We start from the raw sequence: 72089 nt of genomic DNA on the forward strand, positions 1-72089 counted from the left end.
TACAGCAGCAGAGCTATTTGTCCTGAGCTTTACAGTGTTGATGACTTTGTACAAATCAATGATGTAAAAAGCTCTAGAGATTGATGATATCCCTAAGTTTGACTGCTTGGGCCATCTGTCAGCACACCCTGCTGTTTCCAAGCATTCCCTGCATGTTATAGCCCCTGGAACATGCACTTGGTAACTAATGGGGTTTTTCTCTTAATGTATTTTCTTCTCTGCTCCTTAGAAATTACAGTCCTACTGACCTCACTCTGTCACTCATTTCTATTTAGATTACTCAGTCTGGGCGAAGTGACATTTAGCAAAGTCTCATAAATGGGAATCATTAATGCATCAGAAAAGCTCTCAAATGGTAGAAGATCTTAATGAATGACACTAAAATTAGGGTTCTGAAGGTTAAACACATTTGGAAAGAACAGAGTAAACAAAATTGAAAAGATGTTTTTCTATAGGTTTTATTATGACCTTTAAATATAAAAATGCAAGTATTCAGGCTCTAATAAATGATTTTGTAATTAAAATATTAAATGATAAATTAAATAAGTTATAATTGAATATTAAAATAAACTTGCAGCATATTCTTAAGTTATGATAGCAATAAATACATTTAATTAAGTAGCTAAGATTTAGTTCTTAGGAGAACATAATGTTATTCTAATGTAAAGTCTGGGTGTCCTGGGTTCTCTAAGACTTTCTGAGACATAAAAGTTTCAAATGTTTAGTTATTTAATATTTATTATTTACTTTATAGCTGGTGTTAGGTGTGGGAATACGTAAGACACATGGTGATGATAAACAGTCTTTTTTTCCTATAACTCTTACATTCTGAGTTAGCAAGAAAGACAATAAGCTTGCAAAAATAATTAAATTAATACAGACAATGTGACATAAAAATAAAGTTAAATAGAATTAAAAATCCACAATAAGAATACAAATGAACCAATTAAAAGGAAAAAAGATGAACAGACACTTTTATAGAAGATATACAAGTGGTCAATAGCAAATGAGCAGGGAAATGAAAATTAATATCACAAAATTAATCCCTTTTATTCTCCTCAAACAGCTAAAGGGAAAATGAATGAAATTATAATAAAGAAGATGTGGAATAACTGAAACTTTCATACATTGGTAGTTAGTTTGTGAAGTGTATAACTACTTTGGAAAACTCTTTGGCATATTTCTTGGAAAGTGAAAAATACATCATCACTATTATTCAACAACTCCACTCTGATATACTTACCAAAAGAAATTAATATCCAGTGGACATGTCAGATAGACAATTAGATATACATGCCTGAAGTTCAGGGAAGATCATGGCTGCATATAAATATTTGGGACTCATCCCTTTATAATGCGTTTGATAAATATCATCATCATGGTATATATGGATAGAAGAATTTAGAAGAAAAACTATAAAACAAAAAGTAATCATAAATGTTTTTTATTTATTGTTCTTATAATCAATATTTTATGGTCCACCACTGATAATAAGAAACAGATAGGAATATGGTTGGTAATTTAACTCTATTTGAATTGTATATGTGGTGTCTGTGTGTGTGAAAGATAAAAACAGAGAGAGACAGATCACTGGTCACTGGCTGTAGAGTATAACAAAATCACACGTGACTTTCGCAAAAGTTAGATGTTCCATACCACTCTTTCTCCCTCTATTATGAAGATTAATTAGGAATTGCTTCCTTTGTTCCATTTCTTTTTTTTCAAGGACTTTATGACTAATGCTTCTAAGTCATCTTATTCTTTCCATTATCTTTTCCTCTGCCCTGATTTCTTTGCCTTTAGTTTCAATCTGGACTCCATTATTTAATAGAGAACCAATTTACAAAATCTTTTAGTAGCTCATCCATATTCTAGAAGAGTCATTTGTTTGAATGATAAAACCTCTGGGCTTTGTGAAATGATACTTTATAGTGAGTAAGAATTTATAGTGATGGTTCATGCTTCCCGGATGCATTTGCCCTCTGGGGATCCCTAGGGCCTGAAGGATGGAAAACAATCAGGTGCCACACTAAAGCTGATTCTTTCCCCAGTGTTAGTTCAGGTCAGTAGTCCAATCATACTTTTGCATTGTATGTGAACTTTGTACTGCCCTGGATGCTGTTAGAACAGGTCACTTCATGGGAGCAATGACCCATAGTGGTCAGAATGGAATAAGGAAAGATAAGTTCTCACTTTTCAACATTATTTCATAATTTTTACAAGTCCCAACAAGGGACTCTGGGATATCAAGAATAGAAACTACTTACTATTTTATTTAACAGGAAATGAGACCTAGAAAGATCAAGAGACATGATTAGGTCACAGCAGATCAGTGCCAGAGAAGAAGCTGAAATCCAAGTCTATTGAATTCTTAACCCAGTACTTTCCTAGTGAATGTTTTTGAGTATCCTTCTTTATTCATAGGTTATTTATACAGATTTAACTTCAACATTTCTTCTATAAACTATGATAATAATAATGAGGCAGAGGCTGCTAGTTAGGCAGTTTCCTACCATGTCATGGTTTAAATGTCTTTGGTAAGTCCTAGCCTAATGCTACTACTAATGGTATTCAGAAAGGCAGTGGTGAGATCCCAGTTGAAGTTTGAGAGCTTGAGAACCAGCGCTGTGGTGGTATAAGTCTAGTCTTAGGGTAGGTGAAGACAGATGTCTCAGTTCCTCAGGTAGGCAGAAAGAGAGAGATGAGGGGGAGAGAAACAGACAGACAGAGAGACAGAGAGAGAGGTAAGAGAGAGGCACAGAGAGAGAAAGAGAGGTGAGAGAGAGGCACAGAGAGAGAAAGAGAGGTGAGAGAGAGAGAGAGAGAGAGAGACACTGAAAGAGAGAGGGGTGAGAGAAAGACACAGAGAGAGGGAGAGAGAGGGATAATCCTCCCTTCACCTTTTTGTTCTGTCGGGGTCCTCAATGGATTATGATGCCCACACACACTGGGGAGAACAATCTGCTTTATTCAGTCTACTAGCTCAAATACTAATCTCTTTCACAAACACCCTCACATAAATACCCAGAAATAGTATTTAACCAAATATCCTGTGGCCCAGTCAAGTTGACACACAATCATCATACAGAGAAGAATACAGATATAGGGGAAAGGCCTTCAAAATCTTATTTTACAGAAAAATTTAATTTTTGCTGCAGCACCATATATTAAAAAAGAAATCCCTTGTAATTTCACATTTGCCATAAATCAGATCATAATATAATTATGTCTCTTTTCTTGTACTCCTCATTCTGATCAGTTGGTCTCTTTGCCAATACCATATTATCTTAATTAGCAGTTTTATGAAAATTCTTGAAGTGTGCAGTATTATGTCTTGTCTGTTTTTTAGATTCTTTGAATTACCGTGTGCATTTGAAAATCAGCTTGTCAATTTCCACAAAAATATTTGTTGATATTTTTATTGGGATTGCATCAGATCAGTATATCAATTTGGAAAGAATTAATGCCATTACATTACTGAATCTTCAGTCAATAAACATGATATATCTCTCGGTTTACTTAAGTCTTCCTTAATTTTTCTCATCAATGTGTGCTCATCTAGTTGAAATGTAGACAATTTGGACATCTTTATTCCCAGGTATTTACCATTTTTGACATAGTAAATAGTATGAACCATTTACTATTTCAAATGGTAAATAGTAAAATAGTATTTACTATTTGAAATAGTACATTGTATTTACCATTTGAAATAGTAAATTGTATTGACTTATGAATTTTAGTTTTTATTTTTTGTTTCTAGCATATAAACATACAAGTGATTTTTGTGTTTGAGTTTCTAAGTAACAATCTTACTAAGTTTACTTATAAATTTTAATATTTTATTTATTGTTGCTTTTGGATTTTCCATCCACAGAAAAAAGTTATTTGAAAATAATGACATTTATTTCTTCCTTTCCAATCAAATAGATATTTCCTTTTTTCTCAGTATTTACTATTTCAACACTGAGAATTATTTTGGCTGTAGACTTTGCAAAGACAACCTTTAAGGGATAAGGCAGTTCCATTCTATTCCTAAATTTCTGAGATTATTTTTATTGCTGTATATGGTGAATTTTGTTGCATGACTTTCCCAAATCTATTGAGAAATTTGTGTTTCTTCTTTATTTTTGTATTTTTGTAAATCTGTATTTCTTCTTCTTGTTATTTATGTCAATGTTAATAAGGTGAATTAAGTGTAGGTCAATTATCAAATGTTAAAGTAACATTCCCAGAATAGACCTCACTTTGTTCATAATGTATTAATTTTTGCTATTTTTGTACTTATTTTTAAATACTTTATCTAGAATTTATGTCCATGTTCATAAGATATGTTGGCTTGAAATTTTCTTTTCTTCGAATATTTTTGTTAGTGTTTGAAGCCAGATTATGATAACCTCAAAAAATGTATTAGAAATTATTCCCTCTATTTCTATATTCTATTTCCTTTTTATTGACTTAACTGAGGTGACACTGGTTAACAAAATTATACACGCCTCAGGTACACAATTCAACAACACATCATCTGTCACTGTATCACGTGTTCACCACCCCAAGTCAAGTCTTCATTTCTATTCCCTAAAAGAGTTTATCTTCTTTAGTTGTGGAAGATTTTATCATTAAGGTACCTAAGCTGAAAGTTTTCTTTGTGAAAAAGTATCTCATTATGATTTTATCATCTTTAACAGATATATAACAATGCAGATTTTTACTGTTTATCTTTTGCCATTTTTGGAAGGTTTTTTTGCCAGGAAACGTTTATATTATACAATTGACACATTAGTTATTATAGTAGTTCAAAGTATAGTTTTATCACCTTTTAAAATATTTTTAATTTTGATAGTTTAAAGAATTATAGATAATTTAAACTTGGGTATTTTTATTTCTCCTAAATAGTTGTCTCTTTTATTCTTATTTTTCAAAGCAACTTTAAATATTTATTTATTTATTTATTTATTTATTTATTTATTTATTTGGAGGGGACGGGAAGGAGAAAGAGAGGAAGAGAAACATCAGAGTGTGGTTACCACTCACATCTCCCCAGATGGAGACCTGGCCTACAACCCAGGTGTGTGCTCAGACTGGGAAGCAAACTAGAAATCCTTTGGTTCATAGGCCAGGGCTCAATCCACTGACCTACACCAGCCAGGACAATCAAAACAACCTTTGACTTTGTTGGTGTTTTTTATTATATATATCCTTTTGTTTTATTGGTCTGTGCTTGTACTTGTATTATTCCTTCTAATTTCTTTCAGAGTTGTTAATGGTGCTTGTTTTGTTTTTTAATTTTTTAAATTGGAAACTTAACTCTGTAGGTCAGTAGTAGAGGCATGCTTTAGTTTAGTTTTCTGCTTCAAGATCTCCTAAAACAGCAATCGAGATTTTCAGGAAAACTCTAATTTCATCTAAGTCTTGCTCTATTTATCTATCCACCTTATATATGATATACATATGATACAGTCTTTTCAATAAATAATGATGGGAAAACTATGCAGCAACATGAAAAACAATTAAACTGGACCCCTGTCTTACACCACACAAAAATGCCAAAACAAAATGGATTAACACCTTGAACATAAGACCTGAAGCTATAAAACTCCTTGAAGAAAACATAGGAAGTAAGCTCTTATGTGTTTAGGTAATGATATTTTTAGATTTTACACCAAAAGCAGAGACAATAAAAGCAATAATAAACAAGTGGGAGTACATAAAACTAAACAGCTTCTGCATGGCAAAGAAAATTATTAACAAAATGAAAAGGCAACCTATTGGCAAAATATTTGCAAATCTTATATCTGATAAGACATTAATACCCCAATTATGTAAAGATATTATACAACACAATAACAAAGAATCTAATTTAAAATAGCCAAAGAATTTGAATAGACATTTTAGCAAAGAATACAGCTTGCCAACAGGTGCATGTGAAAATGTTCAATATTATTAATCACCAAGGAATAACAAATCATAGTCAATAATATTGTGATAAATTTTCATGATGACAGACTATTACCAGAATCAGTGAGGTAATCACATTGTAAGGTATAAAATTGTTGAATCACTATATTGTATACCTAATAAAAGGAAACCCTCTTGCACTGTTGGTGTAATAGAAATATATACTGGTTCAGCCACTATGAAAAACAATAAGAATATTCCTCAAACATTAAAAATAAAACTAATGTATGATCAAGGAATTTCACTTCTGGGTATACATCCAAAGGAAATGAAAACAGAATGTTGATGAGACATATATTTGTTCTCCCATGCAGCATTATTCACAATAGCCAAGACATAGAACCAGCCAAAGTTCCTTCAACAGACAATGGATAAAAATGATGTGGTATGGATATGCAATGGAATATTATCCAGCCATGAGAAAGAAGGACATCCTGCCATTTCCAAACAACACTGATGGGCCTAGATGGTATTATGATAAGTAAATTAAGTTACACAGAGAAAACAAATACTGTATGATCACTTATATGTGGAATCTAAAAAATCCAACCTCGTACAAACCGAAAACAGATATGTTGTTGCCAGAGGTAAGGGTGATAGAAAAGTGGTCAAAATGTACAAACTTCCAGTTATATGATTAATAAGTTCTGGGTATGTAATGTATACATAGTTATATATGTAACTATAACTAACAATACCGTTTTCTGTATTTGAAAGTTGCTAAGAGATTAGATCTTAAAAGTTGTCATCACAAGAAAAAAATTGTAACTATATGAGGTGAGGGATGTTAACTACACTTATTGTGGTACTAACTCATTGTATACATATATCTAATCACCGTATTGTATACTTTAACATGTTATGTCATTGTGTTGTATGTCAAGTATACAATACAATAAATTTACTAATATATTTTCATAAAATTTAAAATATATGAAATAAATACATAATAAAATTAGCAAATGATTTTTTAAAGTGTTGTGGTACTACATGAAGCAAGAACATATCTTCTTTCAACAACCATATTGGGACTTGTTTATAAGTGTATAATTCTTCTATGACTCGATCATTATAGGTTGCTTCCTACCTACTAGAAACTACTGAGCAGCAAATGAATATTTATAACATGTCTACTAAGTGCCAGATACCAAGCTTGCTGGGGATGTAAGAAGCTTGGGATGTAACTCAAGGGTTTTTTGTAACTCAGCAGGTTATGTTGTTGCCAGGGTTGAGACCAGCACTTTTGGGAAAAGTGTTCAGGCTTCAGGAACCCCAATAGCATGGATTTATCTTGGCCCAGTTGCTGTGACCTTGGCAGTCATTTTACCTCCATTAGCTTCAGGTTCATCATCTAGGGCCAACATAACAACCTCTCAGGGCAAATGTAGAGGTAAAATAAGAATGTATATAAAGTGTCTGGCACATGGTAGGTAGGTATTCAATTCATAGTAACTTTATAGAAGAAGATATTAAAGGGGACAAAAGAAAAAGACAAAGAGCTCAGTCAGATCATTCCCTTCACACCTTCATGAGACCAATGTTATGAAATGTGGTGTAACAGACCCTAAAGAAGGCTTTTTCAAAACCCAGCACTTCAAAAACACACACATGCAGTGGCATTTAACCCTCTCAAATGTAGAGCAGGACCAGGTGTCTCAGGATACCAAAGAGAGACATTCTGAAGAACAAAAGTGTTTCCATCACACACACACACACACACACACACACACACACACACACACACACAAGTACGTGAGGTGATGGATGCCAAAAAGGTATTGTGATAACCATTTTGCAATATACATGTATATTAAATCATTATGTTGTGTATCTTAAACTAAACCAATGGTACATGTGATTACATTCAATAAAACTAGAAAAAATAAAATGATACACAAAAGGAAAAATACTACAAAACATTACATTTCAATTAAACTCCTTCAGCAAACATAAACTTCAATATAAAAAAGTAGGATAATCCCACTGGGAAATCAATCAAATGATATTTGGAAAATGCTAAACTTGAAACACTTAACTCTCTTCCTCATATAGGTTGCTACTACAAAATATTTCTTGGAAATAATGGACTAATGTGTGGCATCAATAAGAAAGAGATCCAAAGCCCTGGCTGGTGTAGCTCAGTGGATTGAGCACAGGCCTGTGAAGCAAAGGGGTCACCGGTTCGATTCCCAGTCAGGGCACATGCCTGGGTTGCCGGCCAGGTCCCTAGTGAAGGACACATGAGAGGCAACCACACATTGATGTTTCTCTCCCTTTCTTTCTCCTTCCTGTCCCCTCTCTCTAAAAATAAATAAATATTTTTTTAAAAAGGAGATTGAAAATAGTCAAACACATTTGTCTATTGGATTGTCTGTGAAAATTCAATCCTAGAGCTTCCATACCTGAAACACTATGGACAGCAACACCAGCCACCACTTGGGATGGAGGCTGAAGCAAACAGAACAATCAAGGGGATGAATAGAACAGTTGATTTGTACCCAGAAAACAAGTCAGAGTGAGAGAGGGATGTTATCTGAAATTTTATCAAAAGTTCTAAGGTCCTTATAGGCCAATGAAATGGAACAAAGCAAAGACTTTAAAGTCGTAAAGATTAAGATAATGAGAAAAAGAATATATAACATCAAATACAATGGCTTTGTTAGTCCCACCCCCAGAAAAACTATACAGTTGTGAATATCCTTTACAGACAAAAACAAACAAACAAACAAACAAAAAGTGAATAAAGAACATCTTAAGAAAAAATAAGAAATGCTGTCCCAGGACAGACAGAAAATCTTAGCAGGATCTGGGAGTCTCTGAGGAGCCAGAAGGTAGCATGTCTGCCATACATGCCAGGGAAGAGTCAGGGATGTTCAAGGGTAAAACACTCAACTCCAAGAACCTAAGTTATACTTCAGCTCAAGAAACAATTCACAACACAAAAGCCCTGACTGAATCAGGAGAAACAAGAGGCATCTATTTCCTTTGCAATACAGGAAACAGGAGGATCTTTCTAAAGTGATTGTATGAAGTTTGTTTCCTTAGTGACCAAACACTCGCATTTCCAACCCATTTTGCTAAAGCTTGGCAAGTCCTTGGTTAAAAAATTTGGTCTAGGATATTTCCTAAGCAACGAGAAAATCCAGGAAAGGGAGGTTTCCTCTGAAGCAGTAGGAAACAAAGATAGACAGAGGAATGTTTGCATTGTTGTCTGAGATATTACAAAAAAGGAGAATCAGAAGTTATTCCAAGATTAAAAGTGAAATTTTCTTTCCAATATAAAATAATTCTACACTTTTTTAACAATGCCAAAAGTGGACCTGATCTTTTCTACCTATTACAAACTCCTCAGTAGTTTCAGGATTCCCTGCTTGATCTCCTTGGTTCTCACACCATAAACAATGGGGTTCAGAGCTGGGGGGATCAGGTGGTGCAGAATGTTGAGCAGGATGGGGACATCTGGGGGAATTCTCTTCCTGGCCAGGTTGGTGATGACCAGAACCAGCAGGACTGTGCTGAAGAAGACGATGAGGATGAAGTGAGAACCACACGTGCTCAAGGCCTTGGCTGCAGCACCCTCAGCCTTGATCCTTAGCACAGCTTTCAGGATGAAGGAGTAGGAGAGAACAATAAGGATGAGGTCAGAGCCCAGTAGGGTCCAGGCTGTCACAAGCTGGTAGAGCTGATTGAAGGTGATGTCATTACAAGAGAGTTTGGACACAGACAGATTAGTGCAGATGCAGTTCTTGATGATGTTCTCTGCACAGTACATGAGTCGAGAAAACAGGATTGGAACAGAAAGGAAAAACAGGGCATTCCGGGCCACAACAAACATAGTAGCTCTAGCCACAAATTGATCAGTGATGATGGATGGATATCATAGTGGGTGACAGATGGCCACATAACGATCATAGGCCATGACCATGAATGTGCAAGACTCCATGGCAAGGAAGCAATTCATGATAAACATTTGGAGGAAGCAGGCAGAGAAGCTGATGGACCTGAGGTCAAACCAGAAGATGGCCAGGACCTTGGGGATGACAGTGAGGCAGAGCACCATGTCCAGTAGGGAGAGAAGGCTGAGCAGGTAGTACATGGGCTCATGCAGAGAAGCCTCCAGCCAGATTGTGATCAGAAGGGTGGCATTGGCCCCCATGGCCAGGAGGAAGAGGAGGCTGAGGGGCAGGGACAGCCAGTGCTGCCAACTCTGGTAGTTAGGGAAGCAGATGAGGAGGAATTCAGAGACTGAAGCAGTGGAGTAGTTGCTAGGTGAGGCCATGTGAAGAACTCTGTACAAACTAGAAATTCAAAGTCCCTTAAAATGTACAACATAATATATCACCATTGAAAGTATATGTTCTAGATGCAGCGGGACTCAGTTTCCATTGGGGTTCTTAAACTGTTCCAATGGGGTTTTCAAATTATCGTCATCATCTATCATTGCTGACATTTAACTGAATGCTTGCATTATGCTAGGCATTATGCAAAATATTTACATTCACAATCTCACTTTATCCTTTTAAAAAACACTTCAGAGTAATGAGCTGTTGTACTAATCTCACAGATAATGAAAGGGTACAGGTGAAAGGGAACAGAGTAGCTTGAACAGAATGAGAGAGACAGTAAGTGGTGAAGGATCAGGCAATCTGACTGTTTGTGCTTCCAGCCACCACACAAGATTTAGACTCAATCAGAACAGTTACTCAACTAAGCCCTTCCCTCCTTCAGTGTAGAAAGAATAGCTATGTGGAGAGCTACCCTGCCCATACATTTGGGCAGAGACTCACATTGAGATTCTATATTTTCACTCATCAGAACATACTGGGTTAGAGGTAGAGCAGCCCTGGACCCCACCCAAAGGCAGTGATTTCTTTCAGCCCCCAAAAGGGTTTCAGTTTCAAGGCAAAGTCTTTATCATCTTCTTACTGGCATTTTTGCTGTTGTTTTTCCGCAAAGGTTCAAGGGTGTCTACTTTTACATGAATCCTTTAGAAGGGACTCTGAATTTCCTATTGTGGTGACAGAGACAGTCAGTACTGAAAGATATAGCACGAGGTTCACCAAAGGCAGAATGGAAGCTAGCTAGTGTGTGAGTATAGGCATATAAACCTACATAGGAATCCATGTATCTGGTAAGAAAATTACCTATAATTCTTTGGAGCTAGGATTTAATTTTTACAGCATATGGAATCTATGTTCTGTAAACTCATGTGCTTTGATACCAGGTGTTTCTCTAGTTGGATACCATCTTATTTCCCTCATTGCTAAACAAAATACAGAGTGGCCAAGTACTAAGAGGCATCACAGTTATGGTTGTCACATCAAAGAATATGAAAAAAAACAAGGATCAATGGCAAGTGGAGAGAGGGAATCCAGGAGCCATATAACCAGTACAGTTGGCATTACCAGTCCTTCTCAACAATTCCACCTGATAGTCTATTCCAGGAGGGTAAAGAGTATATGAGAAAATATCAGATTCCAGTTTCCAGAGAAGGTAAGATGCATAGGCTTTTATTTTGAATATGTCATACTTTTCAAATATAGTACAAATAATATATATACACACACACAACTTTTAACAGGACTTTTGAGAAACCAGTGATTCAGGGATTAAAACAGGTGTAGGGGAGCAAGTGTATATCAGCTCTGCCCTATAGTTTCACATGTGATTTTAAAAGTGACCCTCACTGTGAATCAAAGAAATGAGGATAGAAAACATACCTTTTTCTGAAAACACACCTTCTTTTCCAATAATCTTTAGTTCTGGATCCTCAAAGTGACTTGCTATATTTGAACAAGTAAGAAAATAGTCAGTGCCTTCCTTATACTGAACTTAATGTTAAGCATACTAATGTGCAGCATAAATTTAGGAAAAATATTCTGAGAACTAAATAGAGAACAATTGAGAAAAGCATGTTTAATGCTGTATAGTTGTAGCCCTAATAAAGATCTTACAAATAGTGAGAAAGGGACAAAAATACAGGTGAATAAAGTAATGTGCTGTGGTTAAATAGTTGGCCTCAGACAGAAATTTTAAGTTTGCTCTTATATTTATTCATGACCTTGATATTGAGTTTTATCATTTATAAAATAGATAAGTGATATTTAAGTTTAAGGTGTTATTGTATGGAGGGAAAGTATCTATCATTTCCTGAATTGCCATTAGGCCCAGAGACACAAAAAGCTGGGAGCATCGGATAAAGAGATGAAAAGAAGCAAGAGTCACCTAGGGGAGAAGGGATACTATCCTTGTAGATAATGGTAGGAGAAGAAAAGCCTGCCTACATGGAAGCTCAGTAACCATTAGCTGAGGTGTGAGAGCTCATAGATCTGAGTTCTTTTGGGGAAAAGAGGTAGGAGAGCAGAGTGTCAGGAGACAACAATCAAAGGTATGCAGTGGCGTCTGCAGCTTTGTGAGTTCACCTGCTAGCAGGCTTGTTTTATACACCGAAAGGAACTACAGAGGATTTGAAACAAGGGAGTGATGTACTATAGATGGTACAAAGGGGAATAATACAGAGGGTAGGGACTCTCTTTTTGGTCCAAAGAAGAAGTGATTGAGAGCTGAACAAAGGCCATGCACATGAAAAAAAAAAAAGAATGTATTTGAGGGGCGGGAGGACTACAGAATTCAGTGTAAGAAAAGTTAAGAGGGCAGAGATAGATTGAAGTCATGAATGTCACTGAGAATCTTTAAAACATGTTTACAATATCTTTAAGAGGATCTTTTCATTGAGACAGAACGAATGTCCTTTTTGGACCTCCTACAGCACAGATGTATTCTCTCAGGCAGTAATACATTTTCATATCTGTTTGATAGTTCCTTTTAAATTTCCTAATGTCTAAATTTCTGGGATCATTTTTCCTCTCTATCTGCATTCTCCTCCTAATCTGAGAAATTGGGGTTTATTGGCTGTCTGGGCATTGTTTCGAGCTACAATACTCCAATGCTATTAGTTTGCATTCACGGACTAATATTCACAAGGGAGTTGTAGTGGTTCCTTGTTCTAAGAGCTAAAGAACAAAGCATAGTCTTTGATGATAAAATATTGACAGTCTGGGAAGGTCAGACAAGTACTGAATTAACCAAATAACAACAGATCCACACCCAGCTATAATTGCCTAGGAAAGGGGTGATCACCTGGGCTTGTAGATAAATTGAGACTAGTGCATGAAGGAAGATTCTGACCCAACCAGGCAGTCTTGAGCTCCCAGCCATAATATAGCTGGGAGTCTTTGAGCCTACAGAAGTTTTGGACCCACAACACTTGTGTGTCCATATGTGACTCAGCTTCAGCTCTGAATGAAATAGAAGCTTTAGTTCAATCTGTGCCACTCACCTCTATTTCAGGATCTAAGCATCTTGGCAGCTTTGGCATCTGCATCCTATGGGAAGAGTTCTATCTCCTGTACATACCAAGTTCCCAAATGCCCCTCCTGTCAGTTATTACCTTCTTCCTCATAATTTTCCTGGACCCAACCTGAGACTTACTGTCTTCAGAAGGCTGTACTACTGCTGCTTCTGTCTGTTGAAAAGAGCCCCTAAACTGGTCCCTTCGGGGGCTCTAGAGGATGTTTTTATGGGCCCTGGCTCCACTATGGACTTTCCCTCTCCATTGCTCAAAGCACATGTTTCCTGGAGAGGCACCTGTAGCCTGAATCTCTGTGGTCTATTTCTCAAGACAGTATGTTATAAACAGCTTAATTTAGCATTGTGAGCAGAGTGTGGGAAAAGATTTCAAAGGTTCTTGGGGGGCTGTCTAAATAAAGAAATAGAAACTTTGGGAAAAGGAGGGGGGAATTGAGTGATGAGAATCTCCTCAGGAAGATTTTTATGGATAGACCTGTGGGTAAGAACTGAATAATCTTTAGCACTCTAACTGCAGAGGGAGATGGTAGGGGAACATTACCAGTATTTTTTTTAATTCTCATAGCAAACTAATGAGATACAAATTATTACAGTTAACAACTATAGTTAACAGTTTCTGAGGAAGAATCAATAATATACATGTTATGGGTTTAAATGTATCCCACTGAAAATAAATATGTCCCCCAAAAGATACATGTTAAAGTCTTAAACTCCAGGTACCTGTGAATGCAATCTTATTTAGAAAGGGGGCTTTTGTGCATATTATCACATAAGTTAAGAGGTACTAATTAACAAAAAGACTGGTGAACTTCATTTCAACCATACCCTTACTGTATATCTCAAGTTTAAAATGTGTTTGGGGTGATTATTATCAGACTCTATTCTCAGTGAGTCCTGGCCTTTGGTTTTTCCTCCTCATGTGCAGAAGTTGCCAAGCTTTTCCTCCATTTTATATTGACCTCTCCATGATTGTCAAAAGTCCTAAGAACAGAAGCCGCTTTAAATCCTGGGTTTATCTCTCAGGATACTTTCTCCTAGTTTTGTCTTTCGATCTTAACTCTTCAGTGATTTTAAAAGTAAGTTTCCTTTTTTAAAATTTGTCTGTTTGTTTGTTTCATAAATTACTTTACTGTTGTTCAATGACAGTTGTCTGCATTTTCTGCCCACCACTCCTTTCCACCCCATCCAAACCCACCTCCCTCCCTTGCTTCCACCCTCCCCCTTGGTTTTGTCCTTGTGTCCTTTATAGTAGTTACTGAAAACCCTCCTCCCCACAGTCCCCACCCCTCATCCCCTCCAGCTATTGTTAGATTGTTGTTCATTTCAATGCCCCTGGTTATATTTTGTTTGCCTTTTTCTTTTATAAAAGTAGGTTTCTATTTTACTAATTCAAGCAGATTTTTAGTGACAATTTAGATGTGTAAATGTTTGGAGATTGACAAGTATTTTATGCATATATTATATAAATAGAGTAACATATATGTTATAGTATAATTTTATGTCACATATATGTATTTCTACAGCTTTCTAACATTTTTGTTGCTCCTAAGAATATTCTGTCATTCAAACTGCCATTCCTTTGTAAGTAATGTATCACTTTCTGGCTTTTTAAGAAATGTTTGTCTTTTAGAATGTTAGCAAACTTGTACAGATTTTTAAAAAATACAGTATTTTGAGCCCTGGCTGGTGTAGCTCAGTGGATTGAGCGCAGGCCTGCGAACCAGAGTATCGCTGTTTGATTCCGTCAGGGCACATGTCTGGGTTGGAGGCCAGTTCCCAGCAGGGGACACAGGAGAGGCAACCATACATTGATATTTCTCTCCCTCTCTCCTTCCCTTCCCCTCTAAAGATAAATAAATAAAATCTAAAAAAAAAACTTAAAAAATATAGTATTTTGCTCATGATTAAGTTTCTTGCATTTGAATATAATTTAGTGATTATCCCTTTGAATATTTCTCCTCCCCCTTATTTTCTATATTCTTTTGTACAAATTTAGCCTGGACATTGAGCCTCTTTATGCAATTCTCCTTACTCTTTCACCTTTATTTCACATTCTATTCTCTTTCAAATTGTACTGCTTTCAAATTAAGCTCTTCAATTTTAGCTCCATTTGACCAGTTCTCAACTCAGCTTCGTCAATCTTTTATCATACGTTTTTTTATATCAGTGACTAATCTTATATTTTTCAGAATGTATTGCTGCTCTCTTTTTCAATTATACTTGGTTTTCTGATGAGTTAATGAGCCTTTCTCATGTTTGTGGACTCCATCTTTGTTTCTTTAACCATTGTAGACATAGTTGTTATAACTTACATCAGATAATTTTTTGTGGCTTAGGTCCATTTTATCTGTTTTTTTCAGAATCTTTCTACCAAAGAGCAAAGTTAAAATCCAAGTCCCTAGCAAGAGGGTGGGAACCCTCCTTTCTCCAGAGCCCCTTACCCATCCCCATGTTCATAGAGATAGATGAGTGTATCTCCCACCAAACCCCAAAAGGGAAAAAGACCTACTGCCTAGCAAGCTCTCAGGCCCACCCTGGCCCCGGGCAAAGTTGATCCTAGTTACACTGGCTATGGTAAGAACTGTTGGGAGTGAGCAGGAGTTCTAAACCCCAGAAGGCTATGGCCAGGATTTGATCCCTGAACACTTTGTCCTCTGGTTCAGAACCCCCCTAACAATGCTGTTGCTCCTAGGACCTAATTCCTAGAGGCCAGCTACAGACTATGAGGGCAGGAAGGATCAGAGAACAGGTCTTATCTGGGATCTAGTGAGGTACATACAGTCATACAGTGAGACTTGCAGGGACAGCGAACATTCTCCCACATAAAGAACTGACATGGGACCTGGCTGATCCAAACACTGAAGTTCCTGATGAGTTGCTCCTTCTCAGGCCCCTTGCTCACCAAGAATTTATGAGGAATGACATAGCTGAAATAGACATGGCACTGGGGACAGGACTTAATGACATCCAGTAGGAGGTACTAGCAACTGCTGACACTGGTGCAGGCAGCCCATGCAGGGTACATGAGTTCCCTTGGGCAGGATATGAAAGATCCATTCAGCCTCTGGCTTATCCCACAGCTTGTACATGCATATGCCACACACAACATCCTAACTGTTCTGCTCCCTCTCAAGTTCCATGCCCTGAAGTGGGGCCACGAGATCCCAGACAGGGTCTAACTTAAGCTGAAACTCCCAGGAGTAACTATGATGCCATCAACAGAGGGTGGCAACAGACTTCCAGGTACTGCCACCAGGCTCCTCATTCTGACTGGCCAACTACTCCAGTCCAGGCTCCATGCCCAGCCAACCCCCACCCAGTCCCAGCCCACAGCCACAGAGGGAAGGTCGGTGGCCTTGCAGCCCCTGTGAATCAGCTCCAGCAGGTATCTTAATAGGGGACAAGTGACTCTGAATGGCTAGAGCCTCATTTCAGGTGACCAGGGGTTGAGGGAGCTGATAGCTGTACCCATCTTGTGGAAACCAAAGCCTCACTGGAGCTATCTGCAAACCTAGGACACCTTCCTGTCTTGAGCAAAGTGACAGTTTGACCTCCCCCCCCCCCGTGACAGGCTCCTCTGGCTAAGTTCCCAAATGATCAAGAGTGAGGGCTGCTCTCCCCACCATGACCATTGCCATCCAGCCCAGCAGTGTCCATCTCAACTGCAGCTCTAGTGAGAGAATCACTTATATCAGATCATTTTATTTTTCAAAGTTCTTATATCTAATTCTGCTGATCCTTGATCATGTTTTGTCATCTTGGATTGTGAGTTTATGATCAGCAGCTATTTCCGTGAGATTCCTGAAGATCATCCTAAGTACACTTGATATTAATTTCTCCACTTGGGATATCCCAAGCCACACAGTGTAAGTTCCAGATCAAACCCACCTGAGGGAAACTTGTTTGATTCCTCTCTAAAGTCTAATTCAAGATAAAAACATCTGTGTATGTGTTTCTTTTTTGCTCCTCCACTGAGGTTATAACCCTTCAAGATGCTTGGCACCATGGGGATCTGTGTTTCTTAGTTCTACTTGTTTCCCTTGTGAGTATCCAAGTTCTTATTTCTCCATTTGGATGATCATTCAAAATGAAAACCTTTTTGGTGTAGAACCTAATAAACATTCTTGTCACAGCCACGGATTCAATGTTTACTTATCAAGTAAGAGCATTTAGGCATATTGATCAATTCATCCCTCTGTGGAAACTAGGAAGAACGAGGCATAGTGGTCATTACAACATGTTTATTATTTTGGTCAACTATGCATTCCATTTTGGCTAAGAAAAAAGGACAACGGTGCAAAAAGGAAAGTGAAGCTCATTATACTAAGGAAGGCAGTATTCACCCCACAACAGGAAAAAGAAATGAAGAGAAAAGAAACCTTACAGTCTCAGAATTAAGTTCCAGCCAACATATTAATTGATTGAATAAACATAGCGTACAAAGTTTCTCAGAGTTCTCTTAAGTCAGCAGCTTTAGCTGGAAAGTCAAGGAGAGTGGTCTCACCTCAGCTGTGAGGAGGCAAGACATGTGGACCCATAAATATCCCAGTTTTGGCTCAATCTATGGACAAATCAATATTTACTTTTACAAGGTTAAGTGTAGGTCTAAGTAAAATGCCTCTTTCTGCAACAGAACACATTTTTTCCTATTATAAACAGCCAAGTAAATGCAATACTACAGTGAATGAGTTGAGAAAACCCACCAAGGTCTGTTCTTCCCAAGAATATTGAGTTCCCCGTCCCAACTATGTTCTGACAACAGGGTCACCTGACACACCACCAGTTCTTCGTAAACTCAAAGGCTGTGCAGAAAATCATTGCTTGCTTGAATCAAGTATCAAATAGCAGAATGTCACAGAAGGTTTTAGAAATATATTTAGACAGTCTTGAGCTAGGCACTGGCTCTTGGGAGGAATATAAAACCCTGCACCCTACCCATGGAACTCCTACAGCTGATACACAGCTCCACACAGTGGCCCTCTCTTCCTTCTGCCACAGATGGTGTGGAGGGTGGAAAACATGGAATGAATCTCAAAGGGCCGCCTGCCTCTCTCTCGTTAATCTAAAACAGAACCTAATGAGCTACTCAACAAGGTATCTGGAGGGGGGCAAACAAGAAGTAGACCAGGCTCTAGGGCTGACAGTGTCTCACAGAGACCAGGAGAGCCACGGAATCACCAGAGGTCCTCCTTCCACTTCTCATTCTTCCCACTATACAACTTGGATTCCAGTTGACAAGAAATGTATGCAAGTGGCTGAGACAAGACTAACGTTACCAGAATTTTTTTTCCCCTCAGACACACAGATAAATTTGCATTTTCCAGGCTCACCTGCAATTATGTGAGACTATAAGATTATGCCTGGCCAAGGAAATGGTATTCACCTCTTTCAAGCACATGGTCTAAACAACCTTCTTTATATCCATTACACTCTCTCTCTTTGCTCACCTTTGGCCAATTGCAGATAATCCATGGAACATATGAAGCCCTGGAAAACAGTGGAACCACACAATAGAGGAGGCTAGGTCCCTGAATGACTGCAGGGAAGAGAGCCTCCCCCTTCCACATGCAACGGACTGGATGTCATCAAAAAATAAAATTGTATTGTGTTGAACAATGGACAAATTAAAAGTGCTTGCTTCAATAGCTGACAAGTTATTGTGACCAAGGCTGCAGACAGTGACAAATTTGGCATCCAATGCTAGAAAGATCAAATAAGGAAAGCTGACACGCCCACTAGATGGTAACTCTAGGAGAAATATTCAAAATAACTGGAACAATTCAAAATAACTGGAACAATTCAAAACAACTGTGTGTTTGCAATTGTTGATTCCATTTGGCAGGTTATTGTGAGAAGTAGATGAGCTTAGCAGAAAGTGTTCAAGCAGAAGTTAAAGATAATAGAGCAAGTCCATAAATATGGAGTCTCAACAAATTGCCCTACTGCTTGGGAGATCAAAGGTGAAGAGTAATACTTAGAATGTCTTTGAGTAACAAAGACTCAGAAACCAGCCCTGCAAAGAGGTGAGATTACATGTATAGCTGCCCAATTCAAGTCCGACAGCCTTAGGTATAGACATAGTTATTTAGAAAAGAAGTGGCATGAGTAAAGAGAAAAAAACTTCAATTTTAAATTATGCCTAAGAAAAACCTTTGGGTGTGTGTTTTTGTGTGGGTCTCAGCCTCTAGATACTGATATCATTGGCTGGAAATGCTTAGAGGCACTCACCTGGACAGAAAGGCCACAGACATTTCCTCAACTAGAGCCATTACTGAGGCTGGAGCAGCCTTTATGGTTCTTATTATGATTACAAGATGCACCTTGGTAACCACTACCCAGAAACTTTGAAAAACTCAGGTTTATTACTCATAGGTCTTGCAGGGTACAGAGTACACCTGGAGCCATGCAATGAGGTCAGAGGTACAGAGAAAGACAGAGAGAACAAACCTGGGGTTCTTCTTTTATTGGTATGGAGGGTATGGTGCCCAAGGTCTCATGTGTTCACTTTTTATTGGTGAATGTAAAACATAGGAGCAAGAATTAAGCACAGGAAGGGAAAAATGGGGTCATACAAAAGATTAGTCAGTTAGGTCAACCAGAGTCTTCTAAAATGGCTGATTTAATAAGATGGCTCTTTATCTAGTTGTATAACTGGCAAGGAGTTTACTGCAGATGAATGTCTTTTGTCTTTGAAGTGGATGTCTCAGCAATCAAAAGCTTAATGTCAAGCACTTACTTTGCAATCACAAAAGCTAACTGTCAAGTGCTCATACAACAGTATGATATTTTAGCACATAGAACTGACCTAACACAGATCAAAATATGTTAGTTTTATGAGGGGGTTCATTGCCAAAGAAACATGAGCTGGGCTTTTAAATAAGGTGCTTGATCAAGAATTAAAATAATTATTGAACCTAATATATTACAACGGAAGCAGGCTCCAAATGTAGTGTCTGCAAATGAAGTCAAGTGCTCCAGTTCCTGCTTCGCTTAATGTTAATTCGGGACAATGGAGAAGGTACAAGTGCCCAAAGGCAGAACAAGGGGACAGAGGAAACAATGGTCAGGAGAGTTCCTCCCAGGGAACATAACCAGTGTGTCATCAGGGAGCTTACCTATCATAAGGTAAAAATATTGCAATGCATGCTCCAAAAGTATCCCAGCATTACCATTGACAAATTTATTCCTAAATGAACTTCATGCTTTACTTTCAACTGGGAATCCTTAAGGCTGGTCCTCAGTGTCTGCTCCACCAATAAATATGTAGTGGGAGGTGGCTGGTCCAAGAGGAATCCCATCTGGACCTGATGGAGAAGACCCTCGGAGATTTTGGACTTTGTGCTAATCACAGGGACTGGATGAGAGTTTGAATAGTCTGTTTTGGAAAGCAGTTACATAAATTTTTCATACAACAGTCTCTCAGATTATTTCTGTGAGAAATGAATATTCAGCCCTGGCCTGGTAGCTCATTTGATTAGAGCATTGTCCTGATATGCCAAGGTTGCAGGTTTGATCCTTGATCAGGACACATACAAGAATCAACCAACGTGAAAAACAATTTTTTAAAAAAATTTAAAATGATCTCACCTTTAACAGAAACCTAATCAACAAAACAAACAAACAAGCAAAATATAACCAAAGACACTGAAATACAAAACAGGCTGACAGGGACCAGAAGGGAGAGGGGAGAGAATTCCAGGGGAAAAGGAGAAGGGTTTAAAGAAACAAATATAAAGGACACATGGACAAAAACTAAGGAGGTGGAAATGGGAGGGAGGTGGGGAGCACTGGGGGGGGGGTGAGCTGGGATAGGAGTAAAAGACAGAAAACTGTACTTGAACAACAAGTAAAATAAATAAATTTTAAAAAAAGAATATTCAATGACCCACCCTTCCCCATATGCAGGTGGATCTATGTGAGGAGTCTAACAAATGAGGTGAGAGGGAAAATTACATCAGTCTCTCCAAGACTGAACCCTTAAAACCTTGTACACATTCTCTCCCTTTGCTTGTGCGACAGCCATGCTCTGAGGTAACACTGGAGATCCCCAGGCACAGATCCACATATGGAAGAAGCATGAGTCCCTAAATGTTGACATGGAGCAAAGCCCCCATGCACTGGAATATGATATGGATGAGAAGCAAATTTACATTGTGTTACCTTACTGTGATATTTTCGTTGTAGTAACTAACTGTATTTGCGATGTCTAATCCAATGTATGATGGATTTTTATATGCACTGCCTTTGCTATATCTATAATCTGTAGTATGTAAAACTTCAGAAAACTACAGAGCTATTCAGTTGAAGTTTTAAAATGTAGCTCAATCCCTAGACAATCTAATAAGAATGATGGATGTAGTTGGCAAACATGTCTAATTTCTCACTCTTGACTCTAGTTCCTATTCATTGAAGGCCATGAGTGATTTATCTTTTTGCTGTGTTGTGTAATCTGAAAAACTGGGAATAATAATTCTTCATGGGCTATTTTGACCATAGTCTCTGAAATTACTTCACCTCTTTGTAACTACCTATGTTAATCAGTACTGTGTTCACACACACACACACACACACACACACACCACTCAATAGCTTATTTTTGGTTGAATAGGTAAAAAAATTAAATAAAATCAATGTTATCACTACATAGTAATAACATAGTCCTTACTACATAGTCCTTAGCCAAATAACGCTAATGCAACATCTTATTACCAACATCTAAATACCAGGATGCTTTCTACCTTCACAAATACTCTACTCATATCATTGATGATGTTGACTCTTAAATGTCACTGAAGAAATGAAAATTAGAGTATGAATTGTTATATCCCTTTTATTTTTTAAAGTACTCACTCAAATTCCCCTGTGTATCATGTGCAGGAAACACAGTATGTTCTTCTTGAAGCTACCCCCTACCCCTTCCCCTAAGTGTTGGAGATCTCAGGAGATTTCTCAATAGAGTTATCGGTCCACTTTCAAACAAAAGCAGAGGGTGAAAACTGAATTCACTCTAGTATTGCTATTTCCACTGATAGCCACAAGAGGGCAATGTTGACTTTTCAGCAATGCAGCTGGCAGTAAAGCCATGCTGTTTAGTTTCCATAGGTTCACAGCCTTGATTTCCCACATATATCGGAAACCAGGGACTTCCAGCCAAGATGGAGGCAAAGGTAGACACACTGTGCCTCTTCACACAACCAAAATAAGGACAACAAAAATTTTGAAACAAAATAACAACCAGTACTTGCGAGGTGATTTTTCCTGCAAGTCCCCTTGTCTGCCACGAATGAAAGTAAACAAGACATGATCTGCTTGGGAAGGAGAGGTGGCCAATCCCTCAAAAGGGAAGGGCTGTGAGCAGTGGTGAGTTTCTCCGAGGGAAAAGAAGGCCCTGGGCCCCTTCCTGCAGGGGCTTTTATTGGGTTGTAATACACAGGAACACGGGACAGCAAGGATCAAATGGTAGATAACATTTCAAAGAAATCTGAGGGCTTAGTCTGAGTCGGAGTCTGTCAGGAAGGTAGTTTTACAGAAACTTTTAGGGTTTCCTGCTCAGACCCTTAACATATGAATAAAAGCACTCTTACCAGAGCAGATCCCACAGGTTTTTCAGGAATTCTTTGTGATGCTAGAGTCCCCAGCCCCTGCCCCCAGCACACACACGTGCTCTAGCAAGGCAAGGAGCTGCACCCCTCCCCATCAGGTATTTAGGCTTAAGGGGATTAGAGCCAGGAAGCACTTCTCCCAGAGGACATGGGGACTCGGGCTATGTCACATAGCTGGAGGGCAAGAGTCCATTGCTTGCTCTTTGTTGCAGCCCCCCGAGTCCTTCCATGATGGCCTTCCAAGTGACTGAGTCTGGCTTAGGTTGCTCCCCACTGTGAGGGGTCTTACTCATCATGGATTTCCGACCATGCTTTGGGGCAGGGAGAGGAAACTGAGGCAGCGTTTGCCACCAGAGACAAGCTTTGTCTCCTGTGGCTCTCATTCTGGAGGTCACTCACTCATCCTTAGCCATGGGGAGTACAGTTATAATTCCTGAAACCAGGCGGAGTGGTCCCCAACAAGTACTGACAGAAAGTTGAACTGTATGAAAGTCCAACAACCAAGGAGTTAAAGAAGACACATTTACCCAAACCAGTAGGAGGAGTGGAGTCAAGTGGCCAGGAGAAGAGGGGTCACAGCAAAAAAAAAAGTGATGGCTGCTGGACCCTGGGCGAGCAAGTGGTGGCTAGCTGACTCTAGTGGGCACACAAGGCAGCAGCAGACAGACCCAGTGAGGCAGTGGATTGCGGAGGGGCTTGGCACACAAGGTGGCTGGCAAAATGGGGCAGTCCCACATTTGTGAGCAGATAAACCAGGTCAAACTGGGGAGCAAGACAGATTGTGCAACCCAAGCTCCCAACACGGGGAAATAAAGCCTCAAAACACCAACTGAAAACACCTGTGGGCATTGAGGTGCTGGTAGAGACTCCCAGCCTTACAGGAAAAATCACTGGAGAGGCCCACAAGGGCACTGGAATGCACAAAAACCCACCCACATGGGAATCAGCACCAGAAGGGCCAATTTGCATGAGGGAAGCAGTGGAAGTGACTGAAATCACTTCCGGCAGAGTGGAGCAAGCATCATTGTTCCCTCTCAGACCCCTGTCCCACCTTATAGCGTCACAGTGCAGCAACTGGGTTACCCCACCCAGATAAACACCTAAGGTTCTGCCCTTCACTACAACACAGGCACATCAAGACAAAAAAAAATGACCCAAATGAAACAACAGATCAAATCTCCAGAAAAAGTACAACTAATGACAAGGAGATAGGCAACCTATCAGATGCACAGTTCAAAACACTGATGATCAGGATGCTCACAGAATTGGTTGAATTTGGTCGCAAATTAGATGAAAATATGAAGGCTATGTGCAGTGAAGTACAGGGAAATGTACAGGGAACCAATAGTGATGGGAAGGAAACTGGGACTCAAATCAATGGAGTGGACCAAAAGGAAGAAAGAAACGATCAAACAGAAAAGAATGAAGAAACAAGGATTTGAAAAAATGAGGACAGGTTCCGCCAAGATGGAGACGTAGGTGGAGGAACCACCTTGCCTCTGTGCACAACCAAATCTAAGAACAACTATTTTTAACAGCAGTCACAACCAAGCCACATGGAAAATCGACAATATGGAATCCAAAGGACAACTAGATACTCAGCTGGACCGGTACAAGGAGCGAAGCCAGCAGCGGAACAGGTTAGCAAGAAAAAATTCCTGGGTGGTGCGCGGTGCGCGAGCAAGCAGCCGAAAGCACTGATCGTGAGCGAGCTAGCTACGGGAGCTCACGGTGAAGAGGCACGGCGGGTCGGTCGGTTGCGCATTTACCTGCGGAGAAACCAGTGAGAAGGGAAGCCTGCGCAGGGCAGCAGCCTCGCACAATTCCGATCAGATAAACAAGCCCGAGGCTTGTGGTGTGACTGGACGGGCTGGGCTAGCGGAGAGGACCGCCATTGCTCCCTCTCTGACCACGCCCCCACACACAGCGTCACAAACCAGCGACCTGGGTCTCCCCGTCCTGGTAAACAACTAAGGCTTCGCTCCGCTTACTTAACAGCATGAATAGACCAAAAATGGCTCTAGGACAACTCAGAGCCCCAGAACCGATAGATCTAAGCGATGAAGAAATAGCCAGTCTTTCAGATGCACAGTTCAAAACACTGGTTATCAGGATCCTTACAGAACTGGTTGATTTTAGTCACAAATTAGAGAAACATATGGAAGCTAAACTAATTGAAATGAATGGTAATACAAAGGAAATCAATAGTAATGGAAAGAAAATTGGGACTCAAACCAAGGGAGTGGACCAGAAGGAAGAAAAAAATGATCAAACAGAAAAGAATGAAGAAATAAGAATTCAGAAAAATGAGGAGAAGCTTAGGAACCTCCAGGACATCTTTAAACGTTCCAACATCCGAATTATAGGGGTACCAGAAGGGGGGAAGGCACAGCCACCAGTGGAAAACTTATTTGCACAAATAATAAAGGAGAACTTCCCCAATCTGGCAAAGGAAATAGACTTCCAGGAAATCCAGGAAGCTCAGAGAGTCCCAAAGAAGTTGGACCCAAGAAGGAACACACCAAGGCACATCATCATTACATTAGCCAAGATTAAAATGAAGGAGAGAATCCTAGAAGCAGCAAGAGCTAAGGGGACAGTCACCTACAAAGGAGTTCCCATCAGACTGTCAGCTGATTTCTCAAAAGAGACCTTACAGGCAAGAAGGGGCTGGAAAGAGGTATTCCAAGTCATGAAAACCAAAGATCTACAACCAAGATTGCTCTACCCAGCAAAGTTTTCATTTAGAATGGAAGGACAGATAAAGTGCTTCTCAGATAAGACCAAATTCAAGGAGTTCATCATCACCAAGCCCTTATTATATGAAATGTTAAAGGGACTTACCTAAGAAAAAGAAGATAAAAAAGATGAACAGTGAAAGGACAGCAAACTCACAGTTATTAAGAACCACACCTAAAACAAAAGCAAACTAAGAGGACAGCTAGATCAGGAGCAGAACCATAGAAATAAAGATCTCATGGAGGGTTAGCAACAGGTGAGTGGGAGGAGGGGAAGGGGGGAGAAGGTACAGAAAATAAGTAGCATAGACAGTAGATAGAAAATAGATAGGGGGGAGGGTAAGAATAGCAGGGGAAATACAGAATCTAAAGAATTTGAGACACGTGTTCATGAACTAAAGGAGGAAATGATGGGGGAGGGGTATGCAGGGTGGAGGGGAATGGAGGGGGGAATAGAGCAAATGTAATGGCATAATCAATAAAAAAAGTTAAAAAAGAAAAGAAAAGAAAAAATGAGGACAGACTTGGGAACCTCCAGAACATCTTTAATCATTCCAACATCCAAATTACAGAGATACCAGGAGGGGAAGAGGAAGAGCAACAAGTGGATAACTTATTTGAACAAATAATAAAGGAGAATGTCCCCAATCTGGCAAATGAAATAGACTTCCAGGAAGTCCAGGAAACTCAGAGTCCCAAAGAAGGTGGACCCAAGGAGAAACACACCAAGGCACATCATAATTACATTACCCAAGATTAAAATGAAGGAGAGAATCCTAGAAGCAGCAAGAGATAAGGGGACAGTCACCTACAAAGGAGTTTCCATCAGACTGTCAGCTGATTTATCAAAAGAGACCTTATAGGCAAGAAGGGGCTGGAAAGAAGTATTCTAAGTCATGAAAGGCAAGGACCTACATCCAAGATTGCTCTATCCAGCAAAGCTTTCATTTAGAATGGAAGGGCAGATAAAGTGCTTTTCAGATAAGGTCAGGTTAAAGGAGTTCATCATCACCAAGCCCTTATTATATGAAATGTTAAAGGGACTTATCTAGAAAAAAGATTAAAAATATGTACAGTAAAATGACAGCAAACTCACAATTATTAATAACCACACCTAAAACAAAAACAAAAGCAAACTAAGCAAACAACTACAACAGGAACAGAACTACAGAGATGGAGATCACATGGAAGGTTAGCAACAGGGGAGTGGGAGAGGGAGAAAGAGGGAAAAGGTACAGAGAATGAATAGCATAGATGGTAGGTGGAAAATAGACAAGGGGAGTGTAAGAATAGTATGACAAATGTAGAAGCTAAAGAACTTACAAGCATAACACATGGACATGAACTAAAGAGGGGGAATGTGGGTGAGAAAGGGTGTGCAGGGTGGAGGGGAGTGAAGAGGGGAAAATGGGATAACTGTATTAGCATAATCAATTATATTATATATATATATATATATATATATATCTGTATTACTGTATTAGCATAATACAGTATTAGCATAATCAATTATATATATAATTGATTATGCTAATACTGTATTATGCTAATACAGTAATACAGGTATATATATATATACCTGAAACTGTAACAGAGTTTCAGGGTGACTATGTGCTCAGGCTCCCCAGTTCTATTTAATGATGTGTAGAAAACATGGTTTTGTTCACTCAACAATATTTAGATCTCTGTTTTGAGCAGTTGTCCCAAAAACAGACTCCCTTTTTCCACCAGATATTTAATTCCAGGGGACTTGTCACTCTCTCTTGCCACTGGGTCTTGATTTAAATCTGTTCTGTTCCTGAATAGCAGCGTACAGTGGTTTCAGATACTCTTTCTCAAAGGCCCTGTGTTCATTGCAAATTACTCATGCAAATGTGACTAACCTGCAAACCAGCATTGGTAAGCCCCTTCCCACCCTTCTTCATGTTCCTAATACACCCCTTCCCAGTGCCATTAGACCATAGTAGCAAAGTGACTCTTCACAGATTTTTTTACTTAAATGGACAAAACATCTGTGCCCCATCAATTTATTTTTTCTTTCAGTTTTATTGAGATGTAACTTATATACAGCACTGTATAAGTTAAAGGTATACAGCATAGTGACTTGGCTTACACTTATTATTAAATGATTACCACAATCAGTTTGGTTAATATCCAACACCCCATATAGATACAAAAAGAAAAAGAAAAAATAGTTTTTTCTTTGTGATGAGAAGTTTTAGAATTTACTCAACTTCCAAATATGCCACACACCAGCGGTAACTATACTCATAATGTTGCAAATTGTACTTCCACTACTTATTTTCTTATAGCTGGAAATTTGTAGCATTTATACCCCAATAATTTAAAATGTCTGTGATTTATGATAATTCATTCTATCCACTCAAGAGAGTGTTCCAAGATTTCTACTAAGCTCATTTTTTAATGCTATAGGAACTTTACAGTAGATTTGTGTTTGCCCTTCAATATCTGGCTCTTTGTGTGATCTGGTTCTCTTATTCCTTCATCACCTTTATCCCCCAAACCTGCCTTAGGATCACTTAAACCACCTCTCCTGGGCTTGACCATTTTGTGAGAAATAGTGGTTCTCACAACCTCTCTCCTTAGAACCAGTGCAGAAATCCGAACTTAAGTATGTAGCTTGTCTGTTCTTTGTATTTAGGGTTCTACTAGTGTGGAACTTGACATCCATGGCAAACACTATTTGTCAAGTTTTTATTTAGTCACTTCAACATCTTTTACTGAGCCCCTCAGTAGACCACAATTTTGCTAATCACTATGAGAAATGACAACTGGTGAGTTGGTCTCTACATCCTTTAGGAAACGCTACAACAAGTTGGTCATTTCTAATCCTGTGTATACCCAGTTTGAGTAAACTTCTCATAATTATGTTGCCATTTGAAATGGGAGAAGCCAAGCTAACAGACTCCTCATTGAGTCCCTTCTGGGTGCTGCACCTGGGTGAAAGTGCAGCAGAGTTAAAGTCCTCTTTCTCTAACCAACAGAGTGCACCAAATGTTTGAAACTAGTACCTGACCATGTGTATCATATTTTTGTGAATTTTATTTTTTATGCTAGATTTTAAAAAAATTCATTGTTATAATGATCCACAGAAAGCTTTTATGAAAGTTAAAAATTATCATGCATAGACACTGATAGTTTGCAAGTGCTCAGAAAATTTGATCTTTTCATTTCATTATGGTTACTATTATTATTGTCAGTGTATGAGGACACTGATATTATTAGTATCATTTTAGACAATCAGTGTTGAAGATGGCCATTCTGTCCTCTAGGGACAACAGGAAGGTAGTGGTGGAAAAAACTCTTCCAGCATCCAGGAGATGGATAGAAGCCCTACTAGATAATTCTTTTGTGTTTTTTTAAGACAAATATCAAGATACACCTGTGACTCTGGCTTGAGGAAATGAGAGCAAAGCCCAAGTGGGTAAGAGTATTAAGAGCTCCTTCTTATGGGCAAATGGGTGTCATTTTCTTTCCTGCTGTTATTGAGTGTGGCTTTGAAGAATCTAGAGCCCACACCAGCAGTTGAGTTGCCATCACTTTATCTAATTGCTAGTGCAGGACAGTGAATCTCTATTCTGGCTGCCAACTTAATGCTAAATTCTTTCCTAGTTATGAAAGCTGCCCCTGTGACATTACATCATATCGCTTCACCTACTTGCACTGGAGGACTTGACTGTCTCCAGTTCCCTGGGAGGCAGTGTGCACTGCAGGATGCTATTACAGCTGCCCCTCACCCAGTCACAGGCTTTCAGACTTAACCAAGAGGAACTGTGCTGTCTTAACTCCTTTCTCCCTGCCCTAAACCCTCCCATTAAAACTCTGCTTTGAGATACTCAGGCTCAGCTCTGGGACTCTTTGTCAGCTGGATCCCTCTGAATTTGCACCCACAGAGAGCAACAGATAAAAACTGGAAGGTTGAAACATACAAGGGAGTACTTGTTCTTTCCTGTCTGTCCCTGTCTTGTCAGTATCCCTTAGCAATGACTCATGGCACTGGCTCTCTGGGATTTGCTGGTTGATTGGTTGCATGGTTAGCTGAATGGGTTTGGGGTTTGGGTTGGGTTTGGGTTTGAGTTTTAGAACTCCCGGGATCAAATCAGCCTCACTGAACTCCCTCAGATGTACCAATGGCAGCAGGATCAAGTCCTCTCCTCAGAGGTCTTAGCTCTAAGAGTACCTCCTCTGAGTTCCTGTGATATGAGTACCAGTTAGAGTCAGAACTCATCCTCAGAGTAGTGCAACCCAGTTAGTTCAATGGGTTCTATGTTCTAAAGACCCAGTGTCTTCCCAAGTGTAAGGTTCTTCCTGCAGTTACTGTCTCTGTGTTACCGCATCTCCTCCTCCTTTGTCATTTTACGTCTCCAATACACTTTTAACCAATTGATTACATTATATTTTCTAAAAATAATGATGCACTATATTTTCTCCTGGCTTGCCCACTGTTATCCAGAAACCCGACACTGTCCCATGCCTTTTCACATTCAGCTAGAGCTCTGGGACAGAGTCAGCAGATCAAATGAGACTTCATTTTCAATTCAATGCATGTGTAGCTCAAACATAAAGAGGAAATGGCCAACCCACTGTTCTCGTCAGTTTCTTCATTTTCCACCCCATTGGTATCCTCTCTCTCCACCCGTATCCTCATTTTCCAGACTCCCTAAAGGTGACAAGATTATGCAGGATAGAATAGGAAGCTGCTATTGCTTTATATTATTATAAACACCCTTCTCTTGAGGTCCTGCAGTTGCTTTGTTGGGTAAGACTCTGTCTTATCTAAGAACACACTGGCTCTCAAAGAGGTAGATATAGGTAGGAAATACATGTAGAGAGCCAGAAGGACAGTCCCAGGTCAAAGGAGAGTAGGATGGAAGCCTGGTCTTCAGCTTCAACTGTACTTGAAGAAGCATTTCTGTAGACAGCACCTAGACTCTGTAGCCTGGAATTTTATCTCTATTGATTTCCAGACATGTGATCTTTGTTGGTCACCTCTCTTTAAAAGCATTTTTTTTACTATGTTAACTGTAAGTCATGATACCTGCTGGGATGTTGTAAAGATTAAATTACTTAAATATAATTGCCAGGGTTCAAAGCAGTTACTCAAGAAATATGAGTTTCTCCCTCTTGCCTACCTTCATCTGAACAAGGCAAAGAGAATAAAGGAAGGTATCTGGGTCAGTAATGAAGTGAGCCTCCCTGCATATAGTAAATATTCACAGGCATTTCTCTATCTTGCTGACTAGGTAAAAATTACTGAGGAGGAAAGAGAAAGAAATTAGAAACCTTTCTACATATTCACATTGCTCTCTGGAGCAATTTCTGAATTCCTTGTTTTATCTCTTTGGTCCGAACCCCATATACAATAGGGTTCAAGGCAGGGGGTATGAGGTGATGAAGGACATTGAGCAGGATCAGGATGTCCATGGGAACCCTCTTTCTGGCCACATTCGTCAACACCACAACCAGCAGGATGGTGCTGAAGAACAGGATGAGGATGAAGTGAGAACCACATGTGCTCAAGGCTTTGACTGCAGCCCCCTCAGCCTTGAATCTAAGTACAGTTCTTAGGATGAAGGTGTAGGAGAGAAAGATGAGAATGAAATCTGATCCCAGTAAGGTCCAACCAGCTACAAATTGGTAGATTCTGTTTAGGGTGAAATTGTCACAGGAGAGCCTAGACACAGAAAGGTTGGCACAGATACAATTCTCAATGACATTTTTTCCACAGTAATGGAGCCGGGCAGTCAGAATAGGAATGGGTGCACTGAAAAGGGCATTTCGTATGACAATGAAGACACTAGCCTTGGCCACAAATTGGCTAGTGATGATGGATGAGTATCGTAGTGGGTGGCAGATGGCCACATAGCGGTCATAGGCCATGACCATGAATGTGCAAGACTCCATGGGGAGGAAACTGTTCATGATGAACATCTGGAGGAAGCAGGCAGAGAAGCTGATGGACCTGAGGTCAAACCAGAAGATGGCCAGGACCTTGGGGATGACAGTGAGGCAGAGCACAATGTCCAGCAGGGAGAGGAGGCTGAGCAGGTAGTACATGGGCTCATGCAGAGAAGCCTCCAGCCAGATTGTGATCAGAAGGGTGGCATTGGCCCCCATGGCCAGGAGGAAGAGGAGGCTGAGGGGCAGGGACAGCCAGTGCTGCCAACTCTGGTAGTTAGGGAAGCAGATGAGGAGGAATTCAGAGACTGGAGCAGTAGAGCAGTTGCTGGGTGAAGTCATTGAATGACCTGAGCTCAGAAGGCTTCTCTTAACTATTTACAGGCAGATAAAAGATAATTTTTTAAATTGACTTCAAAAGTATCCCTTTCACTTACAGTTTAATAAGCTAATTATATGCAGGAGACTTTCCAAGTATAGTAAATTCCAGTCAATAATTTATTTTATTTTTAGTGCAATAAGCAGGAATGTTTAATATTTAAAATGCTATCTGTACATTCACGTAGATATTATTTTGGAAATACATCATATACCTTAGACAAAGAGTGAGTACCTTGAAAGAAGGGTGAAGACAGAGTACCCTTTTGAGAGATCGGAATATAGAAAAATAGGTATGACACTTCCTTCCAAAACTTTTTTCTTTTTCCTTTTGGTACAGTGGTGAGACTTGAGGAATAATGCTATGGTTTATGAAGAAAAACGAATTGATGAAAAATAGATTAAAAAGTGGATAATAAGGAATAACCTCACAACATTAAAAAATTGTAACAAGTTAGGTCAATACAGTACAAGTATAAGAAAAGCAGTATTAGTAGTATAAAGGAGATAGGCAAAAAACACAACCTCTTTTTACAATATTCTCATATATAATGAAGGGGGCATCTAACCTTACAGTGAACAAGAAGTTTTTTTAATGGGTGTTGTTTTAAATCTTTTAATAGGTATTTTGAGATAACTGTTGACATTTCAGGGGGGACATCTATGTAGGTCCTTACCTACTACCATATACCAATATAAGTCAAGATGGATAGTTTTCCCCAACTCATGGCATTCTAGAATAGAACAGACTATATAATTGATTAAATCCATCATTTGCTAGAATACTGATTCTATTTGAAAATAATCATTTACTTCTTAAGACCTGCACCTGACTATTCCAGTCCTCTTGAAATAAGCCTAAAACAACAGGAAAGGTTGATTTTACTATAAGTTTATAGTTACCAACTTTAAATGAGCCTTCAATATTTCCTGTCGAACCTACAAAGCTTTCCTGATCAATTCTTCCTTTTTGCCAAGTCCTTTTTTAAAAACTTAATTCTTTGTAGTCCTTGAATTCTTCCCTTGGAAGGTAATATGAACTATTACTTCACAGATAAAAGAGAGTGTGTCAGTGAGATTTTCTTTAACTTCCCAAGATAAAACTTACAAATCTACCTTTACATTGTCAGATCCTTTCCTTGTTTACTCCCATTAAAATAGAATCTGTCCATCCTCAAAATGTCAAACTATTAGCATAGGTAGCTAGTTATTAATAAATAAATGGAGCAAAAATAATCAGACATTATTAAGCCTAATAAACTAGGGAGCTGAATTGGACAATAAGCCTACTACACTAGAAATTTGCAGCATTCATAGGCTACCCAGGTGACCGCTGCATTGTCCACCTTCAGGACCTAATCCACAAAGTGGAAAGGAAAGATCAGCATCAGTCACCAGCACTGTTACAAAGGGAAAAATAAACGAACAAAAGAGAAATTACTTTACTGGGCACATGGCCACTAAAAACTAAAATGGTGCAGGGGAAGGTAAGCATATGGACAGTAGAAACTAAGATAGTGACCATAAGGAGTAGCGCCTAGCCTGTAAAAAGGATTGGATTGGGTAAGGAACATAGAACCTCAGGAAATCTAGAAAATGGATTGGTTAGTGGGAGGGCTCAACACCAGCCCAAGAAGGATTGAACAGGGGGGTTATTGCTGGGAGGTTGGGGACATAAGGGGACTAAATGGTAATAGAAAATGTATATAATAAAATTATAAAAATAAATAAATAAAATAAAAGGACTTAGCTAGCTGAATGGGAACAGAGGCTGAACTAGACTAAGCTTTAACATGTACCTAACTGATGGCACAGAATTTCTGGACACTGGTCCTATTTCTGGGCCTGATGAAGACAAGGCTTGACTTTTTCCACAGCAGGTCATGTAGAGATGAGACACCTGGAACCTTGGGGCAGTCACTTATTTCAATCCCACTAAATCTTAGCACTAAACTTCAGCCTTCCATTCATGGGTCCCTGGAAGTGCTTTCCTTGCAACTCCATAAAAGGACCCCGTTTCCATTGGCAATGAAACCTTCTACCCCTACGTTGAATCTTAGCCTTCCTCACCTGTATTTGTATTATCAATTGGACATTGTAGTTCCCCAATTTTGAGTCATAATTCCTTCTTTACTGGACCTGCCCTACCTTTCAACTATCCTCCAGTATCTTTCATCTTTGAAAATAAAAATTAGAAAGCCTTTTTTTGGCCTTTCATCTATTTCTGTTTCTCCCTTCCTTCACTTCCAAACTTTTCATGAACACTGTTATTCTTACTGTCTCCATTTCCTCACTGCATAGCCATTCCACAAGTCACTTCAATGTGGCTTCCTTCTAAATTGGTTTCCAGAAAACTGCTTTCAAAAAAATTACCTGTAGATTGTTGAATCTTGCTTAAACAATTGATTAACTCCTCTTCCCTGAAACATTCTCTTTGGTTTAGTTTGTATAACAACCTCCTGGTTTATCTCATACTTCCTGACCTCCTTCTCTGACTTGTTTTTCATCCACTACCTTGACATCACTTTCAAGATTCAATCATGGGTTCCTTTTGATTTTCTTTTCTCACCTATAGTATTCTGTTCTGCCCTTTTTTCCACTTTGTTTCTCTATATCTTCAAACATGTTGATGATTACTAAATTATACCTCTAACATAAATTTTTAAAAGCTTACTTGACATACAAATTTGGGTGTCTCAAAGATATCCAAAACTCACCAAGTCCAAAATTAACTTAAGATTTTCTTCCAAAGCCGGTCTTTTTTCTAGCATCTCCTATCTCAGTGAATGGCATGTAGAGATGGACTATTCCACAAGCTAAAGACTAGAATTTTGAACATATTCTTCACTGATACTATCCATTACAAACCCAAGATCAAGACCTGTCAAATTTTCCTCTAAATTAGCTGTTGGGTCCACCTACTTCTCTATGTCTACTGTCACCATCCAAGACCAAAGTACCATATCTCTTGAATGAAATAATGAATTTGTCTCCTAATGTATTCTAGGGTTCATTGTCAAATCATTCCCTACATTGAAATTAGAGAAATATTTTCAAATATAAATCTGATCTTGCCACTCATCTGCTTGAAATGTGCCATTGGTTTCTCATTATTAATATAATAACACAAAAGCCTTAACTTGAACTATATTAGATTATAAGTTCATGAGTGATGAAACCATGCCTGTTCATTTTTTCATCACTATAGTTATAGTGTACAAGTAGCTTCCTTTATAGGTGCTCCTGGTTCAAGGACTAAATTACTTAATAAATAAGTAAATGAGTGAATGACTATAAGGTCATATATCATTTGCCTCCTTCCTCATTTTCCAGTCTCATCTGACACCCTTTCTCTCATGTGTGCCTTCTAAGCTCCAGTCACATGGTCCTTTCAGTTCTTCAAATACAACATGCAATCCTGCTCCCACTCCTCCTGAAAGACAGTGCATCCTGTGCTTCCTCACATGCTTCCGCTTACTTTCTACTCATCCTTTACATCTCAATTCAAATATTCTGTTCTCTGAGAGGTTTTCTCTAACCCTCTCCAGACATCATGGTCTCCTATTTTATGTTTTTATAGTATTTTGTTTCACCCTCACAGTGTAATTATACATTTGTGAGATATTTTGGTTAAATACTTTTCCACCCAAGTCCAATTAGTCATTTCATTTCCATGCCATGAATGAAGGGGCCATTGGCACAGAGCTTGGTATGAAGTGGTGCCAAGGAAAAATTAATTGCTAGTTTTATGAACAGAGTGATAAAGGGGTAAAAAATGAAATTTCTTTCAATCAGCCTGAGAAGAAAAGAAATCTTCCTAAAGTTGCTAACACCTGAGGTGAATTTTGATGAATGTGGACAACTCATAGCTGTAGGTGGTAGATTTCGGGTATATGAAATTGTATAAAAGTATGGCAATGTATTGGACAAAAAGTTTGGAGGGAAATTCTATGTAATATTTAATCTAGTTAGAGACATAATGGTGGGGAGTTGAAAGAATAAACAGAAAATGGAGTTAAAAAAAGAGAGAAAGTCATCTCATGGAGGACCTTTTCTATGCTAAGAATTTTATAAGTAATTTTATAAATAAAGAGAAAACAATAAAAGCATTTCCATTAGGAGGGAGACATTACTAGATATAAGCTATAGGAATATCATGCCGAATGCAATATTATGGATGGATTGGGGTAAAAAAAAAAGCAGAAGTAGAAAGAAAGGATGATACAATAGTCCAGATCAGAAGTACTAAGCATCTAAACAAAGATTGAAGCACTGAGAATGGGAAGAAGTAGCATATTCCAGAGGTTAGATAGACAGGTTTAATGAAAATTTTGTTATAAAAGAGATAATAGATGACTAGCCCAGAGTGGCACTCTGTTTTCTGACTTGAGAAAATAAATTGAATCACTAAGATGAAACACAGGCAAATGAGTAGGTTTAGTGTACATAGGCATAAGTCAAAGCTGAGATGTTCATAATCTCCACATAGATTCATCTTAGCCTATTGTAAATGAGGGGTTTGAACATATTAATAGTATCCTGGCTTAAGATAAAAAAAAAATCAGAGAGAATCAGTACATAGCTGATGTAGTCAGAAAAGTTTCAGGTTGAGATTAAAATCCTGGAAAATAGCAACTCTAAACAGGTTAAAAAGAGAGAAAGAGATATAACTGGAGGGTCTAGAAAGGCTTGAGGAAAATTAGAAGAGCATAGTGACATAGGAAAATTAAGGTGAAAATTTCAAAAGTTAGTGATCAACTTTTCAGTTAAGCAGAAGTTCAACAACATGAGAATATTAATAGCTATTAAATTTTATTAAAATGGTACCATTAGTAACCTGGACCAAAATACTTCATTGGACTGGTGACAATAGAAACCAGAATGGATTTGAGGAAGTGTAAAAGGAAGTGCTGATTATGTAGATAAGAGCCTCATCTCAAGCTTATAAGTGAAGTAAAAAGCAAGACAAAAAAGAAGTATGCTGCAGCATGCTTATTTTTTTAGGGAAAATGAAAAATTCAGAAGGAAAGTAAAATAATTGGAATAGTTAGTTCATTTATTAAGCAATTTCAATTGCTATTATAATTTTTCTTGTAACCTTAGCACATAGCTTTTATACCTATCTGTCTCCCTCTACCCCACCCTATACTGTATGAGGACAGACGAAGCATACTTTTCCACTTATACACCCTAATATTCTCTAATACAATATGGATTCTTAATAAAAAGCCCATTGAAAAAGACTCCTGAATTACTGCACCTTGGTGTTTGTGTTTGATGTTGATGGATTATTTCAAGAAGAGATTGTGAGAGGAGAACATCAATCAGTTTCAGTGTGCTAAAGAGAACACCGAAGCAAGAAAAAGGGAAGTTCTAACCAATGCTACAAATGATGGTCCCTGAGGGTTTGTGTGGCAGACTGCAAGGGGCAGAGAATGGCACAAAATGCATGTGGGAACTTGGGGGCTTACTCATGCCACTGTGTGCAGGTGCACATCAAGAGCTTGTCCTTGGTTCATGGTAAAACTCTGGGTTAGGGCTCTGACTCATAAGTCTTTTTCTCTTGCCCTAATAAGAACACAAAACAACTTTATTGTTCCTAATTATGTTGGTAAGAATTTTCTTGAATTTATTTCAGTCCAAATCATTACCAACTCCTCCATACAAAATCTCCTATCCCTGCATCAGGCTTTCCTCTCCTCCTTGACCCTTATCCTCCCCATATCCTATCCTCATTCCTGAAGAATGCCCTTCTTAGCACTTTGTCCTCTTCTGGTGTTGTTTGACATAATCTTCATTCCTGTTTATGCTCTCCCTCAAATGTCTCTTGCGGATCAATTCTCCTATGTATCTACTTCCATTCACCACATGTTGTCCATTTACTTGTGAAAAAGCTAAATCTCTATAGCCTGAAACTCATCAGCCCAAGACACTTGCCTCCAGCCAGCCAAGTCTATTAAAGTCCATTTCTTCACCATTTAGCACTGGAGAATGGAGGGAAGGGAGGCAAGGAGTGATAAAATCTGAAAAAGGAGAGAAGGAAACAGGAACATATTCCTAGATGTTCTGACAGGTGGAAGTATATACGTGAACGCAGATGGATAATGTGATACATAGAGTAAAAGTTAATGTAGGGACTCTAAAACCAGGTTGACAATATTAGCTGATATATACCTGTGTCGAGGATGCACCAAGCATTATTTTAAGTATACTACAGGCATTAATTTATTTCATAGAAGCACAACAGCAAGAGCAAAACAGTTAAGAATCTTTCTCAACTCTTCTCGTTGGTCCACTTGGAATATTCTATCCAACTCAGGACAATGTGTATTAAGAAATTCCTTGTCAAACTGAGACATAATCATGTTACATGATGATAAAAGGCATTGATTCCTTTTGAGGAGGTCATCATTACAAATTACAGGTGTGTGGACTGCATAAAACAAAGAAGGTTGGTGAGAACTTTAAAATATATGAATGGCTAGCTTGGGGAAAAAAGTAAAAGTAGGAGCATCAGAGAGAGATCATGGAGAAACTGACTTTGGTGAAATATGAAAGAGAGCTTCCTATCAGTCCAAAGAAAGTTTTCTCTCTCCAGTTTAAACTTCTCTACTGGAACAGGGTTTGGGGAAAACGTCCTCTTCAATATATTTTCTGAATTTATGTGCCAGGTGTCCAGTGATGTACTAAATTCAGCATCCTATACACTTTATCCCATTGTTGGATCTATAAACCTTCATTCCTTCCTGGTCAGGAAAGATGAAGTCCAATTATCTACTTGAGCTAAGTCTCCTAAGCAAGGAAATAGAACCCTCTTTTAGGAAGGCAGAGTGAATAAAAAAGTAGGAGCTTTCTTAAAGAATTTCTGGTTACTAATGCATCCAGAGTCACCTCCCTACCCACCTCCTCATTGCCTTTTTCTCCCTCTTTATTGGAGCTTGCCTATTAGAAAAGGACCACTGCCTGCCTTGTTACTCTTCCTACACAGATCTAATGCAGTCCATACTACCCTCCCATGACTCTGCAACTTACAGAAGATGTACGAGGATGAGTCCTTGATGCTATCTCAGCCGTAGTGCTAACCATGGTGGGACTTTGGGAATAAATCTTGAGTTTTATGAGCTCCTTATTCCTCTCTTACCCCGCCTTCTTAGACCCAGATGGAAAAAGGTGACTTGGGAAGCAGAGATGTGGGGAAAAGAGGAGCTGTCTCCTTTGGGAATTCTGTTAATGGTGCTTCTGCAAGAGAGCTGGGATATAAAAGATGGAGAGGTTTGAAACTGAGGTAAAAACTTGCCTAGCATCCACAAGTCAAGGATCTGGTGCATAAGCCTGAAACACAAATGTGGATTAAAATGTAGGAAAGGAGACTAAAAATCTGGATCTTTTTTATGGTAATGACTTCAATGTTTTGAGTACTTTCTGAGTGACCTAAACTATTCAAGTTCTTTACATATTTTTTCTCATTGTATCTCCCTTAGATACGAATGAGCAACTCTTTGGAGTAGAAATTATTATCTCCACTGTGCAGGGGACACATAGAGATATGATAGGCAAAGCCACAAAATTAAACACCATGATAGCCACATGTCTGATTCTGATGTCCATGTTATAAATGACTCTTTTCTGCTGGCCTTTCTATACCAATGAATGTGACTGTAGGTATTGTTATCTGAAAAAAATCCTCGCAAATAGAATTCAGTAAACTGTTAACATTTTTAACCAACAAATATATTTATCTCTAAAGAATGCAAAGAGAGTACATTGTAAGAATATTGGTCCACCCAACTTAATGCATCAAGGTTGTAGATGAGATCATGGTAATAAAATCATTCAAATCACAAACAAACTTGAACCCTAGCTATGGAATTTGCTATTTGTGTATCTGATCCATTAAATGAATGCTTACTAACCGCCTACTACTCCACAAACTGCTAGACACTGTATATACTAATGAATGAGGCCAACATGGTCTTTGCCCTAACCAAGAGTTCTCTCTAAGTATGTGCTTGTCAAAGAAAACAAGCATCTCTAAATGTACTTATTAGAATAATTTCTAAGATATATTGGTTAGCAAAGAAACAAGAGGCAAAAAAGTATATAGAGTGTTCCATGGAATAATTGTGTAATAATATACAACAAATGCATATAAATAAATACATTTTTATTATATACATTTTTTGTGTATAATCAAACTATCTCTCAAAGGATGCACAAAAAACCTATAAGAGTAAGTCATGCGTATGCTTGGCAGAGAGGAATAAGATGGTATGTTAGAGACTGCTAGTTGTTTACCCAATAACACCCATTCTTCCTTAGTGGTTAAAAACCATGATTTTGTTTGAGTACCCATCTATATTGCCAAAATATAGATTCCAAATGTTAGTATATATCATTTGGTATGGTTTCCAAGAAGACCCTTCAATGTGGGTTAACTAAACTGAGAAATGTAGGTCATTTGCTCTCATTCCTTCCTCATGGAACAGACACAGGATTGATGCCTGAACTTCTGGCAATCACCTTAAACTATCAGCAACTTTGAAGATGAAATTCAGATTCTTAGCATAATAAAGCAGAAAGAGAGATACTGGTGTAGCTTCAGTTTTGGTCCTGGATATACACTTCTGAAACTCACATGGAAGGGAAAAAAAATAATTTGTTTAAGCCATCATTAATTGATTTTTTATTATATGCAGTGAGAAGTAATACTAACTCAACCATGTGCATATATTATCTAATTTTACATATTTTAATTTTATTTTTGAACACAGAAATAAAATATAGAACAAATAAGTGCAGCTTTGATAATTATATGAAAGCAAATATAATGATCCTGTCATGTGCCATCACTAGGCACTACCATGGGAGCATTACCTTAGATAATATGAATCAAAAAGGCTTTAATAAAGAGAGGTATGAATAGAAGAGAAAACAAGAGTAGAAGCAGAGAAGTCAGGCAAAAGACTATTACATGGTCCAGGCAAGAGACGGCGATGGCCTGAACCAACTGGTGGCAGAAGAAATGAATTGAAGTGAACAAATTTTGGAAGAATAATCAAGCAGGTAAACTAATGAATTAGAAATGAGGCATTCAATGTAGAAATCAAATATGATTCTTAGGATTCTGCCTTGGGCAGCTTAGTGAATATGAGCTTATTTACTATATCACACAGTAAGACTTCTGGGTATTTACGAGTTTATACCTGAAGTATGGAATAATAAATTTAATGTGAAATCAATAAGCTTATGTAGATTTTTTTTTACCAATTTTCAATCTTTCACACAGGAGACAAGCATTTACACTTGAACAGAGTTTGTTTTTTCAAGCAACTACAGTGGAGGGAGAGAACAAAGGAGGTTAGATTGTTTACAAGAGAGTAACTAAACGAGGCAGTATAGAATCTAAGCTAGATAAGGAATAAAGTCAGGATAAGAGAGATGAATAGTGTAGATTGGATTCTATCAATGGCTTTGTAGTCTTGATGTCCAACAACTGTTACTGTTCTAGGCATAGTTGAAAATTTGAGCCTGAAGTTAGTCAGAAAGTAGGATGTTTTAAATCTAAATTTTAGCCCTGGCTGGTGTAGCTCAGTGGATTGAGCAACAGGCCTGTGAAGCAAAGGGTCACTGGTTTGATTCCCAGTCAGGGCACATGCCTGGGTTGCAGGCCAGGTCCCCAGTAGGGGACACATGAGAGGCAACCACATATCGATGTTTCTCTCCCCCTCTTTCTCCTTCCCTTCCCCTCTCTCTAAAAATAAATAAAATATTTTTAAAAATAAAAATAAATCTAAATTTTAGAAGTGGATCAGTCACAGGAATCAGGTAAGTCAAAAAAGATGGGAGTTTAAACAAGACAAGTTAAATCTTGAGAACAGGTTGAATTGAGTATTCAACCATTTTCTGTTTTCTCAGCAATAAAACTCCCACCACATGCAAATTAAATTCTAATGAAAAATAAATGCATATAAATAAAATAATTAATGATTATAGGAGAAGATACATATAATGCAATTACACAAATCAAGAATAAATCTGAGAGACATCTGGGAGAATTTTAGGCAAAAAGTCATGTTCAATAGAGAAATAATTGAGATATAATTTTTTTCTAGTTAGGTAATAATTTATGTAATATCTTTGCCTCATCTGATCCACCACAGATGTCACCGTCTGAAAGCTATTTTACATTCGAAAATGGGCAAAAACTTATTCTCTTGGTGCCTTTTACAACTGTGTTTGGAATTGGTGTAATTGTAGCAGTCTGCTTCCTCAATGGAGTTTCCTGTCCCTTTATATTACATGGGGATTAGGCCCATCCGTAATAGATACAATAAGGAGAACAAAGAGATAGCAACACAGTGGGCAAGCTGGACAGGAGCCTTTTCTGCTGGGATCTTCATAACACAGCTCTGTTCACTGGTACTGGGAATAATGCACCTGAAAATCAATAGAGCTGTGTGGAGATACCCCCAGAACAGACTGATAGCCAAAACTGAAATTTCAAAAAGGATGCTATAATCAAGCCAATGAAGAGTGAAAGAACTGCTTTGTGGTTCCTATTCCTTCCATCCTTATTTGTTTCTTCATGAGCTCCTAACTGGTCACCTTTAAATCTGTACTTGAATTCACTGGCTTCTTACATTTCTGTTCTATTCATAAATACTGATGTATTTCTCTCACCAGTTTAATACTCATCTTTTGAATTCTCACTCTCGACAATGCAGCCCAATCAATAGAAGCTTTTAATTTTTCCTCTGATTATAAAATAATATGTCAACATGCTATCATGCAAATTAAATGCTATTATCACTTACAGTCAAGCAAAATCTCACCCATCAGAAGTAACTGATATAGCACTGACTGGTGCAGCTGAGTGGATTGAGTGCCAGCCTGCGCACCAGAGAGTAGTTGGTTGGATTCCCAGTCAGGTCACATGGCTGGGATGCAGGCCAGGTCCCCAGTAGGGGGCGTGTGAAAGGCAACAACACATTGATATGTCTCTCCCTCTATTTCTCCCTCCCTTCTCTTCTCTCTAAAATTAAATAAATAAAATCCTATTCTAGAATTTCTTTTATTTTATTGCTGTAATATCGATTGATATGGGACAATATTTTGACATAAATATGCATACATATAATTTTGATATATATGTAAAAAACATAGATGAAAAGTGCATAAGAGATTGTTTATACCAGTTATTTCTTTGTTTTTTAAAGATAAATACATGAAATCAGATCTTTATCCCACACGGCAATATTTTTGCCAATATATCTCCTAGTGCAAGGGAAATTTTAAAAAATAAACAAATGGGACTCTATCAAATTAAAAAGCACCTGCATGGCTAGAGAAAACATCAGCAAAATGAAAAGAGATGCAACCATGTAGGAGAACATATTAGCCAATGATATCTCCAATAAGCATTTGTTCTCCAAAGTACATAAAGAACTCAAAACCAGTGAGACAAACAATCCAATTTAAAATGTATAAGGCAGAAAACTGTACTTGAAAAATTAAAATAAAATAGAATAAATAAAATAAAATAAAAATAAAAATGGGCAAAGGACTTGAACAGGTACTTCTCCAAGAAGGACATAAAGAGGGCCAATAGGCATATGACAGGATGCTCAGCATCACTAGCCATCAGAGAGATGCAAATTAAAACCACAATGAGATACCACTTCACACTGGTCAGAATGGCCATCATTAACAAATGAACAAACAACATGTGTTGGAGATAATGAAGAGAATAGGGAACCCTAGTACACTATTGGTGGGAATATAGACTGATGTAGCCACTGCAAAAAACAGTGTGGAATTTCCTCAGAAAACTAAAAATGGAACTGCCTTTTGACCCAGAAATTCTACTGCTGGGACTATACCTTCAGAATCCTGAAACAATTCAAAAGAACTTATCACCCCTACATTAATAGCAGTGTTATTTTCAATAGCCAAGTGCTGGAAACAGCCTCAGTGCCCATAAGTAAATGAATAATAAAAAAAACTATAATATGTTTACATAATGGAATACTACACAGCAGAAAGAAAAAAGGAACTCTTACCTTTCATGACATCATGGATGGAACTGAGGAGTATTATGCTGAGTGAAATAATCCAGGTGGCAGAAGACAAATACTATATGATCTCACCTAGAAGAGAAACCTAATTATCAAAACAACAAATGAGCAAAATAGAACCTGAAGCATGGAAACAAAGAATAAATTGACAGTAACCAGAGAAAAGGGGGAGGGCGATAATGGGGGAAAGAAGGGAAAGGATCTAGTCAATGAATATATATATATATAAATGACCCATGACATAGATAACAGAGATGGGATTGACTGTAGGAGCAGGGTATGGGTGGGTGGGGCAGGGAAAAGTGACCGGGAAAATTCTGACAACAGTGATAGAAAAATTAAATATAGAGACTTCCACCAAGATGGAGGCATAGGTGGAAGCACTGTACCTTTTTGTACAACCAAGTTTAAAAACAACAAAGTTTTAGCAACAAAAACTCAGCCAAACCACAGAAAATTGAACTATATGGAAGTCTGACAACAATGAACCCTTCAGCCAAACCGGTAAGAGGGGCAGAGCCAGCAGCACAGCTGGGTTGGGCAGGAAAGAGCCACCAGACCAGACCAGGAGCGTGACCCAGGTGCACCAGCAGCCGTGGGCAGATCCCAGGTGTAGAGTAGCGGGCAGACCCACTGAGGGCACAAGGCGGTGGACCCACTGAGGGCTGACCGTGGTCACACATTCGAACTCAGATAAACCGGTGAAGGAGCAAGCAGTGAGACGGACTGCACAGGCCCCAGCAGCGAAAAGCCCAGAGGGTACTGCTATTGTCCCTCTCTGACCCCGCCCCCACATACAGCGTCACAAACCAGCAACCTGGGTGGCCCCGCCCTGGTGAACACCTAAGGCTCCTCTCCTCATACGTAACAGGCACAAACAGATTAAAACATGGCTCAAGAGCAACTCAGAGCCACAGAGCTGATAAATCTAAGTGACAAAGAAATAGCCAAACTTTCAGATGCACAGTTCAAAGCACTGGTGATCAGGATGCTCACAGAACTGGTTGATTTTAGACACAAATTAGAAAAACATATGAAGGCTAAACTAATTGAAATGAAGGGAAATGCACAGGAAACCAATAGTAATGGAAAGGAAACTGGGACTCAAATCAATGGAGTGGACCAAAAGGAGGAAAAAATGACCAAACAGAAAAGGATGAAGAAGACTTCCGCCAAGATGGAGGTTTAGGTGGGTGTGCCGTGCCTCCTCATACAACCAAGTTTAGGGACAACTAAATATTAGCATCAGAAAACACAACCAGAACACGGAAAACTGAACTTTTCGGAAGTCCGCTAACAACAAATTCTTCAGCCTGACCGGTAAGGGGCGAAACCGGCGTCTGGTGAGGAGCTGCAAGGGAGGGCTTGGTAGGACCCGGGCGCGGAATCCAGACGCGCGAATCCAGACGCACGGGTTCCAAACCCAGGATTGGACCTAGTGAGCGACCGAGTGACCCACCGGGTGAGCGACTGCAGAGGAGACAGTGGGAAGGCGGTGCAGCGAGTTGACTGCGGTTGCCTAATTGCGCGCGAGCAAGGGAGTGGGCGGTTGGACCAGCGGCTGCGGCGATAGAGGGCGCCGCCATTTCCCCGCTCTGACCACGCCCCCACATACAGCGTCACAACCCAGCGACCTGGGAGTCCAAGGCGCAGTTTCTCACATTTAAAGGGCCAGAACAGACCAAAAATGTCGCAGGGAGACCTCAAAGCCCCAGAGATAAATCTAAGCGACGAAGAAATAGCAAAACTCTCAGACGCACAGTTTAAAATACTGGTCATCAGCTTCCTCACAGATCTGGTTGATTATAGCCACAAATTAGAGAAACATATGAAGGCTAAATTAAGGGAAATGAATGGAATTCCACAGGAAACCCATAGAGATGAAAAGGAAACTGGGACTCAAATCAATTGAGTGGACCAGAAGAAAGCAAATAATGGCCAAACAGAAAAGAGTCAAGGAGCAAGAATTCAAAGAAATGAGGAGAGTCTTAGGAACCTCCAGGACATCTTTAAACGCTCCAATATCCAAATTATAGGGGTACCAGAAGGGGGAAAGACACAACCACCAGTGGAAAAACTATTTGAACAAATAATAAAAGAAAATTTCCCCAATCTGGCAAAGGAAATAGACTTCCAAGAAATCCAAGAAGCCCAGAGAGTACCAAAAAAGTTGGACTCAAGAAGAAACACACCAAGGCATATCATAATTACATTAGCCAAAATTAAAATGAAGGAGAGAATCCTAGAAGCAGCAAGAGCTAAGGGGACAATCACCTACAAAGGAGTCCCCATCAGACTGTCAGCAGATTTCTCAAAAGAGACCTTACAGGCAAGAAGGGGCTGGAAAGAAATATTCCAAGTCATGAAATCTAAAGACCTACAACCAAGATTGCTCTATCCAGCAAAACTTTCATTTAGAATGGAAGGACAGATAAGGTGCTTCTCAGATAAGACCAAATTCAAGGAGTTCATCATCACCAAGCCCTTATTATATGAAATGTTAAAGGGACTTATCTAAGAAAAAGAAGTTAAAGAAACATGAACAGTGAAAGAACAACAAGCTCAGAGTTATCAACAACCACACCTAAAATGAAAGCAAACTAAAAGAACAGCTAGATCAGGAGTGGAATTATAGAAATGAAGATCTCAAGGAGGGTTAGCAACAGGGGAGTGGGAGGAGGAGATGGGGGGAGAAGGTACAGAAAATAAGTAGCATAGACAGTAGATAGAAAATAGATGGGGGGGCAAGAATAGCATGGGAAATATAGAACCTAAAGGACTTGAGACACATGGACATAAACTAAAGGGGGGTAATGGTGGGGTTGGGGGGGCAGGGTGGAGGGGAATGAAGGGGGGAATAGAACAACTGTAACAGCATAATCAATTAAAAAAAATAAATTAATTTTTAAAAAAAAGAAAGAAAAGGATGAAGACACAAAATTTTTAAAAAATGAGGAGAGGCTTACGAACCTCCAGGACATCTTTAAATGCTCCAACATCTGAATTATGGGGGTACCAAAGGGGAAGAGGAACAGCCACCAGTGGAAAACTTATTTGAACAAATAATAAAGGAGAACTTCCCCAATCTGGCAAAGGCAATAGACTTCCAGGAAATCCAGGAAGCTCAGAGAGTCCCAAAGAAGTTGGACCCAAGAAGGAACACACCAAGGCACATCATAATTACATTAGCCAAGATTCAAATGAAGGAGAGAATTCTAAAAGCAGCAAGAGGTAAGGGAACAGTAACCTACAAAGGAGTTCCCATCAGACTGTAAGCGGATTTCTCAAAAGAGACCTTGCAGGCAAAAAGGGGCTGGAAAGAAGTATTCCAAGTCATGAAATCCAAAGACCTACAACCAAGATTGCTCTATCCAGCAAAGCTTTCATTTAGAATGGAAGGACAGATAAAGTGCTTCTCAGATAAGATCAAATTCAAGTTCATCATCACCAAGCCCTTATTATATAAAATGTTAAAAGACTTACCTAAGAAAAAGAAGTTAAAAAAGATGAACAGTGAAAGGACAACAAACTCATAGTTATTAAGAACCACACCTAAAACAAAAGCAAACTAAGAGGACAGCTAGATCAGGAGCAGAACCATAGAAATGAAGATCACATGGAAGGTTAGCAACAGGGGAGTGGGAGGAGAAGAAGGGGGGAGAAGGTACAGAGAATAAGTAGCATAGATAGTAGGTAGAAAATAGATAAGGAGAGGGCAAGAATAGCATGGGAAATATAGAATCTAAAGAACTTGAGACACGTGGTCATAAACTAAAGGGGGGAATGGTGGGGGAGGGTGTGTGCAGGGTGGAGGGGAATGAAGGGGGAAATAGAACAACTGTAATGGCATAATCAATAAAATATATTTTTAAAAAAGAAAAATTATATATATATATTATATATTCTAATAAAATATATATAAATAAAATTATATGTATAAAATTATATATATATGGTTCAAAATGGGGGCGAAGGACACTGAGAAGAATCGTGATGTCCATGGGGACCGTCTTGCTGGCCAAATTCGTCAACACCACAACCAGCAGGATGGTGCTGAAGAACGGGATGAGGATGAAGTGAGAGCCGCATGTACTCAGAGCTTTGACTGCAGCCCCCTCAGCCTTGAATCTGAGCAAAGCTCTTAGGATGAAGGTGCAGGAGAGGAAGATGAGAATGAAATCTGAGCCCAGTAAGGTCCAACCAGCTACAAATTGGTAGATTCTGTTTAGGGTGAAATTGTCACAGGAGAGCCTAGACACAGAAAGGTTGGCACAGATACAATTCTCAATGACATTTTTTCCACAGTAATGGAGCCGGGCAGTCAGAATAGGAATGGGTGCAGTGAGAAGGGCATTTCGTGTGACAATGAAGACACTAGCCTTGGCCACAAATTGGCTAGTGATGATGGATGAGTATCGTAGTGGGTGGCAGATGGCCACATAGCGGTCATAGGCCATGACCATGAATGTGCAGGACTCCATGGCAAGGAAGCAATTCATGATAAACATTTGGAGGAAGCAGGCAGAGAAGCTGATGGACCTGAGGTCAAACCAGAAGATGGCCAGGACCTTGGGGATGACAGTGAGGCAGAGCACAATGTCCAGCAGGGAGAGGAGGCTGAGCAGGTAGTACATGGGCTCATGCAGAGAAGCCTCCAGGCAGATGGTGATCAGAAGGGTGGCATTGGCCCCCATGAGTTTCAGTCATACACTTGAATTTCCCAACCATGAAAAATATGGGACTCTTTGTAGTCAAGTACATGGGACTTCTGAAAGTATAGAAGAGCATTTTCTTCCAGGAAGAACCTAGGATTTCTGAATGTTCATGCATACAGTTCTACCTCTCACGGCCTTTTACTTCTTTCGTCATGAGAGCCACTGTAAGAATACGTGTCCTGGTGACACACCCTTAGCCCAGGAACTCACAAGGATGCAGCAGATCAGGACCCCGCCCAAGGAGTTAACTGCCTACATCTCGAAACAGAAACCTGAATTGTTTTCTTGGCTTTGATGAAAAAACCTAGAGGGTTTTATACTCCACAGTCAGTTTCTCACACTGCTCTACTCCCTCCTTCAAGCAGCTGGGAACAGTAGCAATTTGGAATACTGGGACCTGACTGCTGGATCTCACAGAAACCTTCATCTTACCTTATGTTACAGTTCTACTGGGTGCTAGTAGTTGACACATGGAGAACAGGATCTGAAACTGACTTAATCTGCCCATTGTACAGGCCAGCCTCTTCAACATTGCTTTAAAGCACGTTCAACATCCCAAAATGGTATATTGAACTCTTCCAGAATTTCTTAACAAAGCCCAAATTAAATTCAGCTGTTTGATAGCTGCACAAATTTGGGCAGCTAATTAACCCTATGTAAGCCCCAGTCATTCAATAAGTATTTGGCAACAACCATATTTCCAGTACTAGAATAGACACAAGAATAAAAAACTGATTAATGTGGTAATGTTCCCGCCCTTATCAAGATTCCAGTATAGCGATTACATTACTTTATGGTATCAGTACCTTCCCACTGTTCCCTGCACTAAAAAAGAAGTGCCCTGCCCCTCCCCACATTTTCTAACCCCCAAGTAACATTATCAATCTCATATAAACTCTGTGAAAGGAGCCTGCATGCCGCCTGTTAAAGAACAATCTGATTGCTTTCACTTCCACTTCCACAGAAAACGGCTTTTCTTCCTCTCATCACAAGGGCTGCATAATTCGGGTGAAATTTCTCTTTCTCTCAGGCTAGCTTTTTCATATGGGAAGAAGGGTCACTAATACAACTGATCAAAAGTTGTTGGGAGCAGTGGGTAGGGTTGTTGCATATCAAGAGGAAGAAAAATGTTCCAACCTGTTTCGCTTCCTGTGTGGAGGGTCTGTAAGAACACCAGTGGAGTTGCTTTGGCTTTGTTTTCAAATATCATAAACTCACCTGCCCAAAATCTCTTTCCTGGAGAGAAACTCAGAGGCCTCTATTCTCTCTTTTGCATTTTACATTCTACTAGGGCTTTGCTTTGGGGGATCCTGCAATCCTCCCTGCAGATGATGGGATATTTGCACTTGGAGCCAAATTTTCAAATCAAATCTCACCATATTTAGCTAGATTGAGGGTAGGATTGTATTGTAAAACCCAAAATTTAAGGGATGAAATTGAGGCCCTCCTCTGTGTCCTCTAGTCCCAACTATATTTTCCAATCATGACTTACCAGAGAGCCGTGCCTATGACATTTATTAGGTTTTTACCATTATTACTTTGATCCCTCTTTAATTCCTCGTGGGTATTCTCTACTGCCAGGACTGCAGAAGGAATAAGAGTGAGAAATCTGCACTTTCAATCTCCAACAGCACTCCTGAGCATTCGCTCAATTAAACACCCTGTCTCTGTCGAGTGAGGGGCATCTAATTCTGAGATTGATCTGTCCTCCTGCCCAAAGGATAAAATCCCACTAAAACTAGGAAAATTAAAAAGGAAGCATTCAGTTGCAGAGGTATCAAGTTTGCATACTAATTGAATTCAGTATCATAAATAACTACTGTGGATGTTTGTTGCCTTGGAGAGTAACTGACATGTGGTATTAAGAAGTAAATGAAATGTGTAAGACTCCTGGCTTCCTGAAGCCTACAGTCTAGCATGGGAGATATATACAGTGTAAGTAATATCACAAAACTTAAAATTGTAATAATTCTGATTCAAGATGTTGAATTGACAAAATTCTTCTCTCTTTATCTTTCTCTCCATCTCTCTCTCTCTCTCTCTCCCTCTCCCTCCCTTCCTGTCTATCTCTCTAAAAGTCACTATTTTTTAAACACTTCAGAACTCATTTATCTAATAACTGGAAGTTTGTACCTTTTGACCACATTCACACATTTCACCCTCACCTCACCTCTTGCAACCATCAATTTGTTGTTCATTCATATGAGTTCAATTTTTTTAATTCCACATATAAATAATAACATGCAGTATTTGCCTTTCTCTGTCTGACGTATTTCACTTAGAAAAACACCCTTAAAGCCCATCCATGTTGTCATAAATGGCAGGATTTCCTTTTTCTTCTATTGATCAACAATATTATATACACAATTAATTATATATAATTATATATATAATTTTCTTTTTATTGTTGTTCAAGTACAACATTTCTCTCCATTTTCACCCCTCCACAGCCCCCCACCCCACCCATCCCTGCCTCCCACCCTCAAATCTACCCCCTTTTGTTTTATTCATGTGTCATTTATACATGTTCCTTGATGGATCTTCCCCTATTTTCCCCCATTATCCCCCTCCCCCTTCCCTCTGATTACTGTCAGTTTGTTTTTTATTTTAGTGTCTCTGGTTATATTTTGCTTGCTTCTTTGTTTTGTTGATTATGTTCCACCTGAAGGTGAGATCATATGGTATTTGCCTTTCACCACCTGGCTTATTTCACTTAGCATAACATTCTCCAGTTCCATCCATGCTGTTGCAAAGGGTAAGAGCCCCTCTTTCTTTCTGTTGCCTAGAATTCCACTGTGTAAATGTACCACAGTTTTATGATCCACTCATTCACTGACGAGCATTTAGGTTGCTTCCAGCACTTGTCTATTGTAAATTATGCTGCTATGAACATTGGGGCACATAGGTTCTTTTGAATTGTTGGTTCAGGATTCTTAACGTATAATCCCAGAAGTGGAATTGCTTGGTCAAAAGGAAATTCCACTTTTAGTTTTTTGAGGAAATTCCACACTGTTTTCCACAGTGGCTGCACTAGTCTGCATTCCCACCAACAGTGCACTAGAGTTCTATTTTCTCCACAACCTTCCCAGCATTTATTGTTTATTGATTTGTTAATGATGGCCTTTCTGAAGGTGTGAAGTAGTGTCTCACTGTGCTTTTAATTTGCATTTCTCTGATGGCTAGTGATGCTGAGCATCCTTTCATATGTCTCTGGACCCTCTTTATGTCCTTCTTGGAGAAGTACCTGTTCAGGTCCTTTGCCCATTTTTTAATTAGACTGTCTTGCTGGAGTAGAGTGATGTGAGTTTCTTATATATTTTGGAAAGCAAACCCTTGTCTGAGGTATCATTGGCAAATATATTTTCCCATACAGTTGATTCCCTTTTCATTTTACTGCTGTTTTCTCTAGCCATGCAGGAGTTTTTTATTTTAGTGAGGTCCTGATGTGGACTCCAGCCCACAAAGTCCGTGAGCTGTGACTGAAATGAACAAATTCACATGAACTACAGAAGTCCTGTGGAGAAAAAGGGACAGTATGGCCACTCTCTAAGTGAGAGAGGGGGTGCCAACCTCTACCTGGACAGGTTTTTCTTGCTTTTCTGGGCACATTACATCTAGGATGGTCCTCATTTACTCTGCATAGATTCACTGTAGGTGATTACCTTTTATAGATAACAAAGGAAAGAATGTTGCCAATTACTTCAAAGAGAAGGGTGTTACAGATCAAGGAAAAAAGTGGTTGAACTAGGTACACTCCATACTTGGGACGTTTAGCACAGATTTTAGGAAGTTACTTTAGAAATATGCAGTAAACATTTTCTTCCTCAATTCAGGATGAGGGAGCTCTAGCAAAAGCAAGTCTCATAGCAGCTTAGGTACAATGCAGGCCTGACTCCCCACGGGAAAACCTATCCATGGGCATGGGTCCTGTGTGCTGGTCCCCTATAAGGTTTCATTTGTTTATTCTTTCCTTTATGTCCCTTGCTCTAAGGAACATATCAGTGAAAATATTGCTGTGTGAAATATCTGAGATCTTCCTGCCTATATTCTCCTCTAAGACTTTTGTGGTGTTGTGACTTATATTTAAGTCTTTTATTCTCCTTGAGTTTATTTTTGTGTATGGTGTAAGTTGGTGATCAAGTTTCATTTTTTTGCATGTAGGTGTCCAGATTTCCCAGAACCATTTGTTGAAGAGATTATTTTCACTTCATTTTATGCTTCTGCCCCCTTTGTCAAATATTAATTGACCAGAGAGACTTGGATTTATTTCTGGGCTCTCTGATCTATTCCATTAGTCTATGTTCCTGTTCTTATGCCAGTATCATACTGTTTTGATTACAGTGACCTTGTAATATAGTCAGCAGAAAAGAAAAGGTTAATCCAAAGAGCCAAAGCTAACATTTAGTTCAATGATAAGACAGTTTAAATATTTAAATCTTTTCATAATATTGATAAATGTTTAGCATGCATGAACATGCATGAGGGATGCATGCATCCCCCTGTATTGTGATCCCTCCTATTTTGTTCTTCGTTCTCAAAATTGTTGTTGCTATTTGGGGTCGTTTATGGTTTGATATAAACTTTTGAAGTGTTTGTTCTATATCTGTGAACTATGTCATTGGTATTTTAATAGGGATTGTGATGAATCTATAAATTTGGGGGGTAATAGGGACATATTGATGAAGTTAGTTCTTCCAATCCATTAACATGGTATATGCTTCCATCTATTTGTGTCTTCCTTAATTTCTTACTTTTGGGTTGTATAGTTTTCTGCATACAGGTTTTTTACCTCCTTGGTTAGGTTTATTCCTAAGCACTTTGTTTTTCTTGTTATTATAGCAAATAGAAATTTTTTCCTGATTTCTGATTCTGATATTTCATTGTTTGTGTATAAAAATGCCTTTGATTTCTGGATATTGCCTTTGAATCCTGCTGTTTTGCCAAATTCATTTATTGGGTTGAGTAATTTTTTGGTGGAGTCTATAGGGTTTTCTATGTTACTATCATATCGTATGCAAACAGTGACATTTTGTTTATCAATCATTTGTCAATAAACACAGGTTATTTCCATACCATGCGTATTGTAAACCATGTTGCAATGAACATGGGGAAGCCAATATCTCTTCTGGATATTGATCTTGTTTTTTTGTATGTATACCTAGAAGCAGGATTGCTAGATTATATGCTAGTTATAATTTTTCATGTTTTTCATGTTTTGAGGAACCTCCATACTGTTTACCATAGAGACTGCACCAATTTACATTCCTACTAACAGTGCACAAAGTTGCCTCTTCTCTACATTCTTACCAACCAACACTTACCTTTTCTTTTCTTCAGAACAGCCATTCTGACAGGTGTGAGGTGATATCTTATTGTAATTTCAAGTTGCAATTTTCTAATAATTTGTGATTCTCTGCATCTTTTCATGGCCAGATGGAAGTGGGGAGGGCAAAGGCAGGGGTGGACGTGGGGAAAAGGGGGGGATAGGGACATCCATAATAGTGTAAACAATAAAAATAAAGGAAAAAATGAAGGAGATGCTTCTTTGTCTTCAAACCCTGTCATTGCACTAAAACCAAACAAAGAGAACTGGCATCAATTCCAAGGGTTGGTCTTCCAGGTTAGAAATAGAGAGAAAGCATGGAAAGCCAGCTCCACAGACCCACAAAACATACTGTAGCATTTCTAGCTCCAAACATTAAAGCTTCTCTCTTTTTTTAGCAAAAGAGAGGAAACCCAGCCCACCTCTTCATTTTCTTCAACAGCCAATAGGGAATTCTGCCTGTCATCAAATTCCTGCACAATGACCTATAGAGCCCTGCAATCTGGGCACAGAATCTATGACCTTCACAGTCTCTGGGGAAACTTACCCCAACCACCCAAACCAATTAATTTTCATATATGAACAAATAGAAAAGAGTCCAAATCTATAACTATCTGAAGAAAATTAGAATGAAAGGGAAAGGCCTCGCTAAACAAGCAGAAAAGCTAATCTATTAGAGAGAAGAGTACATGGAGGAAAAAGGGACATTTGTAAAATATATAATAATATTTTTAAATGGCTTCATTAGCAAATCTTTGAGATGGTAAAAGCATAAAGAAATCTGTCAGCAGAAAACAAAAGATTAATCCAAAGAGCCAAAGCTAACATTTAGTTCAATGATAAGACAGTTTAAATATTTATTTCTTTTCATAATATTGATAAATGTTTAGCATGCATGAGCAAGAAAAACAGAAAAGGCACAAATAAACACAAATATAATGAAATATGAGATACACAGCAGCCACAGTAGAAAATAAAACAATTAAAGATTATGCAAAAATCTTCTGATAGTAAATTTGAATAAGAGTAAATAAAGAGATTTTTAGACAAACCTTTTCCAAAGAAAATTAAATTTTTTACACATTTCTGTGCCCACTTTAATAAACCATATTTTCTTATGTATTTGTGATACATATTAGAGTTAACATCAGATATCTCTGCTCTGACTCTTATTTCCATTTTTTCAGAATTAGAAAATTAAATGACAGAAATAGAAACAGTATTTTTTATCTTAATAAAGAATAAGCACAAAGTTTAGAGAGAGAATTAGAATAGTGAATCACTACTGGTGAATGGGTTCTATGACTCGTAATTTCTTGGATTCATAATTGAAATAATTCTCTGTTTTGCTTTAATAAGTTTAAATGCAAATAATTAAAATATAGCTAATTAGAGTGTCTAAGTGGTGAATGAGGAACTGTGCTAAAGATGGGCAAAATGACTAGAAGGACACTGTCAGTAAATAAGTGTTAATCAACTGAGCATCAGTTACATATAGAAGAGACATATGTTTTGAGAATTTATTTTTACTTCTGCTCATATATTTAGAGTTTAAAGGTTATACTTGTCAAAATTAAATTTTGAAAATAATCAAAAGATTGTATTTCAATATTAAAACATTATTTGGAAAGGGGCATGAAAATCCATTTGCTCATGCAATAATTATTAGTAGAACATTTTTTCAGGTAATTAGAACTTGTTTAGTGTGATTGATGCTGTGGAGATACATTTTATACTGATTTACACACACACACATACACACACACACACACACACACACACATTTGAGGTACTAGAAAACAAGACCCTTGATGCTTTCCCTGCAACGGTGCTTAAATCTAATCTGGGAAAGATTCGGTCTCCTTGCCCTGTCTTTATTGTTCATGGATCATCAGGGGGAATGTACTTAGAGAAGAATACAATTGGGCATAACCTCACAAGACAGTGAGCAAGAGGGTTGAATAGGCGTATAAGCATTATAGGAGACCATCCACATTCCTTGAAGGCCATAATCAACACTTAGGTATGGGGAGTCTATCCCAAAAGAAAAATTTTTTAAAACATGCTTCAGGCAGATACACATCCCACATGGAAGATCTGAGATGATAAACACATACTTATTAAGCTATAAGGTTACTGAGCTGCAACAAAGATTTCCAAAAATACAAGGATCGACAAAAGTAGGTTTACAGTTGTATGATAAAATACACTCAGGTTATTACAAGAATAAATTCTGTGTTTTGTGAACTCAAAACTGTAAAACTACTTTTGCCAGATCTTGTATAGTGTCTTAAACCAGATACAAATTTACTTCTGTCTCAGGGTGAGTTTGGATTGGTGCCTAGACCGTCTTGGGAATTCAGGTTCTTCTATAGTGTTGCTCTGCCACCTGCAGCTCATGGTCCCATCTCATGATCAAAGGAAGCTGCTTCAAATCCCACCATTCTATCCACATTCCAAGATTCAGCAAGTGGTATAAATGGAAGGGGAGAACAAACTGCTTCTTTTTATAATCTACCCAAACTAAGTACCCCTAAAGTCAAGAAAGTTGCTTTCCAATGGATGCAATGCACAACAGCCTGGGCTTCCCCAGGACAGCTTACCAGAGTTTAGGTCCTAGATCTAGAACAAAGGTGGTGACAAGGTGTAATTCTTCCTGCAATAAGAACAACTTATACCACTCCTTCTTACTTCATCCACAGGTGCCAAACAAATTAAAGACGAAATACTCAGTCTCTGTAACAGAAAACTCTTTATTCGGAGCCCAGTTTACAAAGAAAAGAGAAATTGAAAACACTAGCCATCCACTCCAACTCTTCTACCACTAACAAATCCCAGAATGGGATCCTCTCCTCATTTGAGCATCTTACCTAAAGGTAGCTGCAGCTTGACTTTTTCCAGGACTGAACAAATGTGTTCTTTTTAAGGCACACAAAAGAGTGAAGCCAAATCTTAGGATAACATCCAACGAAGAGGAAGCAATACACCAACTGTGATGATACTCTTGTAACTTTTAACCCAGTTCTTGTTAGCAGAAATGAGAGGTAGACTTTACTCCATATCTACATTTCAGAAAGAGAAATTCATTTTTCAAGTAGCATAACTACTTTCATATTTATTAATAAAGCTATGCTTGCCAACACCAGACTCTAACACATTTTACAGTTATTAAATGATCATAATTACATGGTTACTTTTACTTTGCTAAATTAATATTTATAAAGCACACATATACTCAACATTTGTTGTTATTCAATTCTTTTTATTCTAAGCAAAAAATAAATAAGTTAAAATATAGTGAATTAAAAATACAGACCTGTTTTACTTTTTTAAAATGAGGGATTATAACACATTATTCCTAGAACCTATTTAGCACCTGCCCCACTTAAGTTTCTTTTAAATAAATGAGTAACAGCCATACTTCAATAAAAAGGTGTTTTCTCAAATTGTGGACATCGCTAATGTTTTTAGAGAGACACTCATTACACAGGATTCCAGTGACTTAGAGCTCACAGCAACTAGAGGTTTTGAGGACACTGTAAAACTAAAACCACACAAAAGTTGGGAATTCCCATTCTCATTCTGGATTATGTTGCACAGTCATTTAAAAAAGGCATAAAATGGCATATCCAGAGTCAATTTATCTATCCCCAAATTTATCTATCACAAAGAGCAGAGAAATGTTGGGATCAGAACAACACAATGAATGTGGAAAGTATTCACACAACCAGCCATCCAGGTACATCCCAATTGGCTGTGAGATGAAGTGCCCATGAGTACTTTGCCATGAGACTAATAGGACTAGAAGGCCTTCTCAATGCGGATGACCTCTATCCATATAACCTAGAAAGCCATGGCAGTGTCTTTATCAGGAGCTTCTGAAACAACACCCGGAATGTATTATCTACCCTTTTATGTACAACACCTTGAGTACTCGCTGGCGGATCTGTGCAGTCTTCACACCATAGACAATTGGATTGAGTGCAGGGGGCACAAGGAGGTAGAGTGTAGCCAGAAGAACATGGATGTGATGGGGTACATGGTGGCCAAAACGGTGAGTGAGAAAGGAAAATATTCCAGGAACATAGAAGACCAGAATGACACAAATATGAGACCCACATGTGCTAAAGGCCTTTAATCGGGCCTCACGCCCTGGTACCTTCAGCACTGCCTGGAGGATGAGGGCATAGGAAATACCAATGGCCAGGACATCTAGTCCAACCACAAGCAGTGCCACTGCCAACCCATACATTCGATTCACTGTGGTTTCTGAGCAAGCAAGTTTTATCACAGCCATATGTTCACAATATGCATGACCTATGACGGTGGCCTGACAGAAGATAAGTCTTCCCAATAGGATAGGGAAGGGGAGCAGGAGGACCAGTCCTCGCAGCAGCACTGCCAATCCAATGCGTCCTATGATCCCTGGATACAGGATGGTGGAATGGTGCAGAGGGTGACATATGGCTACATAGCGATCCAGAGCCATAGCCACAAGTACACCTGACTCCATGGAAGAGAACGCATGGATGAAGAACATTTGAATCAGGCAGACAGTATACCCAATCTCATGGGCATGAACCAGGAGAACTAAAAGCATTTTGGGTGCAGTAGAGGAGGCCAGGACCAGGTCAATGACAGATAGCATAGCCAGAAAGAGGTACATAGGCTGGTGCAAGGATGGGTCAGTCCAGATGATAAAAAGAATGGTGACATTGCCCACCAGAGCAAAGAGGTAAAGGGTACACATTGGCAATGCAATCCAGTGCTGGCTTTCCTCTAAACCAGGGATACCAACTAGAAAAAAAGAAGGATGGAGGAGACTCCAGCTGAAATTGCTAAGGGCCATCATGGATGACTCACAGAGGAAAGAGAAAAAAGAAATCAAAATCATGATATCTCCATTCCTGATGGCTTAATACCTTGTCCGGGCCTGGCTGCCATCTTGACGAAAAGAAAGAGGCTTAAACTGCAACACAAGGGAGTAAAGGAAATAAAGATACAAGAAAGAAAATCTTTTCTATTTTTAAGTACATTTTATTCATTATGCTATTACAGTTATCTCATCTTTTCTCCCCTTTCTCCCCTTCTTCCCTGAACCCCCCTCCCTCCAGCATTCTCCCCTTAGTTAATGCCCATGGGTCATACTTATAAGTTCTTGGGCTTCTGCATTTCCTATACTATTCTTAACCTCCCCTGTCTATTTTGTACCTACCAGTTATGCTTCTTACTCCCTGTACCATTTTCTTCACATTCCCCCCTCCCGCTACCAGTTGATAACCCTCCATGTGATCTCCATTTTTGTGATTCTGTTCCTGTTCTAGTTGTTTGCTTAGTTAATTTTTGTTTTTCAGGTTCCTTTGTTGCCAGTTGTGAGTTTGTTGTAATTTTACTGTTCATATTTTTATCTTCTTTTTTTCTTAGATAAGTCTCTTTAACATTTCATATAATAAGGACTTGGTGATGATAAACTCCTTTAACTTGACCTTATCTGGAAAGCACTTCATCTGCCCTTCCATTCTAAATGAAAGCCTTGCTGGAAAGAGCAATCTTGGTTGAAGGTCCTTTCCTTTCATCACTTGGAATACTTCTTTTCAGCCCCTTCTTGCCTATAAGGTCTCTTTTGAGAAATCAGCTGACAATGGGAACTCCCTTGTAGGTAACTGTCTCCTTATCTCTTGCTGGTTCTAGGATTTTTCTTATCTTTAATCTTGGAAAAATTTTTAAAGATAAGACATCTCCAGGTCTAAATTAGGATAGGTCTAGTTTTATTTAGAAATGTTTGTCAGCATACACCACTTTCAAAAACATGCTTAAAGTCCACCATTCAAACACTTGTAATTTAGAACTGTCTTTTTGAAAGGATTTTCTGTATTACCTCTTGGCATTACTGAACATTATAAATCAATCTGTTATTCTCCAAATGTCTCCTTTAGTTTTCATAACATAATGCTTTACTGTTGTTTCCCTTGTGTCCCCAGCCCCCTCACCTTCTCCATCTACCTTTCCATTATATGCTGTCGATTCTCCAGTTCCATCTTTCCCTCTATTCGCTATTCTATAAATTGTCTGATTGAATTGATCCTTTTACATGCTTTTAACTATTTATGTACTTTAATTTCCCCCATATCTCTGGATCTAACTCAAATAGCTTTCTGAAACACAAATCCACTTTTCCATTTGCTCTCTAAATAACTATATCACACACTCAATATACTCAAGAGTGAATTAGCTCATCTATTCTTCCCAAATTTGCTCTACCTCTTTTTTGTCCATACGTTATTATCTATTTATGCAAACCATATATAGAAACTTGAAACTTTCTTTACTCATTCTTATCTCTCATCCCTTTTACATATTTGCCAGTTCCTGTAGAATTTATTTTTAACCCTAGATATATTTACTCCTTTTTCTCAACCCTCAATGTTGCTGCCAAGTCCACACTCCCAACTCCTCTCACCTGGATTATTTTCTTAGCTCTCTCTGCCTTTGTTATCATACTCTTCCCAGTCACTCTCCACCCTGCCAGTCAAAGGGGTTTTCCTGAAATGCATACGTCATTATGTCACATCCACACTTAAAATTCTTTAGTGAGTTTAATCCATGAAAAATATATACATTCAAGACTTGCAAACAAAGTTTTTAAGGGTTATCTTGTATAAGTTATCTTATATCAATACAGTTGTTATTATTATTAACTTTAATATATGAGATCACTGGGGTCTTGCCTTTTCTCCTGGTCTCCATGAATCTGCTTCTATAATTCATACTTTTACTATGTATATCTCTTGTCAAAATGTGATGATAATTCAGTGTTTCTAACACCTATGTTAACAAAAAGTACCAATTAAATAGCTGCTCTAAATAATCTTCTCCATGTGAGTCATCTTCAGAGCATTGAAACAAAAACTTGAAACTGGATATGTTTGTTCCTGTATGTTTGTCTTAAAATATGGGCACAGTCTGCAATAATTATATTTGTTACCTAAGGGAGGAATGCACATATATATATTTATATAAAAAGTCAGAAATAACTCAGTGCTTGTGAATTTTGTAACAACATATCACTCCAATTGTCTTGTTTATGAATCAGTGGTGACTACAATATTGCCCCCCAAACTCTGAACATGCACCTACAAAATATGAAATAATTAGTGGGTATATATCTTCCAGCCTTTGTTTTCCTTCCAGATTCAGAGCCACTGTTAACTTCAAGTAACAGTGACATAGTTTTATTGAGACCCTCCACCCTAGGATAATCTCATAATCTTACAAAAATTCACATTTCAGTGCTTAACATTCCACACAGTAAGAATTCTCTAATTCTCTGTCTTAACTACTCCCCTTCCACTGCAAGTTTAAGGCGACTTCTCCTAGTTCAGCTGAGAAGTCAGGGAACAGCTGCGCATCATCGTTTTGACAGAAGCCTTGTTGGTGGAGCAGTGAAGAATGAAGTCAAGCTGTAATGGGTGAAAGAAGCAGAGATTCCTGTGCTCTGTGGTACATGAATATAGAGGAAAAGCCTAGAGCTGCTTATTAAGCATTAACTACTAAAAGAAACAAGTGGTTTCTTTGTGATTCTAAGAGGAAAGCAGAAGGGACTTGTATTCCCAGAAAGAGTGGAGCTATATTCAGCTCTCTGACCATAACACAAAAAACAATTAGCTAACAATGGATATTGTGCCATCTTACTTATTAATGTAAATTCAGTCCAACTGACCTGTATTCTGTAAAGCTGTCCCCAAATTCTTTAATGCATGTTGTCCTTTTCTTTCCTGTCCAATCACTTAATCAGCATCTCATTGCACTGATTACCTTGCATGGAAAATCCATCAGTGTGTCCATCCTTGAAGAGCAGGGACTGTGCCTTGCCTATGACAGCAGTTACAGGGCAAGTTCCAGAAGTGCTGGGATATAATTGGTACCCAGTAATGTTTGCTGAATAAATAAACAACCCTATGATTAAATTTTTAAATAAATAAATGAGTATGCAAATGACCAGAAATTATGGGAACTTGACAAAACACACTGAACTTACATGGTGGAAAGGATAGAGCAAATGGAAGGATATAGCTGAAGAATAGAGCCATAAGAGCCACCCAAGAAACGACTTCTATCTCAAGGTCTATGGGATAAGTAGAAGTGAACCATCAATAGACTTCCTTAAAACCATAAGCCCCAAACCTAATCTCATTTGCCTACACCTGAAATCTCATAATAAACTTTTAGCTGATTCTGTCATCTTCACTCTGAAAGGCAAGTTTATTCTCAATACTTCCCCAAGGCAAAGCTGGTGAATGTGTACAAAGCACTGGGCAGGCGAGATGTTATTGCCAGTTGGTGGGTCCCAGAGGACACACAGACACACCTGGACATATCCTCCAGATTGGCTGGAGGTATGCAGAGCTAAGTCTACTGCCTCAGGGATAGTTGTCAGGCAAATCTGCAGAGCAGGGAATGGCACCTGCACCTGTCCAAGAGGCCCACATCTGTCCAGTGCTTGTCATCCCTTTTAAGCCAGTATATCCAGATGGCTGTGTTAGGAAACCTCATGCTCAGTGAGCTAGGAAAACTCACATTGTTCAATAAGCTCATACTTCTCATTCTCACAGGACATACTCAACCCAGTTATTTCTTTTTTTTTAATTGCTTGTTAGTTTGTTTGGTGTTTTTTTTCTAATAGACTCCTCATGTAAGTGAACTCATGGTACTTGTCTTTCTCTAACTGGCTTATTTCACTTAGCATAATACTCTCCAGGTCCATCTATGCTGTCACAAAATGTAAGATTTCCTTCTTTTTTTACAACCAAGTAATATTCAATTCTGTAAATATACCACCATTTCTTATCCATTCATCTACTGATGGACATTTGTACTGCCTCCAGATCTTAGCTATTGTAAATAATGCTGCGATGACACACTGCTTTGGGTTTCTTTGAACATATTCCTGAAAGTGGAATTGCTGGGTCACAAGGCAGTTTCATTTTTAGTTTTTCAGGAAACTTTGTGCTGTTTTCCACAATGGCTGCACAAGTCTGCATTCCCACTGACAGTGTATAAGGGTTCTCTTTTCTCCACATCCTCACCAACACTTGTTTGTTGATTTATTGATGAAAGCTATTCTGACAGGTGTGAGATGATATCTTTGTGCTTTTAATTTACATTTCTCTGAGGATTACTGATGCTGAGCATTCTTTCATATGTCTTTTGGCCACTTGTATGTTCTCTTTGAAATGTGTCTATTCAGGTCCTTTGCCCATTTTTTAATTGGATTGGGTTTAGTTTTTTTTTTGTATTGAGTTTTATAAGTTCTTTACAAGTTCTTTATAAGTGTAGGACAGTAACACTTATCAGATATATCATTGGCAAATATGTTCTCCCATTCAGTGGGTTGTCTTTTAATCTTGTTGATAGTTTTCTTTGCTGTGCAAAAACTTTTTAGCTTGATGTAGTCTCATTGTTTATTTTTCCCTTTTGTTTCCCTTGCCTGAACAGATATATCAGAAAAATTATCACTATGAAAAAATGTTCAAAATTTTACTGCCTATGTTTCCATCTAGGATTTTTATGGCTTCAAGTCTTACATTTAGGCCTTTACTACATTGTGTATGGTGTAATAAAGTGGTCTAGTTTCATTTTCTTGCATGTATCTATCCAATTTTCCCAACACCGTTTATTGAATAAATTCTCTTTACCCATTGTATGTTTCTTGCCTCATGTGTCAAGTATTAACTGATGAGAAAGGCATGAATTTATTTCTGAGCTCTCTATTCTGTTCCATTGATCTATATGTCAATTTTTATGCCAGTACCATGCTGTTTTGATTACTATGACCTTCTACTATAGTTTGATATCAGATAGAGTGATTTCTCCAATTTTGTTCTTCTTTCTCAAGATTGCTGTGGCTATGCAGGGTCTTTTGTGGTTCCACACAAATTTTTGAGATATTTGTTCTAGGTATGAAATACACCAGTGGTATCTTGGTAGGAATTGCATCAAATCTATAGGTTGCTTTGAGTCACATGGACATTTTAATAATATTAATTCTTCCTATCCAGAAACATGGTATAAGCTTCCACTTTTTTGTTTCTTCAATTTTTTCTTCAGTGTCTTATAATTTTCTAAGTACAGGTCTTTTACACCTTTTTAAAATTATTCCTAGGTATTATTAAAACAATCGTGAATGGGATTATTTTCTTACTATCCCTTTCTGATATTTCATTATTGGTATATAAAAATGCAACTGATTTCTGGATATTAATTTTATATCCTGCTACTTTCCTGAATTCATTTATAAGTTCTAGTAGCTTTTTGTTGGAATCTTTAGGGTACTCTATATATGGTATCATGTCATCTGCAAGTAATGACAGTCTTACTTCTTCCAAAACTTTCTTCAGTGGACTCTGTGATTAAATGTGTTTATTGCTCCATCTGCTGTGAATGTTGGCTGTTAAAAGCTCATAATTGAGTCACTGTCCCTTAGACAAACAGAGATGCCTTATCCAAGATTAAGTTTCCTTTCTGAGTGTAGCTCTCAATAAATGACTGGTCCTTATTGGAGTACAAAGACTTGATCCTCTCTCTTCAGTATGAAACAGCACTGAAGGGACACTCCCCTCAAGCGCTTACCCCGCAGTCAGCTCAGGAATCTGGAGAAACTGATCATGGTTTAACTTCTTTCTCTGCTCCATCCTGCTTCCCTCACTTTTGAAAGGTGTCATTCCCAAGTCTACTCCACAATAGCTTCACACATGCAAACATCTGCCTCAGAGTTTTTTTCTAGAAAATCCAACCTAAGACAAATGCCACTTGTCTCAGGTCAGTTGAGCTCTCTGCTTTTCTTCTGGTGAATTGTGACAGGTCTGTGGACCTCAAGTACAGTGTACCATGGCAAGTAGGGGATGAATATAGATTCACAGACTATCCATCTCAGCAAGTTCCCAAAGGGATAGGCTAAGACCTCCTCTGTAATATTTTTTCATAACCAAGGATATCCTTCCCTTTGTCCCAACCTTGCTAAAGCAGCCATCAGTCCACCCATATGGCCACATTTCTCCTTTGCAATAGTGTTTCAAATGCACAGTCTATTCACTCATCTACTCAATAAATATTTTATTCACATATTATGGGAAGCCTCATTTTTCATTCAATGGATAATAGATATACATCAAATACAAGTACCCTGCTAGATGTTGGAAGAAACAAATCATTAATATGATAAATGGTCCTTGTCATCATAACTCATGTCATGATATATGTTAAGTATGTGATTACAGATACCTAATAACAATTATAAATGTTATAAATAATACTATAATGTGTTAAAGCACAAAAAAAGGAGAACCTTCTCAGTCTGAGGAGTTCTGGAAAGCCCTCCATAATTTAAGTTAGGTATAGAAGGGTGGATTAAAAGCAAAGAGAGACGTGGGAGTATGGTGAGGATACAAAATCCCTGATGCAACAAAGAAGGGAGCTTGATATTGTCAAAGACCTGAAAGAATCATGAAATCTTAGGATGCAGTACTCAGGAACTGAACCTGATATGCAAGCAGAAAACCTAGCATGCACATTGCAGGTCATGTTAAAGGGCAGCAGAAAGTTGTGAAGATTTTAAGAAAAGAATGAGACACAATCATAATCTTGTGCTAGGAGTATGGGAAAGCATGAAGCAAGAATGCTGGGAGACCCATAGGAAACAAATATAGTGATCTCTCAAGGGGTTCAAGAATAAGCCATGATAATGAACATGAGGTAGGGACCTTTGGGGGTAAAAAAATCAAAAATATAAAAAATGTCAGTGAGTCATTCACATGAATACAGAAGTCATTACAAAATCATGGATGGCCAAAAATACAGTACAAGATACTGACCAAGTCATTATTTAATGAGGAAGAGCAACCAGGAGATACATCCACAACTGGGAGAGGTAGTGCGTAAAATATATGAATGACATGAACATCAAAAGTAACAATCTGTGTTTGCTTGCTGGACTATTTTACAAGAAAAAAGTGAAAATTGCATTTGGGAACAAAAACAGTGAACTTACTACTAAACCAGAGAAGAAAAATGTATCATAAAATGAATGGTCCACAGTTAGGGGACAGTATAAGATTTTCATTAGAGGAAAAAATGGGAATAATGAGAACATCAGCTTCATTTGCATTTGTGGGTATTAAATTAGTTTATTGCAATACTTCATTTTCAAGGGATTACAGTACCATGGAGTGAGAGCTGAACAACACAAACAACTCATGTTATCAAGAGTTAATGCACATTCAGACTAAGATTGTTCAAAGTTAGTTTGGCCAAAAGTACCTAGACATCGCTCAGTCCATTGGTGCTAACCACCATTCATCCTCTATCCACTGAAGAATTTTCCTCTGCAATCCTGTCACTGCTCCCCCTCTCCTGAAGATCTTTCTTCCACTTCAACCCACGAAGCACAGACAAAAGTTGGTGGGGGGTGCCCACTTTTGCTCTTTCTTGGAAAAGCTAATTTCTTACTACTAATATTGAAGATTAATATTTCACAGAGGAAAAGAGGATCATTGAATATGACATAGAGCAAGAGCTGCTTAGGGAAAGATTGAGGCAGATTCCCCATAGGGACCAAAAGTTTAGCCCTGACCCTCCTCCTACCCACCCAATAACCCAGGCCATTTGTCTTCTAAGCCCTGACTATTTATAATATCGCTTTGACCTGACTGCATCCATGTCTCATTACTGTTCATTATCTCCTATAGAGAATTAATCGTCTAGGACTTGGAACCAATCTCTAACAGAACACTATCACATTTTAACATAATTTCTATATTTTCAAGATCATTTCATCATCACACTGACAGCCTGATAAATACTCAGGATAAAAAAATATAAAGAAAAGATGAGCAAATGAGGGGTGGAGGAAGGCAAACATTAGTTTTCTCTTTTTTCTGTGCTTACACAAAGCAGTGAGTCTGCATTGTAAGAATAACTATGACCTCTAGTGAATCTGCAGTGTCCAAAATACCACCAGTTGAGATTACACCATTTGAAAAGACTAAGCTAAGGGGGTGTTAGTCATGGTAACAGCAGTGAAGACAAGAGTGTTAATAGTGATTGTAATTGCAACAGTAATTTTGTGACAAATTATTTCATTTCTCCAATAAAAATTTATGGAGTGCCTACTGTCATACACTTTGGAAATTTACGTATTCATTTATTCAAAACACACATATGTCAGTGTAACTGGGGAAGCAATGTGCTAGAATGACAGTTCATTAAATAATGAGATTTATTTATTGAACATGAATCTATTGAGTACCTACCAGGTAGCAGGTTAAGAATACAATACAATTCAACATTCAGTAGAAATGGAAGACAAAGATCATTCAACCAATCATTATATATAATTCTAAATTGTGATGAATAATAAAGTAAATGTACACAGAGCTCTCAGTTCAAAAAACAACGGACTGATCTAGTTATAAAAATCTTCAGGGAGGTGAAATTTGAACTGAAGTTCAAAATGAGTAGGCACACGGAGGATAAAGATAGAAATGGGTATTCACATCAGAGAGAACACAGACTACCATGGCTGGATAATGCAGGGACATTTAAGGAACTAAAGAAGGGTGTTTACATATATTAAGAATATATAACAGTCAATCAATACTACATATATTACCAGAACATGTAAATACTTAAAAATAAACATACTAAAGTGATTGCCATGGTAAGAACAAAAAAATGGGTAAGAGTATTAGGAATGAAAACGAAAAAGAACAAGCAAGAGTTAAAACAATAATTGTGTGTGCAATAAACTTTAACTCAAGTCTCTGTACCTGAGACTAAAAATGAAGAAATAAAAGAAGTTTTATGATTCTCAGAACATAAAACTACATAGTACTAAAGGAGTCATAGAGGGTCAGCTATCTCAAAAACAGGCTGAAAAAGTATATGGAATAAATAACTCAAGCTTTAGCTGCAATTCTGGAGTGAGATGAAACATGAATATATAGGTGTTTCTCTCTTAAGCTGAAAACTCTGAAGTATCTCCCTAGTTTTCAAACCCTGTTTCTGTGATGCCAAATTTGTTTCTATGAGAGAGCCTCTCTTCTCCCACCAGCTTGCTATGTATCAATCAGTGTCACAGTGGTGGGAAATGTCCCATGTTTTCCTATGTTTAAAATGTATACCCAATTCATTTCTCCCTGAACTCCTAAGTCACTTGGTTTATGTTCATCAAAGTTCTAATTGTTTCTTAATCTCATAGAGCATTGCTCTTGTCAACACAAGTAAATCATAAGCTTTTGGGGGAAAAAGAGTATTAAAAAATTAGTCATTGATTGATTAGTTAAGATACTTCAGTCCCTCTCAATTTTCTGTCACAATATCTAAACAGCACAGGCCTCAGAAGAGATTTCCCAACTTCCAAACACTCAGGACAACTTTATGTGCTTTTCTTCACTGTTCCCACCAGGCAAATAACCTGTGCTGTGGGTCTCCCACCCCACAGGGGGTGGTCACCCTGGCCCCTGAGGTCTAGATCATGAGAAGTATACTCAGGTGGGATCAGTTCTCTTGGGGGTTAGAATTTTAAACAGTTGCTCCCTGATCTGCTTGGTCTTGACGCCATACACAATGGGATCAAGTGCAGGGGGGAAAAGCAAGTAGAGATTGGCAAGGATGACCTTGGCAGCAGAGGCTGTGGGTGGGCCAAAGCGCTGCATGACCACAGAAAGAAAGCCTGGTCCATAAAAAAAAAGGATGACACAGACATGAGCCATGCATGTGCTACCCGCTTTAGCACGTGCCTCAGGTGAAGGAAAATGAATTACAGTCCTCACAATCTGCCAGTAGGTATAGGCAATAAAGGACACATCCCCCACACCAAGAAAGATTGCCACAGCAAAGGCATAGAGGTTATCCACAGTGGTGGCCCCACAGGCCAGCTTCACCACTGCCATGTGCTCACAGTAGGTATAGGCAATCGTGTGGGAGCCACAGTAGGGGAGCCGATGGGCCAGGCTTGGAAAGGATATGGTCAACCCCACACCTCGCAGTACCACCAGGCCTCCAATCTTGGCCACAACAATTGGGGTAAGAATGGTTGCATAACGCAGTGGGTTACAGATAGCCACAAAGCGGTCCAGGGCCATGGCTACCAGCACTCCTGACTCCATGGCAGAAAATGCATGGATGAAGAACATCTGGGAAAGACAGGAGTGGAAGCTAATGGCTGTAGCACCAAACCAGAAAATAGCCAGCATCTTGGGCAGAGTGGAGAGGGAAAGAACCAGGTCAACAAAGGAGAGCATGGCAAGAAAGAAAAACATGGGCTGGTGAAGGCAACGTTCTGTTTGAATAAGAAAAAGCAGAACACCATTTCCAGTCACTGCCAGGAGGAATATGAAGCAAAAGGGAAGTGAGATCCAAATATGGACAGCAGTCAATCCTGGAATGCCAGCCAAGAAGAAACTATGTGGGAAGAGATAAGAATTATTGAGAAGAATCATGGTGATCATCTCAGTTAGAAGAGCAAAGGACTACTGGAAAAAAATTAAAAACCAGGTTAAATTCAATTATATGGGGGTTGGAAGCTCAAGATAAGGTTTCACAAAAACCACCATCACCATTATTCTCTCCTCATAGTTCTCAGAAAACAGAAATAGTTTTCAGTTTAGTCAATATTTCTGCAAGATCTCCAAATACAGAAGAGGCAAGACAACTTGGTCCAGTGGAAAATGCATTGGACTAGAAGATCATACCAGGTCAGATATCTTAATATATCTGTTACCTGGAGCAATTCACATAACCAAATTTCAGTAAATGCTCAGGAAGTTATGTTACATAAAAATGCTTCCTCTCATGCTCGGATTCCCAAGTTCTGAATGCTGGTGCTAAATTTAATCAACATTGACGCCTAGTATTCTACCATTAACTTTCATCTGAATCCACCCCAAATCTTAACATCTGCAAAATTTTTTAATTTGGAGATATCTCACTCACCAAACTTCACTGCCAAGTTACAGAATATATGGTCTTTGAGGACTCCAATATTAATCAGATTCTTCCTTGGATTATTGTCCAATCATTTCACAAATGCTTATCTATTTCCCTAGTATCTAAATGGCTGTCTGATTTCACCACCTCCTGTAAGTCTTTCTTCTCCAAGGTGCTGTTGTACAGGGGTAGACACAAAGTTCAGAGTTGTGGTAACCTGAAACAAACAGAAGCTCTTGGTAATAATAACTATATGAAAGCCAAAAAAGTCTGTATCACAGTCACATAGTTAAGAACAGGATAGAAAATAGGAAGATATTTCCTCCAGTGTCATGTTCCATGTAATCACACAGTGTATGAAATTATTCAGATTCTCAACATATACTATGCCCAAATCATCCTTTCGTGGGTTAAAAAACTGAAGTCTAGAAAAAAGTCATGACCCAAAGTCCCAGATCTATTTTATGACACAATCAGACAAGGACTTACATTTACTGATCCCTGAACTAGAAGGTTACCATCCTGTCTCCAGGTCAGCAGTGACTGCTGCCGGGCAAAGGACAAACAACCAGGGCCTGTGGCCAAAAGTAAGCAGTGAAGGAATCAAACAGCTAAAGAATTATTTAGGCATTACGTGATCCCCAATATCTGCTAATACCTCCAAGACCACAATTCTTTCATGTGAAAGAAAAACACAAGGGCACACAGAGACCTGGGTCAGGGCCTGAGAGGACTTTGGATCATAAGATAAGTGATTCATATTTCAGGCAGAAAAGTTGCAACTGAGTTGATCTCACAGTTTCCATGAAAAACAGGAAAAGGTCTCTAAACATGAGGGAAAGAAGCAGAAGTTGATCTAGAAGCATAGTTCATAGCACAGCTTTATAAGAGCCAAGAATCCTTTGCTTTTTTCTCCAAAAGAAACCATGGGATTATTGCCCGTGCCTTCAACCACAGCTGCTGAGGAGACTATATGATGACAGCAGAAGGCATGAGGGCTGGGAAGATGGGAAAGTTGCATGAACCTACAGCTCTGGTGTCATGGAACGAACTCTGGACTAGGAGTCAAGACCCTGATTCAAGTAATAGTTCTGCCATATATCAGCTGTGTGACTTTAAGCAAAGCATTACCCATTTCTAGCCTTAGATTCCTCACCGGTGAAATGAGTGCGAGGAAACAAAAACCTACCTCACAGTATCATTGTGAGAATCCCATGAGATCGGTGTGTAAATTCTTTATCAAGTGATGAAAATAGTATTATTTTCACTGAAGTATAAGAAATAAATGATGCATTAGGAGAACTCTGTTTAAAAAATACAGAAAATTTAGAGATTCATCAATGATGCATTTGATTTAAGAAAATATAATAGATTCATCCTATGGGAAGATGTCTGTAGCGTAGTAACCTGCAGCAACCCAGTCAAAAATAATGTATCCTTCCTAACACTTTTTTCATCTTCCCTCCTAATCACATGTTCTCCAGCACCCCCAGAATATACTATTGGGTAGGGAGGTGGAGGGTGTCAAGAAATGTGGCTCTGATCACCTGAGCATCTGCTTCAAATTACCTGCAAAGCTGACCAAACTTAAGACTCAGTCCACCTTTTGGAACATAACAGTGTCTTCAAAACAATGTAAGAAATAATTACACCCGACATCCCATCTATCCCCTCAGGACTCAGCAAATGTTCCTCATTATAATCTTATATATATTAAGAAAAAGTCTGCCCCAGTAAGCTCAGCTCCTCTACTTCTCATCATGGAGGCAAATAAAGAGAGGTAAAGGGTCCTGGAACCATAGTAATCTGACACTGATTTAGGTGCCTCCATAAATGTTTCCCTGTAATTCACTCTATGGGCTTCAACAAGGAGCAGATTTATAAATAACTGGCTATTGAACAGAGACAAGAAAGATGTTTACCTCATTTAAAGGAAGGAATTCTCACACACCTGGACCCCCTCTTGCCTGTATCTGTATACAACGAAAGGTCCTATTAGACCTCAGATGATGTACAGAGTATTGGCAGTATTT

At 38.6% G+C, this 72089-nt stretch overlaps 4 protein-coding genes and 1 pseudogene across 4 annotated transcripts; all 5 read right to left on the reverse strand.

Moving 5' to 3' along the window:
• Window positions 1–9292: 9292 nt before the first annotated feature.
• On the reverse strand, window positions 9293–10234 carry LOC119062004 (olfactory receptor 56A4-like; annotated as a pseudogene).
• A 20745-nt stretch (window positions 10235–30979) lies between these two features.
• On the reverse strand, window positions 30980–31924 carry LOC119062011 (olfactory receptor 56A1). Its single transcript, XM_037162802.2, has one exon. The coding sequence runs from the start codon at window positions 31922–31924 to the stop codon at window positions 30980–30982; it is 945 nt and encodes a 314-aa protein (XP_037018697.2).
• Window positions 31925–33249: 1325 nt separating this feature from the next.
• LOC119062058 (olfactory receptor 56A1-like) lies at window positions 33250–48728 on the reverse strand. The gene is made up of 2 exons (XM_053662829.1): window positions 48012–48728; window positions 33250–33315 (listed from the first exon to the last, which is right to left on the reverse strand). Exons 1-2 carry the CDS (start codon window positions 48726–48728, stop codon window positions 33250–33252), a joined length of 783 nt encoding a protein of 260 aa, XP_053518804.1.
• A 9248-nt stretch (window positions 48729–57976) lies between these two features.
• Window positions 57977–58966, reverse strand: LOC119062068 (olfactory receptor 52L1). Its single transcript, XM_037162914.2, has one exon. The coding sequence runs from the start codon at window positions 58964–58966 to the stop codon at window positions 57977–57979; it is 990 nt and encodes a 329-aa protein (XP_037018809.2).
• Window positions 58967–68615: 9649 nt separating this feature from the next.
• LOC119062107 (olfactory receptor 52K1-like) lies at window positions 68616–69578 on the reverse strand. The gene has a single exon (XM_037162952.2). The coding sequence runs from the start codon at window positions 69576–69578 to the stop codon at window positions 68616–68618; it is 963 nt and encodes a 320-aa protein (XP_037018847.2).
• Window positions 69579–72089: the final 2511 nt, after the last annotated feature.

The sequence above is a fragment of the Artibeus jamaicensis genome, unplaced genomic scaffold (genome assembly GCF_021234435.1).
Source record: "Artibeus jamaicensis isolate MK-2021 breed Jamaican fruit bat unplaced genomic scaffold, CSHL_Jam_final contig_2962, whole genome shotgun sequence".
Taxonomy (NCBI): Eukaryota; Metazoa; Chordata; class Mammalia; order Chiroptera; family Phyllostomidae; genus Artibeus; species Artibeus jamaicensis.

Bases quoted from the DNA above. Each gene is read 5' to 3' on its own strand.
- LOC119062011 (XM_037162802.2), bottom strand. From the start codon at position 31,924: ATGACTTCACCCAGCAACTGCTCTACTGCTCCAGTCTCTGAATTCCTC.
- LOC119062058 (XM_053662829.1), bottom strand. From the start codon at position 48,728: ATGGGGGCCAATGCCACCCTTCTGATCACCATCTGCCTGGAGGCTTCT. The intron at 33,316-48,011 runs GTCCTTCGCCCC...TTTGTGGATTAG, and splicing joins ACATCACGATTCTTCTCAGT to GTCCTGAAGGTGGACAATGC.
- LOC119062107 (XM_037162952.2), bottom strand. From the start codon at position 69,578: ATGATCACCATGATTCTTCTCAATAATTCTTATCTCTTCCCACATAGT.
- LOC119062068 (XM_037162914.2), bottom strand. From the start codon at position 58,966: ATGATTTTGATTTCTTTTTTCTCTTTCCTCTGTGAGTCATCCATGATG.